The sequence below is a fragment of the Aegilops tauschii genome, chromosome 1 (assembly GCF_002575655.3).
Source record: "Aegilops tauschii subsp. strangulata cultivar AL8/78 chromosome 1, Aet v6.0, whole genome shotgun sequence".
NCBI lineage: Eukaryota > Viridiplantae > Streptophyta > Magnoliopsida > Poales > Poaceae > Aegilops > Aegilops tauschii.
The window spans coordinates 473,339,982-473,411,600 of record NC_053035.3 but is presented as its reverse complement, the minus strand read 5'-3'; the positions used below and the strand labels follow the sequence as shown (position 1 = coordinate 473,411,600).

General features: G+C 46.5%; 3 protein-coding genes and 1 long non-coding RNA gene across 5 annotated transcripts; 1 reads left to right on the top strand and 3 right to left on the bottom strand.

Moving 5' to 3' along the window:
- Positions 1 to 22,418: 22,418 nt before the first annotated feature.
- Positions 22,419 to 23,706, bottom strand: LOC120968656 (uncharacterized). The gene is made up of 2 exons (XM_040395584.2): positions 23,301 to 23,706; positions 22,419 to 23,180 (listed from the first exon to the last, which is right to left on the bottom strand). The coding sequence occupies exons 1-2, from the start codon at positions 23,556 to 23,558 to the stop codon at positions 22,686 to 22,688; spliced, it is 753 nt and encodes a 250-aa protein (XP_040251518.1). The 5' UTR covers positions 23,559 to 23,706; the 3' UTR covers positions 22,419 to 22,685.
- Positions 23,707 to 24,495: 789 nt separating this feature from the next.
- LOC141021211 (uncharacterized) lies at positions 24,496 to 26,226 on the top strand. The gene is made up of 2 exons (XR_012181466.1): positions 24,496 to 25,775; positions 25,864 to 26,226. It is a non-coding gene; the product is annotated as an uncharacterized lncRNA (long non-coding RNA).
- Positions 26,227 to 49,143: 22,917 nt separating this feature from the next.
- On the bottom strand, positions 49,144 to 50,470 carry LOC109771567 (uncharacterized). The gene is made up of 2 exons (XM_073496338.1): positions 49,985 to 50,470; positions 49,144 to 49,873 (listed from the first exon to the last, which is right to left on the bottom strand). Exons 1-2 carry the CDS (start codon positions 50,153 to 50,155, stop codon positions 49,352 to 49,354), a joined length of 693 nt encoding a protein of 230 aa, XP_073352439.1. The 5' UTR covers positions 50,156 to 50,470; the 3' UTR covers positions 49,144 to 49,351.
- A 2,442-nt stretch (positions 50,471 to 52,912) lies between these two features.
- Positions 52,913 to 57,798, bottom strand: LOC109771560 (protein DETOXIFICATION 14). Of its 2 annotated transcripts, none has more exons than XR_012187807.1 (7): positions 57,302 to 57,798; positions 55,141 to 55,685; positions 54,968 to 55,054; positions 54,837 to 54,893; positions 54,007 to 54,742; positions 53,478 to 53,683; positions 52,913 to 53,370 (listed from the first exon to the last, which is right to left on the bottom strand). XR_012187807.1 is itself a non-coding variant. In XM_020330259.4 (7 exons), exons 1-7 carry the CDS (start codon positions 57,560 to 57,562, stop codon positions 53,287 to 53,289), a joined length of 1,479 nt encoding a protein of 492 aa, XP_020185848.1. In that variant the 5' UTR covers positions 57,563 to 57,798; the 3' UTR covers positions 52,913 to 53,286. The 2 variants fall into 2 exon arrangements, 1 of the variants encoding a protein (XP_020185848.1); XM_020330259.4 differs by having other exon boundaries at positions 54,504 to 54,742.
- Between the last annotated feature and the right edge of the window lie 13,821 nt (positions 57,799 to 71,619).

Sequence of the window (71,619 nt, the reverse complement as noted above, 5' to 3'; positions counted from 1 at the left end):
GACCACATATCACATGGGAAACTTATTTTATTTTATTTTTTTGACATTTCCATCATTTTCTTTTATTTTTTCTAAAACTGAAAAGGCGATCCACAGGGGGGGGGTAGAGTTTGAAAATGAGGCCTCAAATCCCTTTAGTCGCGGTTCGCCAGACCAACCGGGATTAAAGGTCTAAGCTTTAGTCCCGGTTGGTCTGGCCAACCGCGACTAAAGGTTCGGGCCATTAGTCGCGGTTGGCCAGACCAACCGGGACTAAAGGTTAGGTCTAACCTTTAGTTCCGGTTGGCCTGGCCAACCGCGACTAAAGGCCTTCGGGCCGGCCTGAGGACCTTTAGTCCCGGTTGGCCAGGCCAACCGGGACTAAAGCCCCTCCCGTCCGCCAGCGCGCGCTGGGCCCAGATAGTTGGTCGCGGGTCTCCTCCCGAACCGCGACTAAAGACCCCTTTGGTCGCGGTTCGATTATTTTGGGGACTAATGGGGGCGTATGGAAGCCTCTTTTTCTACTAGTGACGCGTCAGAACGCGTAGTAGAGGACGGCGTAGGCGAGCAGAGTCCCTGGGCGCTCGTACGTGCGTGCGTACGAAAGGAAGCTTGGGCGCTGCGTCCCGTGTGCTACAAAGCCGGCCGTGATTTGGTTTGTTAGTCCAGGTTGTTATGCGTAGATGGTTAGGAGTCCAGATACGATCTGGTTTGGCCAGCTATATATATAACAGAGAAAAAGGGCGTTCGGCGCCGTGGTTTGTTGCCAGAAAAACAATCTATCTCCGTTCCTTGCTTCGTCTACCTCCGTCTCTGAAAACTAGTTCGAGCTAGCTAGGGTTAGACCCCAGCAAATTAGTACCTCAGTCCTCACAACTACTCATCAGCGGTCACGTACGTGAGTACCTCATGAGCTGATCCATGGAGATATACGGAGCTTGCGACTGGCCGATCAGCAGCTACTCCTCCTCACCTCCCAGGAGGAGGGTCAGGAAGCTGAGGAGGTCGCCCACCGCGAGGGTGAACATGCCCGCCGAGTAGATGATTTTTCATATAAAAAACTTTTTCATCCGAGTTCGTATGCAAAAGTTATGTCCATTTTAAGAAATTCCAGAGAGATTTTGCAAATAAAGTCGAAATTCATATTTCTAAATTTTCCCAACAACTAGACCACATATCACATGGGAAACTTATTTTATTTTATTTTTTTGACATTTCCATCATTTTCTTTTGTTTTTTCTAAAACTGAAAAGGCGATCCACAGGGGGGGTAGAGTTTGAAAATGAGGCCTCAAATCCCTTTAGTCGCGGTTCGCCAGACCAACCGGGACTAAAGGTCTAAGCTTTAGTCCCGGTTGGTCTGGCCAACCGCGACTAAAGTCGCGGTTCGCCAGACCAACCGGGACTAAAGGTCTAACCTTTAGTCCCGGTTGGCCTGGCCAGCCGCGACTAAAGGCCTTCGTGCCGGCCTGAGGAAAGCCCCTCCCGTCCGCCAGCGCGCGCTGGGCCCAGATAGTTGGTCGCGGGTCTCCTCCCGAACCGCGACTAAAGACCCCTTTGGTCGCGGTTCGATTATTTTGGGGACTAATGGGGGCGTATGGAAGCCTCTTTTTCTACTAGTGACGCGTCAGAACGCGTAGTAGAGGACAGCGTAGGCGAGCAGAGTCCCTGGGCGCTCGTACGTGCGTGCGTACGAAAGGAAGCTTGGGCGCTGCGTCCCGTGTGCTACAAAGCCGGCCGTGATTTGGTTTGTTAGTCCAGGTTGTTATGCGTAGATGGTTAGGAGTCCAGATACGATCTGGTTTGGCCAGCTATATATATAACAGAGAAAAAGGGCGTTCGGCGCCGTGGTTTGTTGCCAGAAAAACAATCTATCTCCGTTCCTTGCTTCGTCTACCTCCGTCTCTGAAAACTAGTTCGAGCTAGCTAGGGTTAGACCCCAGCAAATTAGTACCTCAGTCCTCACAACTACTCATCAGCGGTCACGTACGTGAGTACCTCATGAGCTGATCCATGGAGATATACGGAGCTTGCGACTGGCCGATCAGCAGCTACTCCTCCTCACCTCCCAGGAGGAGGGCCAGGAAGCTGAGGAGGTCGCCCACCGCGAGGGTGAACATGCCCGCCGAGTAGATGATTTTTCATATAAAAAACTTTTTCATCCGAGTTCGTATGCAAAAGTTATGTCCATTTTAAGAAATTCCAGAGAGATTTTGCAAATAAAGTCGAAATTCATATTTCTAAATTTTCCCAACAACTAGACCACATATCACATGGGAAACTTATTTTATTTTATTTTTTTGACATTTCCATCATTTTCTTTTGTTTTTTCTAAAACTGAAAAGGCGATCCACAGGGGGGGGGGGGTAGAGTTTGAAAATGAGGCCTCAAATCCCTTTAGTCGCGGTTGGCCAGACCAACCGGGACTAAGGTCTAAGCTTTAGTCCCGGTTGGTCTGGCCAACCGCGACTAAAGGTTCGGGCCATTAGTCGCGGTTGGCCAGACCAACCGGGACTAAAGGTCTAACCTTTAGTCCCGGTTGGCCTGGCCAACCGCGACTAAAGGCCTTCGGGCCGGCCTGAGGACCTTTAGTCCCGGTTGGCCAGGCCAACCGGGACTAAAGCCCCTCCCGTCCGCCAGCGCGCGCTGGGCCCAGATAGTTGGTCGCGGGTCTCCTCCCGAACCGCGACTAAAGACCCCTTTGGTCGCGGTTCGATTATTTTGGGGACTAATGGGGGCGTATGGAAGCCTCTTTTTCTACTAGTGACGCGTCAGAACGCGTAGTAGAGGACGGCGTAGGCGAGCAGAGTCCCTGGGCGCTCGTACGTGTGTGCGTACGAAAGGAAGCTTGGGCGCTGCGTCCCGTGTGCTACAAAGCCGGCCGTGATTTGGTTTGTTAGTCCAGGTTGTTATGCGTAGATGGTTAGGAGTCCAGATACGATCTGGTTTGGCCAGCTATATATATAACAGAGAAAAAGGGCGTTCGGCGCCATGGTTTGTTGCCAGAAAAACAATCTATCTCCGTTCCTTGCTTCGTCTACCTCCGTCTCTGAAAACTAGTTCGAGCTAGCTAGGGTTAGACCCCAGCAAATTAGTACCTCAGTCCTCACAACTACTCATCAGCGGTCACGTACGTGAGTACCTCATGAGCTGATCCATGGAGATATACGGAGCTTGCGACTGGTCGATCAGCTGCTACTCCTCCTCACCTCCCAGGAGGAGGGCCAGGAAGCTGAGGAGGTCGCCCACCGCGAGGGTGAACATGCCCGCCGAGTAGATGATTTTTCATATAAAAAACTTTTTCATCCGAGTTCGTATGCAAAAGTTATGTCCATTTTAAGAAATTCCAGAGAGATTTTGCAAATAAAGTCGAAATTCATATTTCTAAATTTTCCCAACAATTAGACCACATATCACATGGGAAACTTATTTTATTTTATTTTTTTGACATTTCCATCATTTTCTTTTGTTTTTTCTAAAACTTAAAAGGCGATCCACGGGGGGGGGGGGGGGGGTAGAGTTTGAAAATGAGGCCTCAAATCCCTTTAGTCGCGGTTGGCCAGACCAACCGGGACTAAAGGTCTAAGCTTTAGTCCTGGTTGGTCTGGCCAACCGCGACTAAAGGTTCGGGCCATTAGTCGCGGTTGGCCAGACCAACCGGGACTAAAGGTCTACCTTTAGTCCCGGTTGGTCTGGCCAACCGCGACTAAAGGGCTTCGGGCCGGCCTGAGGACCTTTAGTCCCGGTTGGCCAGGCCAACCGGGACTAAAGCCCCTCCCGTCCGCCAGCGCGCGCTGGGCCCAGATAGTTGGTCGCGGGTCTCCTCCTGAACCGCGACTAAAGACCCCTTTGGTCGCGGTTCGATTATTTTGGGGACTAATGGGGGCGTATGGAAGCCTCTTTTTCTACTAGTGACGCGTCAGAACGCGTAGTAGAGGACGGCGTAGGCGAGCAGAGTCCCTGGGCGCTCGTACGTGCGTGCGTACGAAAGGAAGCTTGGGCGCTGCGTCCCGTGTGCTACAAAGCCGGCCGTGATTTGGTTTGTTAGTCCAGGTTGTTATGCGTAGATGGTTAGGAGTCCAGATACGATCTGGTTTGGCCAGCTATATATATAACAGAGAAAAAGGGCGTTCGGCGCCGTGGTTTGTTGCCAGAAAAACAATCTATCTCCGTTCCTTGCTTCGTCTACCTCCGTCTCTGAAAACTAGTTCGAGCTAGCTAGGGTTAGACCCCAGCAAATTAGTACCTCAGTCCTCACAACTACTCATCAGCGGTCACGTACGTGAGTACCTCATGAGCTGATCCATGGAGATATACGGAGCTTGCGACTGGCCGATCAGCAGCTACTCCTCCTCACCTCCCAGGAGGAGGGCCAGGAAGCTGAGGAGGTCGCCCACCGCGAGGGTGAACATGCCCGCCGAGTAGATGATTTTTCATATAAAAAACTTTTTCATCCGAGTTCGTATGCAAAAGTTATGTCCATTTTAAGAAATTCCAGAGAGATTTTGCAAATAAAGTCGAAATTCATATTTCTAAATTTTCCCAACAACTAGACCACATATCACATGGGAAACTTATTTTATTTTATTTTTTTGACATTTCCATCATTTTCTTTTGTTTTTTCTAAAACTGAAAAGGCGATCCACAGGGGGGGTAGAGTTTGAAAATGAGGCCTCAAATCCCTTTAGTCGCGGTTGGCCAGGCCAACCGGGACTAAAGCCCCTCCCGTCCGCCAGCGCGCGCTGGGCCCAGATAGTTGGTCGCGGGTCTCCTCCCGAACCGCGACTAAAGACCCCTTTGGTCGCGGTTCGATTATTTTGGGGACTAATGGGGGCGTATGGAAGCCTCTTTTTCTACTAGTGACGCGTCAGAACGCGTAGTAGAGGACGGCGTAGGCGAGCAGAGTCCCTGGGCGCTCGTACGTGCGTGCGTACGAAAGGAAGCTTGGGCGCTGCGTCCCGTGTGCTACAAAGCCGGCCGTGATTTGGTTTGTTAGTCCAGGTTGTTATGCGTAGATGGTTAGGAGTCCAGATACGATCTGGTTTGGCCAGCTATATATATAACAGAGAAAAAGGGCGTTCGGCGCCATGGTTTGTTGCCAGAAAAACAATCTATCTCCGTTCCTTGCTTCGTCTACCTCCGTCTCTGAAAACTAGTTCGAGCTAGCTAGGGTTAGACCCCAGCAAATTAGTACCTCAGTCCTCACAACTACTCATCAGCGGTCACGTACGTGAGTACCTCATGAGCTGATCCATGGAGATATACGGAGCTTGCGACTGGCCGATCAGCTGCTACTCCTCCTCACCTCCCAGGAGGAGGGCCAGGAAGCTGAGGAGGTCGCCCACCGCGAGGGTGAACATGCCCGCCGAGTAGACGATCAAGACGATGAGGAATGGTGTGTCGGCGGCGAGGGCCAAGCTGGCCAAAATACAGAGGCCGACGATGGCGAACACGAGGTAGGCGAGGGCACGGCGGATCCGGAGGGGGAGGCACGGGAGCAGCTGTGCCAGCGCCGCCGCGGCGCAGACGAACAAGACGATGAGCCGGAGGTATCCTAGCCCTGGCCCTGGGTAGGCAGCGACAGCGAGGGGGACGAGGCTGGCCATCAAAGAATGGCCGACGATGGCGACCGAGACCGCGAGGTAGGCAAGGGCACGGCGGATCCGGCGGTGGCGGAACGGGAGCAGCAGAGCGAGCGCCGCCACGGCCGCCTGGAGTGCGGGGCAGCACCACAGGCCGACCCAGAGGGCGCTGTCTATGGGCCGGTCCCACTCGCGCTCCAGAAAATGGCACCACTGCAGCTGCAGGAAGACGAAGACGAAGTTGGCGCATGGTCGATCGACTGGGGACGAGGTAGCCCAAGGCGATGGAGACGGGGAAGAACCAGGCGGTGAGGAACGCCCAAGCGCTGGCTAGCCGGTGTGCATCCGAGAACGGAGAAGCGGCTATCGCCTTCTTGGCTAGCTGGGCCGCAACCGCAAGCAGTAGAGGTGGCGTCTTGCCGCCGTCCATGGAGCACTACCGGAATCGCACCCTATGCCGACAGCCGTCGGCATAGCCATGACTAGCCGTCGGGTCAGGCCTATGCCGACGGCCCCCGTCGGCAAAATATCCGTTGGCGTAGCCAGGATGACCGTCGGCATAGAAAAGCCGTCGGCATAGACCCTATGCCGACGGTGGCCGTACATCTATGCCGACGACCCTAGCCGTCGGCAACGTCATCGCCTAACGGCGGCCGCCGTCAAGTGCTGCCCAATGGCTTCTCGCCACGTGGCGAGACGCCGTTCAGCATGGGCGTGTCTATGCCGACGGCCTAGCCGTCGGCTTAGTTTGAAATTATGCCGACGGCCCTTAGTTTGAAATTATGCCGACGGCTAGGCCGTCGGCATAGACACGCCACGTGTCAGAAACTGGGCGCTCCTGGGGCAGGTCTATGTCGATGGCCTAGCCGTCGGCATAATTTCAAACTAAGCCGACGGCTAGGCCGTCGGCATAGACGTGCCACGTGTCGGCCACTGGGAGCTCACGCCAGGCCTATGCCGACGGCTAGGCCGTCGGCCACTGGGAGCTCACGCCAGGCCTATGCCGACGGCCAGGCCGTTGGCATAGATTCTGTCCAGTTTTTTCTTTTCTTTTTTCTGTTTCTTTTCAGCTCAATTCATTTGAATATATAACAAACAACATATATAACAAACAGCATATACACAGCATCACACAACAAATTGGCATCGCTAAGAAGCATCGCAAAGCATCACACATATAAGTATCATCACCACAAAGCATATAAGAATCTCACAAACAACAATAAGATAAGTATCATCACAAGCATACAAGTATCATAGCATCGAGAACAAGCATACAAGTATCATAGCATCAAGAAAGGCTTAAGCGCCAGGACGTCGAGCACCGCGGAGGTCATCACCGCCAAGACCGCCGAAGCCCAGGTCGTCACTGCTAGCGGCAGCGCTACCGCCAAGACCGCCTCCACGTCCGCCTCCGCCTCCGTCTCCGTGGATCGGAGTGGTCGAGCTCCGTGTCTCGGGAGTGTTGCGAAGACCACCGCCAACGGTAGATGCACTTGTTCCCTGGATGTTGAAAAGATATATGAACGGGATATAAGACTGTGTTGAAAGGCATGACATGCTTTGGGTGAATTGATTGGGGATGAACTAACCGGCGAGGGGCCAGCGTTCTGTGCCACAAACTCCTCAAAGGTCAGCAGCACTGGTTGTGCTGGAGGACCCTCTGCTGATGGCCATTGAGGACACCTGCCGGCCGCCATTTCCTGAAAAGCGTGCTGCATCTCGCGATCCCTCTGCTGATGGTATGCATGAAGGCGGTCGTGCCACGCCATGGTCTCCTGGCGTGTGTACTCCATGTAGGCCTACAATATGACATGATGAGACTCATAAAACTACTAAATGCGGAAAATAAAGGGAACAATGAAGATAAAAGGGAAAATACTTACAGTTTGCTGCTCCTGAAAGAGGGACAGTGATGGTGCACTGCTCATACGCGTGCTCGTGCGCTGGCTCAGGGTCGGGTCGATCCGACGGAGCTGTGTGTAGGAGATAGACGGAGTGATCACAGCATCGAGAACCGCCTCCCGACCGTGCTCCTTCGGCCCCATGCCCACCACCACCCTTTCGTCCAGATCCGCCGCAATGGGGTCAGGTGTGTCAGGATGTAACGCCAGATACCCTTCGGAGTAGGCCTTCTTCCTCCCCGCGGTCTTCTTGCCGTAGTACTTGGGCTCGCCAGGCTTGGGGTCCTTCCGCGTATGGGCGATCTCCCACGCCTGCATGTGTGAGAGCGGCCGCTTCAGTTTCTCCTCCTGCACCACCAAACAGAGGTTAGTCATACATAAGAAAGTGATGGTAAATAGAAGAAGAAGAATGTTTAATGGGGTTAGCTAGTCATACATTAACTGCCTTGTGGAGATAGTGGTTTCGGTTTCCCTGAGCATGTACTCCCTCCTTCCCTCGGTTAGCCTTGTTTTTGACTCTCATAGCCGCCCAGGCTCCAGCCTCATCACACCAAAGATCCACCAATGCCGCCCAGGACTCGTCTTTTCCATAACACCAATTTGGACACACCTACATAATAAAAGCATAATGGCATGTCAACACGAAACGGTGAAATGTACCACAAGGTAATGAAAGCATAATGAAAGCATAATGAAAAATCTTTTATACTTACCGCCAAGAACTCGTCCCTCTCCAAGGTAATGCCCATCCTCCGCGCTTCTTCCTTGGTCATCTTCACACCAAGATAGTCGTGGTAGTATGTCGAGATGGCCACATAGCGCACCTCGTACTGCATCTGGCGGGCCTTCTTCTTGCATTGGCGTAGCACGATCTGGTCCGCTCTGCCCCTGTGCTCCGGGAGAACTCGATAGAATTTCTACAATCATGCACGAAACAAGAATGGAAGAAGCCATGAGTTAAATCATTCATGAAACTAGAATGGACTTGTGCTTCTGAAGAGAACTCACCCAGAAAGTGGTGATCACGGCCTTGGCATGGGTCCCATGCTCCGCGTGGAGGGCCGCTTCCCAGTGCTCCCAGATCGTGGCCAAGACCCGATGGTCCGGGTGCCTGACTGGATCCGGACAGTACAACCCCGGCCAGTGTAACTTCAGCAGGACGGTGATGAGGCCGTTGGGAATACGGACCCCTTTAGAATATATCCAGTTGCTGCAAAAAAATGAACTATTAGCATGTGACAAGCAAAATAAATAACAACCGGAATGAGCATGTGACAAGCAAAATAATGAAATTATTATAAAGTGGCACTTACTCTTTCCCCGTGGGCTCAATGAGCCACTTCTGCTCCTCAGTAGCAGGAACCTGCTTTGGTAGCTTTGCGTTACCACGCAGCCACCCCTTGTTGTCAACCCCCTCCCCGCCAGCACCATCATCCCCGCCAGCACCCTCTCCTCGCCTGCCTTCCCCTCCCCAACCTCCTCCTCATCCTCCTCCTCCACCTCCTCCTCAGCCCCATCCCGAACCTCCTCCTCCTCGCCTGCCTCGTCCTCCTCCTCCTCCTCCTCCTCACCAGAGGAGGGTACCTCACTAGAGGAGGGTACCTCACTAGAGGATGGCCTCGAAGACAACACCCCTAAGTCGGTGAGGGTGCGCTCTTTCTGGCCGCGACCCCCTGTAGTGGCTCTCCCCCCACCTCGCCCTCTAGGGGCTCTCCCCCCGCCCCCTCCTCCTCTAGGGGCACCTCTCCCTCGACCTCCCTGTGAGGAGTCATCGTCAAGTAGCCAGGGGGGGGGAGGATTACGTGCTCGACCACTCCGACTAGGCAGGCCAACGACCTTGCGTAGGAAACCCACGCCGTCGGCCTTCCCCTTGCCCATGTTCCACGAACCTGCATTGAAAAGAGAATAAGCAATTAGTAAATTAATGAAATGAAGGAAAAGGCATGAAAATAAACACATTAATAAAGGCATAAAAGGCATATTCCTAAACTATAGAAAAAAGACTTGACACGTACATCTGCTAGAAACCATATGAATCATCACTGTTGTAACCTCTTTCTCGGTCCGTCTCATCATCACTATCAATCATATCATCTTCGTTGTCTGACGGAGGTGGAGGCTCTTCCTCGTCGTCAGCGTCTAAGTTTAACTTTTCTAGCATAAGTATGTCATTTTCATTGACAATGGTCTCACCATCATTCCGTGCTTCGTCGTCGTTTGGATCCACATCATCATCACCCAATGGTCTAGCGTCATCGTTTCTAACCACATCATCATCATCAGGTTGCTCTTGATAGAACACTCCCTCGTATGTCATGGGGTTAATGTTGTAGTAATCGTCTTCATTCGGGTTCGGTAGCTTACCATGTGGCGACACCTTGAACACAACTTCCCAACCCTTTAGGTACTCTTTCTGGCATGGGTAAGGCAGATAATATACTTGTGTAGCTTGGGTAGCCGCAATGAAGAGATCGGCTCCGGCATAGACGGTTGATGGTTTAACTTCGACCAAACCAATGGAAGGCGTATGTTTTACCCCCTCCCGCGGATCGAACCATTGACATTTGAACACAGGCAGACTTAGGGTCTCGCGCCCCTGGTGGAATTTAATCTCGTATATATTTTGTACCCTTCCGTAGTAGTCTACTGAATTTTGACCGGGGGTGTACACTCCGGTATTTATAGTTTTGGGATCAGGCCGGCTGTTCTGGTGATCCTCTGTATGGAAGCGATACCCATTCACATCATACTTTTTACATGTCATGACGGCAGGGTCAAAACCCATGGAAACCCATCTCAATTCATCATCCATAGATATGTTCGGATCTTTTCCCTACAAGTATAATTGAAATTGTTGCGTGCATTAGTTAACTAATAAATGTTGAACTAGGTATTTAATAGGGGAGTGTGGACAATTACTTTCTCCATGAACCAAGCAACAAAATTTTTACGTCCAGGGTTTCCATGACGGAGAAGAGTAAGTGCCTCCGCCTCAGTAGGAGGATTCATTCCCGTCCATTCCTCTTGAAAGAAATCACTAAAAAAAAGAAAACCGGTGTTAAACCGGGACTAAGTGAACATAAAACATGATGATGTGGAAGACATAAAGGAATGGTGTAGTGGTATTACCTCATCCACACTTCCTCAACTTCCCTGATGTTGTGCAAGATATAGAACATGAGGTCCTCCCACTCTTGTCGTGGCATGTTATAAGGTTTCGAGGCCCCAGCCCTCCCACCTTGCGCGTTGAATAGATAGAGCTTGGGTTGATAATTCGGCTCTTCTATATTGTATCGAGGCACCTTGTTATGCAATGGGGAACGTGGTCTGGATATTATGATGTCCTGAGGTCTGACACCTCCTCTAGGATAACTGCCTCAGCTATGGAAGCTTCAATCTTAGCTTTGTTTCCACATTTCTGTCCGAGATGCTTGTTCTGTCTCTCAGGGCCGTACTGCCAGCGATTCTGCACAGGCCCCCCAACAATACCTCGTTCGCGAGGTGCAGAATGAGATGTGTCATCGGTGTAAAGAAGCCTGGCGGAAAGATCTTCTCTAGCTTGACTATCAACTCTGGTGCCTTCTTATGCAATTTTTCAATCACGTCTTTACTTACTTCTTTAGCACAGAGCGTGCGGAAGAAATGGCTTAGCTCGGCAAGCACTCGCCAGACATGCTCGGGGACATAGCCTCGAACCATCACCGGCATTATCCGCTCAATCCATACATGGTAGTCATGACTCTTCAGGCCGGTCACTTTGCCCGTTGAAAGATTGACTCCCTTACTTATATTCGATGCATAACCATCGGTGAACTTCAAAATGTGTTTCAGCCAGATAAGTACTTCCTTTTTTCTGGCGGTTTAAGGACAAAGTCAGCATCTGGCTTGAACCAGTTTTTTCGACCGCCTGTGGGAGGCTTCATGTTCAGACGTGGTCTATCACAAATTCTCTATTGATCAGCTCTAGCTTTAACGTTATCCTTCGTCTTATCAGGAATATTGAGGATCGTGTGGAAAAGGGACTCTGCCACATTCTTTTCGGTGTGCATCACATCGATATTGTAAGGAAGTTTGAGGTCCTTGAAATAGGGAAGCTGTGAGAAGGGGGTAATGTGAGTCCAGTTGTGCGTCTCACCATATCCCTCGAAGCCTTTGGCTTTGGATTTGCCTTTGCCTTTGACTTTAGGCTGGAGAGCTTTTAGCTGAGCAAGAACATCTGCCCCCGAAAATGTTGCAATCTCGGTTACTTCATGAACAACCCGGCCTTTCGTGAAGTTCTTCTTGTCTTCCCTGTCTGGATGGTTTGGAGGGAGGAACTGTCGATGCAGGTCAAAGGCTACATACTTGCCACCCTTACTCAGCCAAATCATTCGCAGAGCCTGCATGCACACTGGGCATGGCATCTTCCCACTTGTACACCATCCGCAGAATAGAGCATAGCCGGAAAAGTCATGCATGCAATAGTGCAACCAAACTTTCATCAAGAAATTTCTCTGCAGATCCCGGTCGTATGTCAACGTCGGAAAGTACCAAGAATGGTGCAAAGCATCCAGCAGCGGCTGCATAAACACACCCAATTGCTTCCCCGGATAATCAGGACCCGGAATGATGAGCGACAAGAACATGGTCTTGCGTTGCATTAGGGCACCGGGAGGAAGATTGAGCGGAATTACAAACACGGGCCGGCAGCTGTATGGATTGGACAACATACCATATGGATTCAACCCATCACCTGATATGGCTATTCTGACATTCCCAGCCTCGGCTGCTTCCTCGGGGTATTCTTCATCGAACGACTTCCATGCTTCCCCTTCCGATGGATGTACGATTTTTTTTGGATTGTACCTTATACCTTCCTTGTGCCACTTCATCATTTTGGCAGACTCCTTCGTGATGAAAAGGCGCTGCAATATTTTTATAAAATCAAGATACCGAAGAACCTTAACGGGGATGGTTAGCTGCTTTTTCTCACCATCCTCACCGACCACCTCAATGTACCGAGACGAACTGCACTGCCTACAGTACTTGTCATCCGCATTCTTGTGCCTAAACAAAAGGCAATTCTTCGGGCAAACATCTATTTTCTCATAATCCATAGAGAGTGCCTTCATGATTTTCTTTGTATCGTACATGCTTTTCGGCAGTTCATGACCCTCAGGGAGGCTGTTAGCCCATACTCCCAAGAATGCTTCGAAGCATTTCTGGCTACAGCCGTACTCAGCCTTGACTGCAATCAGTTGCGAGATGGCATCCAGCTGAGATATTTTCGCCCCCGCATAAAGAGGTTTCTTCGACGAGGCCAAGACCTCCAAGAAGGCCTTTGCGGTTGCCTCCGGCTCCTCCGGTTCATTCTCTGAAGGTGTCGCATTTCCCGTTTCTGCAACAATGACATCATCTAGCATGTCCCTGACCCCGTCGTCCTCATATCCATCGATGCGTTGTCGCATCACCTCCTCTCTACCACGGTCCTGCTCGGCTATGTTTATCGGCGGCATGTCAAAGTTTGGCATATATCCGTGCGTGCGAAGGTGCTCACTCATGTCCGTCTGATTTCTACGGTGACGTCTGGCACATCTCGCACAGGGGCATGGTGGGATAATTCTCATTGGACGACGGAATATCTCCTTCAAATAGACATCGGTTTTCGCGATCCACTCTGATGTTACTCGATTCCGACGGATAAAACCACTGTACATCCACTGATTATCTGCCATCCTCTGCTTTTTTGCAAGCCACACAACATAATTAAGGATTCATTTAAATTAATCACATCAAATTTTCAGTTTCTACCGCGTTTAATCCACCTACATCTCTAATAGGTAAAGATGGGTCCTAATCCCACCTGAGGATGTGTAGATTGAGTACGTTCTCCATTCTACCCCGTTCCGAGACAAAATTTCGGCAGCACCTCCCCGCTGTTCTCCAGATACACGTCTCGGCAAATAGCCGAGAGAATGTGCTCCGGAGAACAATGGGGAGGCGCCGCCGAAATCCTGTCTCGGAACAGGGTAGAACATGGAGAACATACCCAATCTACACATCCTCGGGCTGTCCGTGGAAAACGCTGGACAATCCGAAAGAGCAACGGTGATAAATATGCAATTGAATGCATATTTATCGATGCAACCCTTTCGGACGGGAGACGCCTAAGTTACGCCACTTGACTTGAAAATGAAATCTACTGACATGAAAAAATGGAGGAGATGGACTTGTAGCTCACCCTCGGCTGTAGGGGAAGGGGTCGAACAATGGAGGGATGCTCACGGACCAACACGTCGGACGACAATCACTTTCATGAAATGCAACACCACAAAGCCTGCAAATTCCATCGCGACAAAAAATTTAGAACATCACAATCATCATCATCATCTCAAAAATCATCGAAGCATAAAAAATATCATCATCTATCATCCACATCATCATCTAACAATCATCTATCATCGGTCATCATCATCATCTCAAAATCATCGAAGCATAAAAAATCATCATTATCTCTCCTCATCTAACAATCATCATCATCTAAAAGAAATCCATATGAACAAGTTATGAACATCACCATTTTTCTCAAATAAGTATTCTTTAGCAAGACCATTAAGTGTCAATAAATATTTCATCATTGATTTGTAGCAACACCATCATGATCAAAATACCACCGTGCAAAAAGTATATAATCACCCATCACATAACAACATTCACACTTCAAACTTGAAAAAAAAACTCATATTGCTAATAACATCCATTGATCAATATTTTGCAAACTAACTACATCTAACAAATATGACATACATTCCATCATATATGCATTCATCCACCTAAAAACAGTACCAAAACACTAAAAAGGAAGAAAAGAACTCACGTAGAGGGCCGGCTGGTCGGGTCGGAGGAGAGGGGCGGCGGCGGTTGGGGGGGTCGGTGATGAGCTGCAGCACAGGGAGGACCGGTTGCTCCAACCGGCCGGGAAGGGGGCGCCGGACCCGCGGCCGGAGTCGAGCCCTTGCGGGACAACACGGGATGGGCCGGTGCGGGCGCGGACGGCGGCGACACAAGGTGGGTGCGGACGGGGTGGAGCGGGGCGGGGAGGACGTCGGGGCGGGCGCGGACGGGGCGGCGCGGGGCGGGCGTGGACGGGACGTCGGAGCCCTTGCGGGACGTCGGGGCAGCGCGGGGCGGGGAGGACGTCGGGGCGGCACGGGGGCGGGGAGGACGGCGGGGAGGCGCGGGCGGGCAGGACGGCGGCGCGGGTCGGGAGGACGGCGGCGCGGCGCGGGTCAGGGCGGGGACGAGGGCGGCGCGGCACGGGGAGAAGGTGGCGGCGGCGGTTGGGGGAGAGAAACGAGTGGAGGAGAGGAGACGTGCAGCGAGTGGAGGAGAGGAGGGCGTGCAGCGACTGGATAAGGTTGGACCTAAGCCGACGGCCTAGCCGTCGGCATAGGCTTGGTCCCACCTGCCAGCGACAGAGCCGAGTGGATAAGGTATGAGATATGCCGACGGCCTAGCCGTCGGCATAGATATTACGACATTTTTTAATTTTTTATTACGGCATATTTGTTTTTTATAAATTCAATTATTACTATTTTTCAGTTTGTCGTGTGTAACCTGTGGTGGCCGTTTCCCCCCTCCGAGACATGGCGGCAGCGACGCCCGAGAGGGTGGCACACCCCGGAGCCGCGTGTCGGGTGCCTGAGCGTGCCACCATGCTTCCACAAGTGTAGGAGGGCCTACCGCAACACCTGGCGGCATTGCTACCCCCCCTCCGGTACCCAGTCCCGTCTAACCCTGACACACACGACCGCCGGATCTAGCTCTTTCACTTCCGCCGGACAGGGTCTGACCGGTGGACGCGGCGGGTCTACACGGAGGGGATCTTGCCGTGGGTCTGGCCCGGATGTTGCTCCAAAGTGTTCCTATGGGCTTACCTACCACAACCGGGTGGATAGGTCCACTCGTCAAAGCCCGTCCGTGCAAAGTCAAAGGGCTAGATCCCGTGGTCAAACGCTACAGGGTTAGGCGGGACGGGGGCCCTTGGGGGGTAGCAATGCCACCGGAGCGTCGCACCGGGATCTCATACATGCGGGGTGTTGTGGTGGCATGTCCAAAGAGGCGGCACGCATCTCTGGGGTGTGCCCCCTCTCACGGACGGCGCCGCCGCCGGCACCTGGAGGGGGAAACGGACGCGTCGGGTCTACACGGAGGGGATCTTGCCGTGGGTCTGGCCCGGATGTTGCTCCAAAGTGTTCCTATGGGCTGACCTAACACGACCGGGTGGATAGGTCCACTGCTCAAAGCCCGTCCGTGCAAAGTCAAAGGGCTAGATCCCGTGGTCAAACGCTACAGGGTTAGGCGGGACGGGGGCCTTGGGGGTAGCAATGCCACCCGAGCGTCGCACCGGGCCCTCATACATGCGGGGTGGTGTGGTGGCATGTCCCAAGAGGGGGCACGCGTCTCCGGGGTGTGCCCCCCCTCACGGACGGCGCCGCCGCCGGCACCTGGAGGGGGAAACGGACGCGTCGGGTCTACACGGAGGGGATCTTGCCGTGGGTCTGGCCCGGATGTTGCTCCAAAGTGTTCCTATGGACTGACCTACCACAACCGGGTGGATAGGTCCACTACTCAAAGCCCGTCCGTGCAAAGTCAAAGGGCTAGATCCCGTGGTCAAACGCTACAGGGTTAGGCGGGACGGGGGCCCTGGGGGGTAGCAATGCCACCCGAGCGTCGCACCGGGCCCTCATACATGCGGGGTGGTGTGGTGGCATGTCCCAAGAGGCGGCACGCGTCTCCGGGGGTGCCCCCCTCATGGACGGCGCCGCCGCGGCACCTGGAGGGGGGAAATGGGCGCGTCGGGTCTACACGGAGGGGATCTTGCCGTGGGTCTGGCCCGGATGTTGCTCCAAAGTGTTCCTATGGGCTGACCTACCACAACCGGGTGGATAGGTCCACTGCTCAAAGCCCGTCCGTGCAAAGTCAAAGGGCTAGATCCCGTGGTCAAACGCTACAGGGTTAGGCGGGACGGGGGCCCTGGGGGGTAGCATTGCCACCCGAGCGTCGCACCGGGCCCTCATACATGCGGGGTGGTGTGGTGGCATGTCCCAAGAGGCGGCACGCGTCTCCGGGGTGTGCCCCCCCTCACGGACGACGCCGCCGCCGGCACCTGGAGGGGGGAAACGGGCGCGTCGGGTCTACACGGAGGGGATCTTGCCGTGGGTCTGGCCCGGATGTTGCTCCAAAGTGTTCCTATGGGCTGACCTACCACAACCGGGTGGATAGGTCCACTGCTCAAAGCCCGTCCGTGCAAAGTCAAAGGGCTAGATCCCGTGGTCAAACGCTACAGGGTTAGGCAGGACGGGGGCCCTGGGGGGTAGCAATGCCACCCGAGCGTCGCACCGGGCCCTCATACATGCGGGGTGGTGTGGTGGCATGTCCCAAGAGGCGGCACGCGTCTCCGGGGGTGCCCCCCCTCACGGACGGCGACGCCGCCGGCACCTGGAGGGGGGAAACGGGCGCGTCGGGTCTACACGGAGGGGATCTTGCCGTGGGTCTGGCCCGGATGTTGCTCCAAAGTGTTCCTATGGGCTGACCTACCACAACCGGGTGGATAGGTCCACTGCTCAAAGCCCGTCCGTGCAAAGTCAAAGGGCTAGATCCCGTGGTCAAACGCTACAGGGTTAGGCGGGACGGGGGCCCTGGGGGGTAGCAATGCCACCCGAGCGTCGCACCGGGCCCTCATACATGCGGGGTGGTGTGGTGGCATGTCCCAAGAGGCGGCACGCGTCTCCGGGGGGTGCCCCCCCTCACGGACGGCGACGCCGCCGGCACCTGGAGGGGGGAAACGGGCGCGTCGGGTCTACACGGAGGGGATCTTGCCGTGGGTCTGGCTCGGATGTTGCTCCAAAGTGTTCCTATGGGCTGACCTACCACAACCGGGTGGATAGGTCCACTGCTCAAAGCCCGTCCGTGCAAAGTCAAGGGGCTAGATCCCGTGGTCAAACGCTACAGGGTTAGGCGGGACGGGGGCCCTGGGGGTAGCAATGCCACCCAAGCGTCGCACCGGGCCCTCATACATGCGGGGTGGTGTGGTGGCATGTCCCAAGAGGCGGCACGCGTCTCCGGGGTGTGCCCCCCTCACGGACGCCGCCGCCGCCGGCACCTGGAGGGGGGAAACGGGCGCGTCAGGTCTACACGGAGGGGATCTTGCCGTGGGTCTGGCCCGGATGTTGCTCCAAAGTGTTCCTATGGGCTGACCTACCACAACCGGGTGGATAGGTCCACTGCTCAAAGCCCGTCCGTGCAAAGTCAAAGGGCTAGATCCCGTGGTCAAACGCTACAGGGTTAGGCGGGACGGGGGCCCTGGGGGGTAGCAATGCCACCCGAGCGTCGCACCGGGCCCTCATACATGCGGGGTGGTGTGGTGGCATGTCCCAAGAGGCGGCACGCGTCTCCGGGGTGTGCCCCCATCCAAGTGACGGCGGCACTGCCTTGCGTGCAGGGGGGCACACCGCGGAGCCCCAAGACGGGCGTCTACGCATGCCTGAACACTTTCACATATGCATCGGGACCCGTGCGATGTTTCGGTGACATAGCTACACCCCGAATCCCCCCACCAACTAGAATTCCCTCCGTGTCGACCGTTTCCCCCCTCCGTGACACGGCGATAGCGACGTTCGTAACGGGGGGCAATCGATATACAATCAGGGTACGTTTTTTTAGATAAGGCATAATTATTTTATGCAAAAACAAAAACTAAAATAAAGTAAAAATGAGAAAATAAAGTAAAAATAAAAAAAATAGTATGCCGACGGCGAGGCCGTCGGCATACCTGTGCACACACGGAGGTGCTGTCCCACGGATCGATGACGTGGCATGGCACACAGATCGATGACGTGGCAGAGGGGCCTATGCCGACGGCTATACCGTAGGCATATATTTGCCATAGGTAGTATAAAGCGAAATTTAAAATAAAACAAAATAAATGTATGCCGACGGCCAGGCCGTCGGCATATCTGTGCACACACGGAGGTGCAGTCCCACGGATCGATGACGTGGCATAGCACACGGATTGATGACGTGGCAGAGGGGTATGGGCCAGGCCTATGCCGACGGCATAGCCGTCGGCATAGGGCTGGCACGGGTATGCCGACGGCCGCCGTTACCACCCGTCGGCGTAGGCTCAACGTCGTCAAACGGTGAGCGCTGACGGCAAGGGCTATGCCGACGGCCGCTCCTATGCCGACGGGCCCCGTAGGCGTACCTCGGTGCCGACGGCCTTGTATATGCCGACGGCGACGGCTTTTCTAGGCCTACGGCCTGCCCTTGGCCGTCGGCATAGCGGCATTTATGCCGACGGATGCCGTCGGCATAGATTTGGCCGTCGGCAAACGAAGTTTTTCTGGTAGTGGAGGCAGGCTTCTTCTGCGGGGAGTCCATGCCCATGGATCCAAGCTACAGATTGGAAGAGATGAGCAAGAAAGAAACACAAGAAAGAAGAAGAAGAAGAAGCCCCAAGAGGGGAGGGGAGGGGATTCACCGTACGTGCGTACGTCAACTGGTGAGATGAGATGATGGGAGGCCCTTCCCTGTTGCAATTGCAAGCTTGGTGATGTGCTTCTTGAACCCTTGGTGTGCTCCTCGCATATATTGTACGCAGCAACGCAGTGGCGAGGCTGCGGTGAGACGTACGTGTCGAGCAGGCGCAGGCGCGTGGCTCAGCTGAGCTGCACTGGCTGTTTCTTCCTCGGCTCGTCTAGGGAGAGAGAGAGAGAAAGAGGGAGAGGTGTAGCATTTTGGAGAGAGAGAGAGGGAAGAGGGAGAGAGATAGAGAGAGAGGAGAGGGTCCGGTGTGGTGTGTGGTGCGGTGCGGCATGTGATCGGTGGCGATCTCGTTTCCGTTTCGGCTCATGGTCATGGGCGCCGCACAGGAAACCACGCATCTGCGCAGCGCGTATACTATTTTGTACTACATGGCAGTAAATGGCTGGCTCACCCTGCATGCATTTCCACAGTAATTATTGGATGCCAGCTACCACCCACAGCCACAGGGCCAGGCCATTCCATTTGCGGCACCGGTACATTTGCTGTGCCCGTGGAATCATTACCGCAATACTTCTGCCTAGTTCATGCAATCAAAATAACAATAATGCATGCATACCAGCTAGTGGCACAACATTTCCACAGCACGATGCATTTATTTTTACGTTGGATGCCAAGGTTAGGGCATCTCTAGCTGATTCCCTAGAAAAGGTTAGAGGAGTAAGAAGACGTTTTACTTCTCTAACCGTCACCTAGCGGAATGCGTATAATGGTTAGGGGAGTAAATATTATACTCCTCCGCACCGCGGGCATCTATATTTACTAGGCCGCCCACCCGTCCGAGTAAAGACTCCTAGTCGGCTCGCCGCTGCCCTGTTATCAAGTGTGACCACTACTGCCCACGGCTTGTGCTGCATCGAGTTTCAAGCATGCCGAAACATGCCAGATGAGTGTTCTTCAAGTGCGGAAATGACGGGATGAGTGCTTATTTGTACGGTTGTTCTTCGGATTCATCACAATTTGTAACTTATTATTTGCTGAAAATTATATGTACGTAGGATGGATGCAAGTTTTGATCTTGGAAAGAAGAGTACATCGATCTATAGATAGCGTGAAATTTGCTAGAAGTTCGTGCACTACTTGCTAGAGTAGAAACTAGAGATGAGACTAGCTAGACACGACGCACTGTCCAATTATGTGAAAGCAGAGAAGAAAGAATTGTGCAAGCTCGAGAACCTGATTGAGAAAGCAACAATGTAGGCAATGAATACATAGAAAAATTATTAATATAATTAGTGAGAGCAGTTATGAAAGTTGAATTTCTATTGAAGTGTGTAATTTTTCTTGTGATTTTCTTTGGATCGGTTCACTTAACGTAGAATTGGTGAAGTATGTTATCAAGATGTCGCTTAATAAAATAATTAAGTAGTGAAGTTGATTTCAGTAACCTAAAATTAAATGAATATGACATTTTTTTAACTTCTCTAAGTATTAGAGATCGGCTAGAAACAGCCAATTTTTAGAGGAGTAAACATAGTCCTCTAAAGAATACTCGGCCGTTTACTCTAAATTTTAGGGGGTCGGCTAGAGATACCCTTAGCGGGTAAAACATCGGTTGTGAGCTATATTGTGTATTGCGTGACAGATCATCGGTTGGATTTCCCGACTCAAACACATTCATCAACTTATTTTTGGTCTCGATTGATCACGTATATCGTTGTAAACTACTGCCTGGTAGTTAGTTAGTCTCATAGTTTTTTGTTTGTATGAATTATAATACAAACACAAAAGCTACCGGCACATAACATATGTATATTAGTATGTCACTGCGGACCACTTGTCCATTTTGCAAGCCCGAACATGTGTTTGGCGTGCCATTGCCGATTTGACTACACCATTCTTTATATCTTTGTTGAGAGCGGGTTCAGCGCGTATACCATTTTTGGCAGTGCATACAGGGCAGCCAAAGCCTGGGTCCGTAGCTCGTTTTAGCTCACTCGTCCGCGTGCATCGTGCACTACCGATGCCACAGCCACAGGGCCAGGCCGTTCCATTTGCGGTACTGGTATACTTGCTGTGCTCGTGGAATCATTACGTACGGCAATATTGCCTAGATCGTGCAATCAAAATAATCATAATGCATGCATGCCAGCGAGTGGCACAACATTAATTTCGACAGCATCATGCATTTACTTTTACGTTACGTTGGATGCCGCCGTTAGCGGGTAAAACCTGGGCTGTGAGTTACATTAATTGCGTTTTACTTTACATGACAGATCATCGTGTTTACCAGATCAATCGAACGCATTCACCAGCTTATTTTTGGTCTCCATGGACCACGTATATAGTGGTACACTACTTGCCCGGTAGTTAGTTAGAGTCATAGTTTTCTGTTTATGTGAAACACAATACAAATGCAATCTACTGGTATGTAAAAAACGTATTAGCAATGTGCCCGTGCGTTGCAATGAATCCAACGTAGAATAATACTTGTTCACAAACTTGAAAGAAAACACTCTTGTTTTGATATACATATACCACAAAGAAAATTATTATGTTTCACTCAAAATATATTCCTCTGGCTGTTTTGATGAGGTGGGGGAGGGATGTGGTAGGTTTCAAGATACTAAGGGGTTTTCTCCAAATTGGAGAAGAGAAGTGGCCTATTGCTGCAAAAAGGCCACAACTTACCTCACAGTCGTTAGATGCAGATCTAGTGGTCAGAAATGACGGATGACAGACATACCATCATCTCCAACTTCGCCAACTGAGTTTTTATAGGTGTAGAGATATTATTATTAGTATGTTACCGCGGACCACTTGTCCATTTTGCAACCCTGAACATGTACTTAGCGTGCCATTGCAGATTACTCTTTATATCTTTGTTGAGAGTGGGTTCAGCTTGACCCATATCATCTGCTCCAAAGGCCCAAGAAAAGAAAAAGATGATGAAGATAATTGCATTTGCACACGCGGCCCCATCATCCATATCACCTAAGCCCCCTTGAAGGAAAGAAATGAAACCAATCTGCTATGAGAGCATCCGAGCTAGTTGCTTCAACAAAGTGAGAGGCTCACGGTTGAATGAGAATCCATTATAAACACGTGCGAAGTTCATCGATCAAAAGTCCAAAGCTCTCAACACATGAAACATGTTGGCAATGAGAAGAAAACTCAATACCCTAGCGAATTAGTCCGTCGGTCATATGCTTGTAGCTTAATGAACAAAAACTGCTATGGTCGACAATTTTTGTTTAGCACAGTTAAGGTGCAAGGAATGTGGCGCATAACAAGATCATCAACATCAATTATACCGAAGCTAGGCATAAACCATTGATCATGTGCAAGGAATGTGGCGCAGAACAAGATCACCAACATCAATTATACCGAAGCTAGGCATAAACCGTCGATCATGCAGAGAAAAGGTCCAATTAATACTACATCAAAGACTCCATATATATAGCTTGTTCATCAAAGACTCCATACATATAGCTTGTTCATCAGTACTACTCATAGCATATCTCGATCACACAAATAACAGGCTAATTCAGCATCAAATTAAGGTCCAATACTAGGCAGATGAAGTGCACCACATCAATATTAATATTCCCCGCAAGTCGATCGTTACGTGCGTCAGTACCTCATGAGCTGATCGATGGACGACATGAGCTTGCGGCTGACCGATCAGCAGCTACTCCTCACCGGAACTCCCAGGGGAATTCCCCTCCCAGGAGCAGGGCCAGGAAGCTGAGGTCGCCCACCGCCAGGATGAACATGGCCGCCACGTAGACGATCAAAAGGATGAGCTTGCCTAGTCCTGTGTCGACGGCGATGGGGACGAAGCTCGCCAAAATACAGCAGCCGATGATGACGGCCGCCACCGCCACCGCAAGGTAGGCGAGGGCATGGCAGATCCGGCGGCAACGGCACGGGAGTAGCAGCAGCAGCAGCAGCGCCGCGTATACGATCAAGGGGATGAGCAAGAGGTGGGCGATGCTGGCCAACAAACAGTGGTTGACGATGGCGACCGCGACGGCGAGGTAGGCAAGGGCACGGCGGATCCGGCGGCGACGGCGCGGGAGCAGCAGAGCCAGCGCCGCCGTGGCCGCCTGGAGTGCGGCGCAGCACAACTGCCCGATCCAGAGGGGGCGGTGCATGGCGTCCTCCTCCTCGCATGAATCGCGGCACAGCAGCTGCAGCCAGCCAGGAAGACGAACTTAATTAGCGCATGGTAGTGGTAGCTGGTAGGTCGATCGATGGGGAACTCAGAATGATCCAGCAGCATCCGTCCAGCCAAGGGCCGTAGTTGTTACCTGCAGGTAGCAGAGTGCGTAGAAGATGGCGGAGCCCAAGGCGTAGGAGACGGGGAAGTGGGCGGCGTTGACGAGCGCCCAAGCGCTGGCCAGCCGGGTAGCTTCCTGGAACTGACGAGCCGCCATCGTCTTCTTGGCCAGCGTCACAAGCAGCAGAAGAGCGGCCATCATCTTCTTGGCATCGTCTTCCTGGAACGGACGAGCGGCCATCGTCTTCTTGGCATCCATGGATCCAAGATTTTTCTGCGGGGAGTCCATGTCTATGGTCGGACTCGGATCGAAGCCAGCTGACTGGAACCAGCAGCAGCAAGAAGGCACGGTTAGTTGTTCAATTTTCGGGCGCGAAAGAAAGAAAACACAAGATCGAGCTCAAGAAGAAGAAGCCCAAGACGAAGATGGGGAGGGGACTACTCACCGGCCGCGAACTGGTCGGCCTGCTTTGGTTACTTCCTAGCTATTGTAGCTATAGCAAGCTTGGTTGCGTCGAGCAGCGCAGTGGCGAGCCTGCGACGAGACGCTGGCCGCGTGGGCCACACCCATGACGTGTCGAGCAGTTTCTGGTCTATAGATCAGTCCGGTGCGGCATGTGATGCCGTCTCATGCATGGCAGCGACGATGCATGCACGGGCACATGAAACCACGGGGGTGTTGCATGCATCCGGGCAGCGAGTAAAAGGAAGGCTAGCCCGTTTCATCTCCCGCCTGCGCGCCTTGTGCACCACTGATGCCATTGCCAGCTACCACCCACCCATAGGCCTGTCCAAGTCCATTCCATTATTTACTAGTGTACAATCGCTGCGCGTGGATCATTTTGACAATAATGCCTAGTCCACAGAATCATTTATTTGGAGTAACTCATAACTGATTAGTGATCTAAGCGCTCTTACGTATATTTCTTTACAGAGGGACGCACTAGTAGAAAACAGGGTTTGGTTCGGACCTGGCCAACCCATTAGTCCCGGTTCAGTCACGAACCGGGACCCATGAGGGCCAGTGGCGGAGCCACAGGGTGGACAGGGTGGGCCGCAGCCCACCCTGGGATTTCGAGCCAGCATAGGATAGGATTATTAAGACATGGGCCAGGGGGAAAGAAGCCCAGCAAGTGCTGCCAGAAAGAGCGGCCGGGGGAGAAAGAAGGCCGGACGCACAACGCACAGGCACACCGCACCACACGAGACAGCCGCACAACCCTTGTCTCGCTCGATTCAGATTCGCCACCTGCTTCCTTGCTTCGTCGTTGTGGCGTCGCCTCGCCGGCCACCAGGAGGAGCCATCCTGAAGCCCGCGGGCATCGGCCCTGCGTGCTCCGCGCGTCGTCCGGCCGCCATGCGCAGCAGCGCGCCCAGTCGGCAGCCGCCCTGGCCCTGCTACTGCTTGAGCCGGCGAGTCGCCCACGGGCCACGGCGCCCAGTCCACTCAGGCGCACAGATTGGGAGACTGAGGGAGAGGTACTGGCCTCAAATCCCCTTCGGCCGATTACAGCCAAATTTCTTTGCTTGTCTGACTCTTGACAGGGAATGGAAACAGAGATGCAATGTTATATATTACATAGATGAGTTCCGTTTTCTAGTTGTAGACGAATTTAATTAGATGCAGCACATAAATAGATGTACCGATGAAATCATACCCATATTACTGTAGAATTATTGAAAAATAAAGAGCACCAGAAACCTTGCTTTTATTTTTGAGACATGCTAGGAAGATAGGGAAGAAAGCTAGTATGTGCGAGCCAGATGTGCAGGGGACTGCATATGTGGCCGAAGAACGAACTAAATTTTTTTTGGGGCGGCCCACCCTGTTGTCAAATGCTAGCTCCGCCACTGATGGGGGCATACGTCCCGGTTCGTGAGTCCAGGGGACCGGCCGGGGCCTCGTGGGCATTGGTCCCGTTTCGTCTGGACCCATTTGTTCCGGTTCTAGGCACGAACCGGGACCAATGGGCTTCGCTCTTGGCCCACATACATTGGTCCCGGTTCGTGGCTCAAACCGGGACAGAAGGCTGGGCTTTAGTCCCGGTTCCAGCCACGAACCGGGACAAATGAGTTGCCTGTATATACCCTATCGCCGCAGCAGAGCACTCCAGAGTGCTCTGTTTTTTCTGGCTGGCGAGGGGAGGGCATTTGGGTGCTCTAGCTCACGACGAGGTGTTCGATGAAATGTCCGAGCCACACTAGTTAATATTTCTCCTCTCGAAACTCAACCTCCGAGCTCCATTTCCCCCAAGATTTGTCTAGGTTTAGCGGTCCGTCACGTCCCGTCCCCATCTTCACCACCGTCGATCGCCCGCGCCGATCTCGTCGCCGGCACCACCGTGGTGAGCCTCTTGTTCTTATCTTCTTTCTGAAAGAAAAAAATTCTTACTTCAGATAGATACTTGTCTAATTTTCTTACTTTTATTATTCCTTGTTATTATAGAGTGCGATGGTTTTGGTACCCGCCCCCGTCGGCCCTCGTCCTGTCTATGATTCGGATGTGGTATATATTATCTTTTTATAACTATTTGGTTCATTTATTGTTTATGACAATTATGCCGACCAACGTGACATAGATTTTATTTATCTAGGAGGTGGTTGAACCGGAAATTCCAACCGACCCTATTGTCGAGAGGTTAAATTTAGTTGAAGAAGAACACAATTACTTGAAGGAAAAAATAAAAAAAAATTGAGGAGGAGAAGATGATATTGGAGTTGCATGTTGCGGATGTCGTCGATGGTCACAAGATCAAGATGGATGCAATGCGGTTGAAGATTAGAAAGATTAGAAAATATGTCATTCATACCGAGGCTTGGTATCATTATGCCGTTGGATCAATTATTACTTTGGTTGTGATTATGATCGCATTTGTTGTTGCATTGAAAGGTTTTACATAGTTTCAATGTATGGTTTAACTAGATGCTCTGGAGAGCTATATGTTGTTTAATTTGAACTATGTATGTACTCTGGTTTTAATGTGATGATGAACTACTATTAATTTGGTCACTTATCTGTCACTAGTAGAAAAAGGCCCATTTGTCCCGGTTCATAAGGCCCATCTGTCCCAGTTGGGGAACCGGGACTAAAGGGTCGTTACTAATGCCCTAGGCCTTTAGTCCCGGTTCTTATACAAACCGGGACAGATGGGCCTCCACGTGGCCGCTCCAGCGAGCCCAGGCAGGAGGGCCTTTGGTCCCGGTTGGTAGCACCAACCGGGACCAATAAGCTTCCACGCGTCTGCATTTTAGCGACTGGTTTTTTTTTGAAAGGAGGTTGTTTAGGGGTTTTGGGGGTTAATTTAGGTTGGTATAGGTAGCTAATAGAGAGATGTGTCCTCTCTTATCTCCGTGCTACTGCTACTGCTATGCCTAAACATGACTTAGATTGAAGTGAGGCAACATGTGGTGCATGTCGAAAGTAATACTAATCCTAACTTGATCAAGTTTGGATTGTACTACTTTCGACATGCACCACATGCATGTTGCCTTCACTTCAATCCAATCCATGTTCATTTCATCCACAGATATATAATAACTCTTCATGCTCGCATCATGCATCATCATAATAACAAGTCCTACTAATCATCATCATACAACTTCTACTCGTTATTAATAACAGGTCATATGATCATCATCTTGATAGTCATCGAACCAACCCTCCTTTGTTCTTAGCACATGATCATCAGTATTATGTAGGACCTAAATACCCTCTTTAAGGTAAAATAGCATAAAACAATATAGACCCTGACTCTCCATTATGGAGAATGGAGATCATCCTATCTTCAATTTTTAAGCTTCGCTTCCTTTTGCTTCCAAGAACCTCCTTACGACTGTCCATACATTTTTTCCATTTATTGATTAGCATGTCTCCACTTCTTTGAGAAATCCGGTATGGACAGTTGAGATTCGTAGGATGACCTGGATATATGTTCAAAACACGAAGGCTGCCATTCTGATACATCAAATGAGGCACACAATCCTCTGGGATTCTCTGTTGAAAAACATAGTAATAACTTTATAGTTAGCAATGATGTACTAGTTTTAGAAGTATGCAAAAGATGCACGGATGTCGTAATAGTAAAATATCTTACCAGGGTATCTCCATGGTAGTTACCGTAGTTCAACACGTGCACTAGTTGCACGTATTGACCATAATGTTGAGGAGTTCGATTGTAGATATTGTAATTCTCAATATCAGTACAAAATCCGACCAGATGATTTTTCTCCTGATAAGTTTATTCGGTGCCATCGGTGTAGTGGGTTTTGTCTACCATGTTCCGCACATTGTTTGAACAATCAAAATAAGCTGTCAATGAAAATAAGCTGTCAACTATTTTGAAATAAACAATATAAATTAGCTAATAACTATGTTTGAGAAACTCACATAGCGGTAGAACTGGAGGCGTATCAACAAGGACCCAAATGTCCATATTGTCTTGCTCGATTCCAGGATCACCAAGATCCATGGTGACAAGCATACCCTCATCAAAACCATACATCTTGCAAAAATGCTTCCCAATTTTTGCAACCAAAATGGGTTACGCTCTCAGCATTATACAGATTTACTTCAAAATCCACATCATGATGGGTCCTTAGGTGAATTTTCTTCGTTTCAAAATTTTCATGGTCTTCAAAATCCATCTTCTCCAAGACATAGCGTCTTGCATGGCATAGGATAAGCTATACTCGAATTGTAAAAGATGAAAATTACACGTTGAAATAGTTGAAGTCATGCTTAATTATGAAAAAACACTTGTCGTCGTTGCGTACCGTTTCAACATCGAAGGTCTCCTCGAGCTTAATGCTGAAGCGCCGATCATCGTCCAGGTGAGGCCTGTCGCACAAACCTCGATCGTCGTGGCACCACCCGCACTCCCCCAGGACACTTTCGTCATCCGATGATGACATTTCCTACGTTCATAATTCAAAGATTAAACTTGTACAATTAAATATGTGTACTACAAAAACTAAATTAGATCATTATTATTCATCACGGGTTGACTATCGGTTTGTCGAGTCTTTTCTTGAAAACTCTCAGCTCACGTGGTGTATACATTCGACCGTTGGTGATGGTCGCTCCTCCATTTGTCCCCGAGTGCATTACACCAAAATGTCTAGCACACGGGAACGAAGGAGAAGCGACCCCCACGACAACAGTCGGGATTCTTCGTCCTCTCATATATATATGGTGGAACTCTCCCTCACTGATTCCTCTCTGACATTTGCGACCGTCGGTGATGGTAGCTCCTCCTTTCGTTCCCGAGTGCATTACACCAAATTGTCTAGCACACGGGAACGAAGGAGAAGCTACCCCCACGACAACAGTCGGGATTCTTCGTCCTCTCATATATGGTGGAGATTCGACAGACTTAAAGTCAACCTGAAATATCGTTTAATTATCTTTCTAAAAGAGGATTTGGCTGGTCTCACCTCGATGTCGGAGGGGGTCGGTGACGGGGACGACGGCGGGGATGATGGAGGGGCCGGGGGCTCCTAGATTTCTGCGAAAACAAAAACCCTATAAGCTATCAACTAATCATATGCATATGCCTTGCATAGTGCTCTCCAATTTTAGCATTCGAAGTAGGAGTAGTTTTCTAATTTGAGCATTCAATAAGCAAAATCAAATCGCAAAATAAAGTAGTATTCAAATTAGGATGCATTCAATTATAAGCAAAACTACATCATCTCCATGTGTTCGTACATCGTCGAATATTATCACTAATACACCTCGAATACTATCATACATATCGCCAGTACAACTAGAACCGTAGCGCCCGACTGATATCGGTGCGGGTGGTGGACACCCAAAGGGAAGGAACCATCACAGGATCATAGCTCCAGTGAGATCCCTGAAGAACCTGCCAGGTATTGTCGAACCTGCCCTCCAACGCAACCATGTAGCGACGGACGTGCTGGTCCTCCTCGCTGACACGGTGACGTACCACCTCCGCGGTGTCCGGAAGCCTCGGCACCGTCACTGGCCCACGCGACCGCCACCAAACAAGGATCGGGTCAACGACGGGCTGGCTCCTCACCAACCTACGCCCCCCGGAAGCTAGCACCTCCCAAAACCAGCCCAGCGGAGCCCAGTCCCAGACATGGCCCCTTTGATCAAGCCGGCCTCCTCCACCGAGTCGACGACGAGGATGCGGGATAGGCATCGTCGATGTCGATGCGGGAATAATTGCTTTAACTAAAAAAACAAACTAGTTCTATTAATTTCCTTACTATAAATAGAATAAAGTAGTACTTACTAAAAATAAACTAGCTAGTTTAACTAGTTCTATTATTTTTCTAACTAATTCTATTAAACACTTTCTAAGTAGTACTTACTAAAAGTTATCGGGGAGGGGGGTACGTATGTCGACAACGACATACCCGATAAAAAAAGAAGAGGAAGAAGAAGAAAAAAAGAGGAGAAGAAGAAAGGAATAGAGGAGGAGATCGAAGAAAAAAAGAGGAGAAGAAGAAGGAATAGAGAAGAAGAAAAAATAGAATAATATATTATTCTATTTCTTCTTCTTCTCCTCTATTCCTTCTTCTTCTACTCTTTTTTTTCTTCTTTTTCATCTTCTTATTTATTTCTCCTCTTCTTCCTCTCTTCTTCTTCTTCTTCTTCTTCTTCTTCTTCTTCTTCTTCTTCTTCTTCTTCCTCTTCTCCTTCTTCCTCTTCTTATTTTCCTTTTTTCTCTCCTTCTTTTTCTTCTAAATATGAACATACATAAATGACTTTGATCATACACAATTTTCAGATTCCTACACAATATGAACATATACATAAATTGACAAAGAAAATTCTATGAACAAAAAAATCATAAAAATTCTATGAACAAAATTACAACAGAAAAAAACCATAAAAATTCTATGAAAAAATTGATATATTCTTTGCATATATATGAACATACAAACATTTGCATATTCAATAATAATATCACCAAAAAAAATCTAAACTACACATCTAAATTAATACATCTAAATTACACCAACTAAATTAACTACACATCCAAATTAATACAACTAAATTACAAATCTAAACTACACATATATAATAGCTAGGGGGCGCGGCGGCGCGGCAGCAGCGGCGGCGGCCATTACAGGAAGGAGGAGGAGGAGGGGATCGGGGCGGCGCTCACAGGGTGCGCGGCGACGGCGACGAGGAGGAAGCGTCGGGGCAGGGGCGGCGCGGGGCGGCGACGGCGTCGGGGCGGGGCGGGACGGCGTCGGGGCGTGGCGCAGGGGCGCGGCCGGCGACGGCGTGGGCTCGAGGGCGGCGGACGGCGTCGGCGTGGGCTCGGGGGCACGGGCGACGGCGACGGCGGCGGGGCAGCCTGGCAGCGTCGAGGAGGTCGGCGTCGTCGGGCGGCAACTGGCGATGAAATCTGAAAAAAATGCTAAGTGCTGGCTTATATATGAAAAGCTTTAGTCCCGGTTCGTGGCACGAACCGGTACCAAAGCCCACCTTCAGTCCCGGTTGGTGCCACCAACCAGGACCAAAGGCCTCTTTTCAGCAGCCCAAAGGGCGCAGAGGCCTTTGGTCCCGGTTGGTGGCACAAACCAGGACTAAAGGGTGGGCATTGGTACCGGTTGGTGCCACGAACCGGTACCAATGTATGCCTTTAGTACCGGTTGGTGGCACCAACCGGGACTAAAGGCCTTGTGCTGCCCACATCGCGGCACGAAAGTTTAGTCCCACCTCGCTAGCTGAGGGAACTCGAGATTGGTTTATAAGCCCCACTCCCGCTGCCCTCTCGAGCTCCTCTCAAATGCAGGCTTTCGGGCCTAAACACACTGTATCTGCCTGTGGGCCTATTGGGCCTTCTATGGGCCTGAATCCTGGCCCATGGGTGGGTTTCTAGTCGTATTCAGGCCGTGGTGGCCCAGTAGGTGGCGTTTTTATTTTTTCCCAGTTTATTTCTTTTCTTTTTTGCTTTATTTATTTTATTTTGTTTCTACTTACAACAAAATACTTATTTATTTTATTTTATTTTGTTTCTAATTACTTATTTATTTTATGATAATTATTTTTGCTATTAAAGTTTCTAACAAAAAAAATTTCTTTATGAAAATTCTTTTTGCTTTTAATGATTTTGAACAGAAAAAACTTTGATATTTTAGTTGCATCAATTTTATATAATTTTAGTTTCAGTAATACTAGAGGTTGCTTATAATGTTTTGAACAGAAAATACGTTGATAATTTTAGTTTAATAAATTTTATTTATGTTATTAAAGTTTATTTTGTTTTGTTTCTACTTATATATTTTGTTAAAGTTTATTTTATTCTGTTTCTAATTACTTATTTATTTTTTATGATATTTGTTATTTTCCATACATTTATTGTTTATTTTGAGCTATAAGACCCTAAAATTGAAAAGCACTAGAAATGAAGTCTGAAAAGGTTGAAAGTTGGCATGGTATCATCATTTCACCCACATAGCATGTGCAAGAAAGTAGAGAGGGTTACGGCAAAAACTGGATGCATTTCGTGTACAAAACGGACAATCTCTTTCGAAGTATCAGGGTTTCATTCGGAAACTCGTCGGTTACAAAGAGATTTCATTTTTTGGAACTTACTTGAACTCCATAGTTTTTCTGTGTTCAAAATGCACCATTCAAAGCCACATCATCAATTTTCAACCCTTTCTGACTTCATTTGTTATTTTTCATGCATTTACTGATTACTTTGAGCTATAAAACCCTGAAATTGAAAAGCATTTCAAATCAACTATGAAAAGGTTAAAAGTTGGCATGGTATCATCATTTCACCCACATAGCATGTGCAAGAACGTAGAGAGGGTTACAGCAAAAACTGGATGCACTTCGTGTACAAAACGGACAATCTCTTTCGAAGTATCAGGGTTTCATACGGAAACTCGTCTGCTACAAAGGGATTTCATTTTTTTTTGAACTTACTTGAACTCCATAGTTTTTCTGTGTTCAAAATGCACCATTCAAAGCCACAACAACAATTTTCAACCCTTTCTGACTTCATTTGTTATTTTTCATGCATTTACTGATTATTTTGAGCTATAAGACCCTGAAATTGAAGATAACATATAGCTCTCATGAATAGATAAGTGACCAAATTAACAGAAGTTCATCATCACATTAAAACCAAAGTACATACATAGTTCTCATTGAACAACATATATATAGCTCTCTAGAGCATCTATTAAACCATACATTGAAATTATGTAAAACATTTCAATGCAACAACAAATACGATCATAATCGCAAACCAAGGTAACAATTGATCCAACTGCATAATGATACCAAGCCTCGGTATGAATGGCATATTTTCTAATCTTTCTAATCTTCAACCGCATTGCATCCATCTTGATCTTGCGATCATCGACGACATCCGCAACATGCAACTCCAATATCATATTCTCCTCCTCATTTTTTTATTTTTTCCTTCAAGTAATTGTTTTCTTCTTCAACTAAATTTAACCTCTAGACAATAGGGTCGGTTGGAATTTCCGGTTCAACCACCTCCTAGATAAATAAAATCTATGTCACGTTGGTCGGCATAATTGTCATAAACAATAAATGAACCAAATAGTTATAAAAAGATAATATATACCACATCCGAATCATAGACAGGACGAGGGCCGACGGGGGCGGATACCAAAACCATCGCACTATATAATAAGAAGGAATAATAAAAGTAACAAAATTAGACAAGTATCTATCTGAAGTAAGAATTTTTTTTCTTTCAGAAAGAAGATAAGAACAAGAGGCTCACCACGGTGGTGCTGGCGACGAGATCGGCATGGGCGATCGACGGCGGTGAAGACGGGGACGGGACGTGACGGACCGCTAAACCTAGACAAATCTCGGGGAAAATGGAGCTCGGAGGTCGAGTTTCGAGAGGAGAAAGATTAACTAGTGTGGCTCAGACATTTCATCGAACACCTCATGTGCATAGGAGGTGAGCTAAAGCACCCAAATGCCCTCCCCTCGACGGCCAGAAAAAATAGAGCACTGTGGAGTGCTCTGCTGCGGCGATGGGGTATATATAGGCAGCTCATTTCTCTCGGTTCGTGGCTAGAACCGGTACTAAATCTGGGCCTTCTGTCCCGGTTCAAGCCAAGAACCGGGACCAATGGTTGTGGGCCAGGAGCGAGGCCCATTAGTCCCGGTTCGTGCCTCGAACCGGGACAAATTGTTCCATACGAACCGGGACCAATGCCCACGAGGCCCCGGCCGGCCCCCAGGGCTCACGAACCGGGACGAATGCCCCCATGGGTCCCAGTTCGTAACTGAACCGGGACTAATGGGCTTGCCATGCCCGAACGAAAGCCCTGTTTTCTACTAGTGTATCCATGTGAACCTGTAATGGTTTTTGACACACATAATAATATATAATGCATGCAGATGAACCGGCAATGGATGTATGGTGACAGACACACATAATTATGTTTGTCGAAGTGGCTGAGGCAAACAAGCAGAATGGTTTTATGTGTTGTCCATGCCCTAACCCTCTCAACTTTTTAGCACATGCTATGTGGGTGAAATGATGATATCATGCCAACTTTCAACCTTTTCAGAGTTCATTTGAAATGCTTTTGAATTTCAGGGTCTTATAGCTCAAAAAAAATTAGTAAATGCATGAAAAATAACAAATGAAGTCAAAAAGGGTTGAAAACTGATGATGTGGCTTTGAATGGTGCATTTTGAACACACAAAAAGTCTGGAGTTCAAATAAGTTTAAAAAATCAAATCCCTTGTAACAGATGAGTTTTCGTGTGAAACCCTGATACTTCGAAAGAGACTGTCCATTTTGTACACGAAGTGCATCTAGTTTTTGCCGTAACCCTCTCAACTTTTTAACACATGCTATGTGGATGAAATGATGATACCATGCCAACTTTCAACCTTTTCAGAGTTCATTTGAAATGCTTTTGAATTTCAGGGTCTTATAGCTAAAAAAAATCAGTAAGTGCATGAAAAATAACAAATGAAGTCAGAAAGGGTTGAAAATTGATGATGTGGCTTTGAATGGTGCATTTTGAACACACAAAAGGTCTGGAGTTCAAATAAGTTTAAAAAAATGAAATCTCTTTGTAACAGATAAGTTTCCGTATGAAACACTGATCAACTAAAAAGCCACATCATTTAGCTAAAAAATAATCAATTAAAATATTCTGTTATGATCAACTAAAACAAAACTATAATATTCTTTAATAGCAAAAAGAAAATCAACTAAAAAACTTTTATAAAACTCTAATAGCAAAAGGAATAAACTAAAAAGCTTTTATAAACCTCTAGTATTATAAGTATTTTCTGTTCAAAACATGAAAAGCAGAAAGAAACAAAATAAAATTTAATAAATAAGTAGAAACAAAATAAAATAAATTAAAATTTAATAAAATAAATAAGTATAAACAAAATAGAATAAACTTTAATAAAATAAATAAGTAGAAACAAAATAAACTTTAATAAAGTAAAATAAATAAACTTTATTAAAATAAATAAAAATAGCAATAGTAAGACTATTGAATTCAAATGGGATTTATTGGAAAGAATTAAATGCAACTCTGAAGATTGGGATCTCAACGAAGGTAAGGAGTCAGGTATAACACCTAAGTTTGATTGTGTTAAATCTTTTATGGATACCGATGTTTTCCGTAAATTTAGCACTAAATATGGACTTGACTCTAAGATAGTAGCTTCTTTTTGTGAATCTTTTGCTGCTCATGTTGATCTCCCTAAGGAGAAGTAGTTTAAATATCATCCTCCCATAGAAGTAAAAGTAGTTGCACCTATTAAAGTTGAAGAAAAGATTATCACTTATAATGATCCTATTGTTCCTACTGCTTATGTTGAGAAACCACCTTTTCCTGTTAGGATAAAGGATCATGCTAAAGCTTGAACTGCGGTTTGTAAAAGTAATATTAGAACTTATACACCTCCTGAGCAAGTTAAAGTTGAACCTAATATTGCTATTGTTAAAGACCTCTTGGCTGATAATATCAATGGGCATGTTATTTACTTCTGTGATGAGACTGCTAGAATTGCTAAACCGAGTGCTAAAGATAAACATAGACCTGTGGTAGGCATGCCTGTTATTTCTGTTAAAATAGGAGATCATTGTTATCATGGCTTGTGTGATATGGGTGCTAGTGTTAGTGCAATACCTATTTCTTTATACAAAGAAATTATGCATGATATTGCACCTGCTGAGATAGAAGATATTGATGTTACCATTAAGCTTGCCAATAGAGATACTATATCACCGATTGGGATTGTTAGAGATGTTGAAGTCTTGTGTGGGAAGGCTAAATATCCTGCTGATTTTCTTGTTCTTGGTTCCCCACAAGATAGCTTTTGTCCCATTATATTTGGTAGACCCTTCTTAACATTGTTAATGCTAGGATAGACTGCGAAAAGGATGTTGTTACTATTGGTTTGGGTGATATGTCTCAGGAGTTTAATTTCTCTAAATTTCGTAGACAACACCGTGAAGAGGAATTACCTAGTAAAGATGAAATTATTGGTCTTGCTTCTATTGTCGTACCTCCTAGTGATCCTTTAGAACAATATTTGCTAGACAATGAAAATGATATGTTTATGAATGAAAGAAGGGATATAGATGAAGTGTTCTTTAAACAGGGTCCTATTATGAAAAACAACTTGCCTATTGAAATCTTAGGGGATCTTCCTCCACCCAAGGGTGATCCCGTGTTTGATCTTAAACCATTGCCTGACACTCTTAAATATGCTTATCTTGATGAAAAGAAGATATATCCTGTTATTATTAGTGCTAACCTTTCAGAGAAGGAGGAAGAAAAATTATTGAAAACTCTGAAGAAGCACCATGCTGCTATTGGATATACTCTTGATGACCTTAAGGGCATTAGTCCCACTCTATGTCAACACAAAATAAATTTGGAGAAAGACGCCAAACCCGTTATTGATCACCAACGACGGCTGAATCCTAAGATGAAATAAGTGGTAAGAAAGGAAATATTAAAGCTCCTTGAGGCAAGTATAATCTATCCCGTTGCTGATAGTCAGTGGGTAAGTCATGTCCATTGTGTCCCTAAGAAGGGAGGTATTACTGTCGTTCCTAATGATAAAGATGAATTGATTCCGCAAAGAATTATTACAGGTTATAGGATGGTAATTTATTTCTGCAAATTAAATAAAGCTACTAAAAAAGATCATTACCTCTTACCTTTTATTGATCAAATGCTAGAGAGATTATCCAAACATACACACTTTTGCTTTCTAGATGGTTATTCTGGTTTCTCTCAAATACCCGTGTCAGCTGATGATCAAGCTAAGACCACATTTACTTGCCCTTTCGGTACTTTTGCTTATAGACGTATGCCTTTTGGTTTATGTAATGCACCTGCTACCTTTCAAAGATGCATGATGGCTATATTCTCTGATTTTTGTGAAAAGATTTGTGAGGTTTTCATGGCCGATTTCTCCGTTTATGGATCCTCTTTTGATGATTGCTTGAGCAACCTTGATCGAGTTTTGCAGAGATGTGAAGAAACTAACATTGTCTTAAATTGGGAGAAGTGCCACTTTATGGTTAATGAGGGTATTGTCTTGTGGCACAAATTTCTGAAAGAGGCATTGAAGTTGATAAAGCCAAAGTTGATGTTATTGAAAAGATGCCATGTCCCAAGGACATTAAAGGTATAAGAAGCTTCCTTGGTCATGCCGGTTTTTATAGGTTCATTAAGGACTTCTCAAAAATTTCTCGGCCTCTGACCAATCTATTACAAAAAAGGTATTCCTTTTGTCTTTGATGGTGATTGTGTAGAAGCATTTGAAATACTTAAGAAAGCGTTGATTTCTGCACCTATTGTTCAGCCACCTGATTGGAATTTACCCTTTGAAATTATGTGTGATGCTAGTGATTATGCTGTAGGTGCTGTTCTAGGGCAAAGAGTTGATAAGAAATTAAAGTTATTCAATATGCTAGTAAAACTCTAGATAGTGCCCAGAGAAATTATGCTACTACTGAAAAATAATTCTTAGCAGTTGTATTTGCTTGTGATAAGTTTAGACCTTATATTATTGATTCTAAAGTAACTATTCACACTGATCACGCTTCTAATAAATATCTTATGAAAAAGAAAGATGCTAAACCTAGACTTATTAGATGGGTTCTCTTGCTACAAGAATTTGATTTGCATATTATTGATAGAAAGGGAGCTGAGAACCCCGTTGCAGACAACTTGTCTAGGTTAGAGAATGTTCTTGATGACCCACTACCTATTGATGATAGCTTTCCTGATGAACAACTGAATGTCATAAATGCTTCTCGTACTGCTCCATGGTATGCTGATTATGCTAATTACATTGTTGCTAAATTTATACCACCTAGTTTCACATACCAGCAAAAGAAAAAGTTTTTCTATGATTTAAGACATTACTTCTGGGATGACCCACATCTTTATAAAGAAGGAGTAGATGGTGTTATTAGACGTTGTGTACTTGAGCATGAACAGGAATAGATCCTATGCAAGTGTCACTCCGAGGCTTATGGAGGACACCACGCTGGAGATAGAACTGCACACAAGGTATTGCAATCCGGTTTTTATTGGCCTACTCTCTTCAAGGATGCTCGTAAGTTTGTCTTATCTTGCGATGAATGTCAAAGAATTGATAATATTAGTAGACGTCAAGAAATGCCTATGAATTATTCACTTGTTATTGAACCATTTGATGTTTGGGTCTTCGATTATATGGGACCGTTTCCTGCCTCTAATGGATATACACATATTTTAGTTGCTGTTGATTACGTTACTAAGTGGGTAGAAGCTATTCCAACTAGTAGTGCTGATCATAACACTTCTATTAAGATGCTTAAAGAAGTTATTTTTCCGAGGTTTGGAGTCCCTAGATATTTAATGACCGATGGTGGTTCACATTTTATTCATGGTGCTTTTCGTAAGATGCTTGCTAAATATGATGTTAATCATAGAATTGCATCCCCTTATCACCCACAGTCTAGCGGTCAAGTGGAATTGAGTAATAGAGAACTCAAATTAATTTTGCAAAAGACTGTTAATAGATCTAGAAAGAATTGGTCTAAGAAACTTGATGATGCATTATGGGCCTATAGAACTGCATATAAAAATCCTATGGGTATGTCTCCGTATAAAATGGTTTATGGAAAAGCATGTCACTTACCTCTCGAACTAGAACATAAGGCATATTGGGCTATTAAAGAGCTCAATTATGATTTCAAACTTGCCGGTGAGAAGAGGTTATTTGACATTAGCTCACTTGATGAGTGGAGAACTCAAGCCTATGAAAATGCCAAGTTGTTTAAAGAAAAAGTTAAAAGATGGCATGACAAAAGGATACAAAAGCTTGAGTTTAATGTAGGTGAATATGTGTTGCTATACAACTCTCGTTTAAGATTTTTTGCAGGAAAACTTCTCTCTAAATGGGAAGGTCCTTACGTTATCGAGGAGGTCTATCGTTCCGGTGCCATAAAAATCAACAACTTCGAAGGCACAAATCCAAAGGTGGTGAACGGTCAAAGAATCAAACATTATATCTCAGGTAATCCTATAAATGTTGAAACTAATATTATTGAAATCGTAACCCCGGAGGAACACATAAGGGACACTTTCCAGAACGTTTCAGACCCCGAAAAGGAATAGGTACGTGGTACGGTAAGTAAACCGACTCCAAATCAGTTCTAATGGCAATTTCTCTCCGTTTTGGAATATTTAAGAAAACAGGAAAATAAGAAGCAGTCCGGGAAGGACACGAGGCATCCACGAGGGTGGGAGGAGCGCCCTACCCCCCTGGGCGCACCCCCTACCTCGTGGGCACCTCGTGTACTCTCCGGACTCCGTTTTCTTGCATGATACCTATTTTGGTTGGTAAAAATTCATTATATAATCTCCCAAAGGTTTTGACTCCTGTATCACGCAAATATCCTCTGTTTTCTGTCAGGATTGTCAAAGCCAGGCATCATGTCATCCCCCTCCTCCAACAATGGTGACAACGATGCTTGGCTCATGAAGATAGAGCTGAAGAGGGAAGAACCCATGGAGATCAACAAGGATGAAGGGATCAAGAAGGCCACGGAGGACCAAGTTCCGGCAACAGAAGACATCCTTCAACTTGATCACAATATTCTTACCCCAACTGAGATCGAAGCTTTCAAGATGATTGAGTTAGCTCGTATACAAAACAAGTATCTCACACGTGAAAATATTTTGTTGAAGGGGCATATCGTTGCACTCAAGGGCATTATCCGCAAGTTGGAGGATCTCTTACGCTCGATGTGTGACTACCCATCATCACCAGCAAGGGAGACATAATCATATGGGTATGGGCACTCCCCTTGGCAACTGCCAAGCTTGGGGGAGGTGCCCCGGTATCGTATCACCATCACACTCGTATCTTTACCGTTTTTCTTAGTTCGATCCTTTTAGTAATATCTTGATCTAGTAGAATAAATTTTAGTATGATTTAGTTTTGAGTTTTGCTTTATGATTCCTCTATGTAATCGAGTCCGTGAGCTATATATAATAAAGATTAGTGTTGAGTCAAGGGCTTGATTATCTTGCTATGATCTTGAGGGAATAAAAGAAAAGGGAAAGAATAAAAAGAAATAAAGAGATCATATTGATCTTATGGAGAGTAATGACTTCACATAGAAAGAGTATGATGATTAAAAATTGTTGAGAGTGGACAAACATAGTATTGGTCATTGTTGCAATTAATAGGAAGTAATAAAGAAAGAGAGGTTTCACATATAAATATACTATCTTGGACATCTTTTATGATTGTGAGCACTCATTAAAATATGACATGCTAAAGAGTTGATGTTGGACAAGGAAGACAATGTAATGGGTTATGTTTTCTTACATCTAAAATAAAGTATATTGTCACGGATCATCCAACATGTTGAGTTTGCCTTTCTCCCTCATGCTAGCCAAAATTCCTTGCACCAAGTAGAGATACTACTTGTGCTTCCAAATACCCTTAAACCCAGTTTTGCCATGAGAGTCCACCATATCTACCTATGGATTGAGTAAGGTCCTTCAAGTAAGTTGTCATCGGTGCAAGCAATAAAAATTGCTCTCTAAATATGTATGACTTATTAGTGTGGGAGAAAATAAGCTTTATACGATCTTGTGATATGGAAGAAATAAAAGCGACGGACTGCATAATAAAGGTCCACATCACAAGTGGCAATATAAAGTGACGTTCTTTTGCATTAAGATTTCGTGCATCAAACCATGAAAGCGCATGACAACCTCTGCTTCCCTCTGTGAAGGGCCTATCTTTTACTTTTACCTCTTACCCTTATGCAAGAGTCATGGTGATCTTCACCTTTCCTTTTTATATTTTATCCTTTGGCAAGTACATTGTGTTGGAAAGATCCTGATATATATATCTAATTGGATGTAAGTTAGCATGAACTATTATTGTTGACATTACCCTTGAGGTAAAAGGTTGGGAGGCGAAACTATAAGCCCCTATCTTTCTCTATGTCCGATAAAACTCTGTAACCACAAGTATTTCGTGAGTGTTAGCAATTGTGAAAGACTAAATGATAGTTGAGTATGTGGACTTGCTAAAAAGCTCTTACATAGACACTTTCTGATGTTATGATAAATTGCAATTGCTTCAATGACTGACATTATAGTTTGTTAGTTCTCAATGAAGTTTCTGATTCATACTTTGCATTGTGAATAGATTGTTACTTGAGCATAAGAAATCATATGACAATATCCATATATGTTGCTGTATAAGAATGATCATGATGCCCTCATGTCCGTATTTTATTTTATCGACACCTCTATCTCTAAGCATGTGGACATATTTATCGTTATCGGCTTCCGCTTGAGGACAAGCGAGGTCTAAGCTTGGGGGAGTTGATATGTCCATTTTGCATCATGCTTTTATATTGATATTTATTGCATTATGGGCTGTTATTACACATTATGTCACAATACTTATGCCTATTCTCTCTTATTTTACAAGGTTTACATAAAGAGAGAGAATGCCGACAGCTGGAATTCTGGGCTGAAAAAGGAGCAAATATTAGAGACCTATTCAGCATAGCCCCAAAAGTCCTGAAACTCCACGGAAGTTATTTTTCAAAATAATAAAAAATACTGAGCGAAGAAAATGCTAGAGGGGACCCACACCCTGGGCACGAGGGTGGGGGCGCGCCCTACCCCCCTAGGCGCGTCCCCCTGCCTCGTGGGCCCCCTGGTGGCCCTCCGGTGCCCATCTTATGCTATATGAAGTCTTTCGTCCGAAGAAAAATCATAAGCAAGCTTTCGGGACGAGACTCCACCGCCACGAGGCGGAACCTTGGCGGAACCAATCTAGGGCTCTGGCGGAGCTGTTCTGCCGGGGACACTTCCCTCTGGGAGGGGGAAATCATCACCATCGTCATCACCAACGCTCCTCTCATCGGGAGGGGGCCAATCTCCACCAACATCTTCACCAGCACCATCTCCTCTCAAACCCTAGTTCATCTCTTGTATCCAATTCTTGTCTCTAAGTCTGAGATTGGTACTTGTAGGTTTATTTGGTGGAAGATCATATGTTCAGATCCTATATGCATATTAATACTCCTCTGATTATGAACATGAATATGCTTTGTGAGTTGTTACGTTTGTTCCTGAGGACATGGGAGAAGTCTTGCTATTAGTAGTCATGTGAATTTGGTATTCGTTCGATATTTTGATGAGATGTATGTTGTCTCTCCTCTAGTGGTGTCATGTGAACGTCGACTACATGACACTTCACCATTATTTGGGCCTAGAGAAAGGCATTGGGAAGTAATAAGTAGGTGATGGGTTGCTAGAGTGACAGAAGCTTAAACCCTAGTTTATGCGTTGCTTCGTAAGGGGCTGATTTGGATCCATATGTTTCATGTTATGGTTAGGTTTAGCTTAATACTTCTTTTGTAGTCACGGATGCTTGCAATAGGAGTTAATCATAAGTGGGATGCTTGTCCAAGTAAGGACAGCACCCAAGCACCGGTCCACCCACATATCAAATTATCAAAGTACCGAACGCGAATCATATGAACGTGATGAAAACTAGCTTGACGACAATTCCCATGTGTCCTCGGGAGCGCTTTTCTCTATATAAGAGTTTGTCCAGGCTTGTCCTTTGTTACAAAAAGGATTGGGCCACCTTGCTGCACTTTATTTACTTTTGTTACTTGTTGCTCGTTACAAATTACCTTATCACAAAACTATCTGTTACCTATAATTTCAGTGCTTGCAGAGAATACCTTGCTGAAAACCGCTTATCATTTCCTTCTGCTCCTCGTTGGGTTCGACACTCCTACTTATCGAAAGGACTACGATAGATCCCCTATACTCGTGGGTCATCATTTATCCAGTTGGGGATTAGGGTTTGTTCATCTTCTGTGAGCACTGTAGGACAATTACAGTAACCTAGCAACCTAGTGTAGTGCACTATCAAAGTAGTTCAATTACAGTAACAATATGGGATTAGGGTTTGAGTAATTGAAGTATTTTGTCCTTGTATTTTTCCTTGAATTTGCTATTGTGCTGAAATGGTCGTAGCTACATTGATTCATGTTCTGTATTGTACTGTTGCTCTCCAAATTTAGAGTTATGGTAATGAATACATGAAATTGAATTTGTTCTGTAGTTTGGATGAAGACATTTGGCAAGTAAGGATCCATTTTGATGCAAGAGAACCATTGGAGATGAAGCTTTGTAGTTCAGATATTACTTATCTGAATTTGGTTGCAGTGATGGAAACCCAAGGATTTAATGCATATGATTGTTTGTATCACATTGAAAATCCATCTTTAGGAGAGAAAGGGCTGGATTTGGTAGACAGTCATGCAGAATTACAGATGATAAAGAGGAAGATCCAGGACAAATTGGAGCTTAATTTGCTAGTTAGGGCTTGTCCACCCCCTGATAGAGATTTTGAGTTGCAGCAATGTGAAAGGCCAGATTTGTCCACTGTTGTGTACCAAGAGCCTGTTGTTTATGATCTTAGTGAGCCTTCTGTCTTAGCTGTTGATCAGCAAGGAGTAGTTTTTGAGAGTCAACGTAGCAGCTCTAGCACACCCCATCCTCCTGTTGGTTGCACACAAGAAAGCAGGAATGCAAATGCCAAGTTGAAAGCTATTTTGGAAGAAGAAGAAGAGGGATATCAAGGATATGAGGTATATGAGGACAGTGATGCTTCTGCCTCTGATGAGGATGGTCAAATTGGAAGTGAGCCTAATTATATGTGTGATGATGAAGATGTAGAGGTGGAAGAGGGGAAGAGACAGAGAGAGTTAGAAGTACAAGAGGAAGAATCAGATGATGAGCAATCAGATGAGGAACCAGTGCTGCATTATGAGGGTGACACTGAAGTTGAGGACCCTTTTGAGGTAGAGGAAGATAGGACTTTTGAAGAAGAAGAAGAAGAAGAAGAAAATATAGTTGTACCTGTAAAGAAGCAGAAGCTGCCAGTTAGAAGAGGACCAACTACTAGGTCACATTCCAGTAAGCTACCAGAGGTTGAACCTGATTTCAGACCATCATCAGATGAAGAAGAGAAGGGGTTGTTGAGGGAGAGTGATGATGATGGTTTTCAGCCAATCTCATTTGTCCTATCAAAGAAAAGGCAGAGTAGGGCAAAGAAAAGGTCTGCTAGGAAGTGGTACAATGAGAAAATGGAGCAACCACATGAACAACTATGTCTAAAGTTGTGTTTTAGGGATCAACATGAATTCAGAGATGCTTTGTTGAATTTGCACATTACTCAGGCTAGGAATTTCAAGTATCACAGGAATTCAGATCAGAGGATAATTGTTGAGTGTACAGATAAACAATGCCAGTTCTTTATGCATGGTGGCAGCAGTTATAAAAGGGGAGAAAGCCTTTGTAATTAAGAAGATGAGACTAGAGCACACTTGCCCTAGTACTACTGAGACCACCAGGGTTAGTGCTAAGTGGCTAGCACAGAAATATGAGCATCTCTTTAGATCTGATATAACTACTGGTATTCAGACTATAATTGATGCATGCATGGAAAAATATGGTGTAGATGTGCCCAAGTGCATGGCATATAGGGCAAAGAACATAGCTATTGAAGCTGTGTTAGGAGATCACAAGAAGCAATATCCTAGGCTTAAAGACTATGCTCAGACTATCATGGACACAAACCCTGGGAGTAGAGTAATAGTCACTACTGTTACTCCAGTACCAAATGCAAAAATACCCCACCCAGGCCCAAGATTCCATGCCATGTTCTTTTGCAGGAATGGAGCAAGGGAGGGGTTTCTCAATGGGTGCAGACCATTCATTGGTTAGTTCCTTAACCTTGTGCACCATTTACATATTGTAGAGTACTCCATATTGTATCTCACTTGAATGTATTTAATGTTTGGAAATGTTGATTATGCAGGTGTTGATGGATGCTTCATTAAGCTCACTACAGGTGCTCAACTCCTTGCTGCCACTGGTAGAGATGGCAACAACAACATATATCCACTGGCATTTGGCATAGTTGGACAAGAGGACACACCTAGTTGGTGTTGGTTTCTACACCAACTGAAAATTTGCCTAGGGGGAGAAGTGGGCAAGTTTGGACCTTATACTATAATGTCAGATAGACAAAAGGTATGTGTTTGCATATTTCATTCTGTTTTGCTCAAGTGTTTACAGTAGCTTAGAGTTTGATTGGTGCATATTTCTTTAGCTTGTAGCTTAGACTTGTTAAATTGTTTGTGTCAGGGGTTACTGAATGCAGTGAATGCTGTGTTTCCAAATTGCAACCAAAGATTCTGCCTTAGACATTTATATGCAAATTTCCAAAATGCTGGGTTTAGGGGTGAAGATCTTAAGAAGTGCATGGATAATGCTAGCTATGCCTACAATGAACACAATTTAATATTGCAATGAATGATCTTAGAGCTGAAAGTGAGGAAGCTTGGGAGTGGCTTACTGCAATACCAAAAAAACATGGGCAAGGCATGCATTTGACACAAACAGCAAGACTGACTTGGTAGTGAACAACTTGTCTGAGGTGTTCAACAAGTACATTCTAGATGTTAGGAGAAAACCTATAAGGACAATGTGCGATGGCATAAAAGATAAGCAGATGGTGAGGTGGCACAGGAACAGAGAGAGTGGAAAGGCAGCAAGATGGGAGATAACACCTCATTACAATGAGAAGCTAGAGGTTGAGAAGGAGAGGGCCAGATACTGCAAGCCAATACAGGCAGGGGTCAACTTATGGCAAGTTACAAGTGGGCAGCAAACACATGCTGTCAACCTGGAACTTGAGACTTGTGGATGCAGGAAGTGGGACCTTAGTGGCATACCTTGCAACCATGCCATCTCTGCAATAAACAAGGCTAAAAGGAAACCAGAGGATTATGTCAGCAAATTCTTCAAGAAAGATTTTTATGTTGCAGCTTATGAACCAATGATCTTTCCTGTGCCTGGTGAGCATGATTGGACAAGGACCCCTAGTCCAGACATAGAACCACCTGCATTCAAAATCAAGAGAGGAAGAAGGAAAGAAAAGAGGATCAAGGGCAAATTTGAAGTACCAAAGCCAAAAGACACTTCAAGAATGGGGACCATAACATGTGGCAATTGTGATCTCCAAGGGCATAGGTACACAAACTGTCTTAAACAGTTGAAGCCTGAGCTAGCTTTGAGGAAGAATAAGCATGTGGTAATAATTTTTCACCTTGAAATATACTAATGTTTCCTTTCTTGTACATTCCTCTCTAGCATTATTAACTGTTTTCCTTTTCTTTGCAAGGCTACTCCAAGTAACTCACAGCCAAGAGCTGCTGGTCCTTCTACTACACCAACAGCAAGACAGGCAAGAGAGCTGGTGCTTCTGCTCCTACACCACCATCATCTGGAAGAAGTGGAGCTGGCAGAGGAAGAGCTGCTGCTACTTCTACTACACCACCACCATCTGGAAGAGGAGCTGGCAGAGGAAGAGTTGGCACAGGAGCTGGAAGAGGTGCTCCAAGGCCATTCAGTGCCCCCAGGCAATATGCTGCCTCAACTTATGCTGACATTGCTACTGATGGTACACACACTGGATGGATGTCCTACTTCACTGCTAGCACGGGAAGAGGAGCCATGTAATTTGAAATGATGTGGTGTTATTTTGGTTGAACTTGATGTTGATGTTGATGTGCTGTTGCCACTTGATGCATATTTTGGCACAATCCAGTAATGGTTATTGTAATGTTGAACTTGAGGTGGAGTACTCTAGTTGGGGCATCATATTTTGGTGTTGAATATGTATATATGGTGTTGCTGTTGATGTTGCTACTGGATATGTATGTGTTGCTGTTGATGAATATGTATGTATGTGTTGCCAGTGCCAGTGCCTGAATTATGAATGTCTGTTGGCACAATCCAGTACCAATATTTGCAAATCAGTACCACATTTGCAGTTACTTGTTGCAAGTCAGTACCAATACTGCTGCTAGCTGTTGCATGTCAGTACCAATATTGGGGCATCACATAACATGCAGTACCACATTTGGGGATTCTGACAGGTGGGACCGATACCTCTCCTACTATTAAAGTGACAGCACAAGCTTGTATCGAGCGAGTGGGGAACGAAACTAGGTTCATCCACGCGGTGTCCATTTGGAGCGCAGCGAAGGAGAGATCTCAGCGTGGAGGCGCTGACTGGGGCCGGCGGCGGAGAGAGAGATGTCGTGGTCGTCCAGTGCCGGGTCCGCTCCCGGATTTCGTCGAGCCGCAGGAAGGAGGGGGGAGGAGTCGCGCTCGCCGGTGCGCTACCGTGAGAACCTAATGGCATACGAGCCTCCAGTGATGTGCCACTGCTCAACTCCGAGGAAGGCGCCAAGATGGATCTCCTGGAGCAGGCAGAACCCTGGTAGGAGGTACTATAGCTGCATGGATGCTCTGGCGAGTGTAGTTTTTTGCCTAATTTTTTTCCTTTTTCTTCTGTGCAATAGTATATGAAATGATATATATTTGGAAATTTGTTTGTGCATGTTAATAGAATGGTGGCTGTGGATTTGTGCAATGGCATGATGATCCATTGCCCAAATTTTGGAGTGAGCTCATTGGGGATCTGTGTGATGAAGTCTGGAGGCTTAAAGGTGCAACTGTTGCTAGATCTGAAGATCAATTTCCAATGCTAACTCCCAGTGAAGATGATGGCACAAGGGAGGCCATGGTTCTGTCTCTGCAAACTCAACTCAGAGAGAAGAATGCAGAGATTGTAGGGATTAGGGCCAAATTTCACAATGTGTTGTTTCTTTTCACTATATTTGTTCTTGGCTTAGTTGCAGGCAAGATCTTAAGTTAGTTAGTTGGTTTAGTTGCAGCCAATCTAAATGCAATGTACTGTCTGGTTTAGTTGCTCTAGTTTAAGCCAAGTTGTTTTTTGTATGCTCTTGCTTAATACGTAATGGATCAGTGAAGTTATCTTCTGATGCAATGAGATTGAGTTAGTCTTGATCCTCTTTTATTTTGTATGACATGAGTGGTTTGCTGCAACATTGTCATAATGTATCATCATCAACATATCCATCTACATAATCAGCATATCCATAACATATCCATCTAGCACGTGCGAAGTACCGAGCAGGAGCAACGCGGTGGCGAGCGAGCGAGCCTGCCCTGCAATGAGACACCCACGACGGACGTGTCGAGCTCGAGCAGGCGCAGGCTCTGAGCTAGCTGCACTGAGTAGCATGTGAGGGAGGGAGAGGGTCCGGTGCGGCATGTGATCTGGGCAGCGCGTATACCATTTTTGGCAGTGCACACAGGGCAGCCAAAGCCTGGGTCCGTAGCTCGTTTTAGCTCACTCGTCCGCGTGCATCGTGCACTACCGATGCCACAGCCACAGGGCCAGGCCGTTCCATTTGCGGTACTGGTATACTTGCTGTGCTCGTGGAATCATTACGTACGGCAATACTGCCTAGTTCGTGCAATCAAAATAATCATAATGCATGCATATGCCACCTAGTGGCACAACATTAATTTCGACAGCATCATGTATTTACTTTTACGTGACGTTGGATGCCGCCGTTAGCGGGTAAAACCTGGGCTGTGAGTTACATTAATTGCGTTCTACTTTACATGACATATCATCGGGTAGTTTTTGTTTTTTTACCAGATCAATCGAACGCATTCACCGGCTTATTTTTGGTCTCCATCGACCACGTATATGGTGGTAAACTACTTGCCCGGTAGTTAGTCAGAGTCATACTTTTCTGTTCATGCGAAACACAATACAAATCCAATCTACCGGTATGTAAAATACGTATATTATTATTAGTATGTTACCACGGACCACTTGTCCGTTTTGCAACCCCGAGCATGTACTTAGCGTGCCATTGTAGATTGCTCTTTATATCTTTGTTGAGTGTGGGTTCAGCTTGACCCATATCATCCGCTCCAATGGCCCAAGGAAACAAAAAGGTGACGAAGATAATTACACTGGCACACGGGCGCCCATCATCCATACCACCTTAACCGCCCTGAAGGAAAGAAATGATACCAATCTGCTATGAGAGCATCCGAGCTAGTTGCTCTAACAAAGTGGGAGACTCACAGTTGAATGGGAATCCGTTCTATACACGTGCGAAGTTCATCGATCAAAAGTCCAAAGCTCTCAACACATGCATGAAACATGTTGGCAACGAGAAGAAAACTTAATACCCTAGCGAATTAGTCCATCAGTCATATGCTTGTAACTTACTGAACAAAAATTGCTATGGTCGACAATTTTTATTTAGCACAGTTAAGGCGCAAGGAATGTGGCGCATAACAAGATCATCAACATCAATTATACCGAAGCTAGGCATATACCGTTGATCGTGCAGAGAAAAGGTCCAATTAATACTACATCAAAGCAGACTCCATATATGTAGCTTGTTCATCAATAATACGAACTCAATAGCATATCTCGATCACACAAATAACAGGCTAATTCAGCATCAAATTATTAAGGTCCAATACTAGGCCGATGAAGTGCACCACATCAATATTAATATTCCCCGCAAGTCGATCGTTACGTACGTACGTACGTGAGTACCTCATGAGCTGATCCATGGGCATGAGCTTGGGGCTGACCAATCAGCAGTCCCATGGGAATTCCCCTCCTATGAGGAGGGCCAGGAAGCTGAGGTCGCCCACCGCAAGGATGAACATGACCGCCACGTAGACGACCAAAAGGATGAGCCTGAGCCTGCCTAGTCCTGTGTCGACGGCGATGGGGACGAAGCTCGCCAAAATACAGCAGCCGATGACGACGGCCGCCACCGCGACCGCAAGCGCAAGGTAGGCGAGGGCATGGCAGATCCGGCGGCAACGGCACGGGAGTAGCAGCACCAGGGCCGCCACGGCGTAGACGATCAAGGGGACGAGCAAGCCTAGTCCTGCGTCGGCGGCGAGGGGGGCGATGCTGGCCAACAAACAGTGGCCGACGATGGCGACCGCGACGGCGAGGTAGGCAACGGCACGGCGGATCCAGTGGCGGCGGCACGGAAGAAGCAGAGCCAGCGCCGCCGCGGCCGCCTGCAGTGCGACGCAACACCACAGCCCGATCAAGAGGGCGCGTTCCATGGCGTCCTCCCTGCATAAATCGCACCACGGCAGCTGCACGAAGACGAAGACGAAATTGGCGCATGATAGATCAATCGGGAACTCAGAATGATCCAGGGGCCGGGGTAGTAGACTGGAGCACGGGTCACAGTTAATTATTACTACCTGGCAGAGTGCAGGGACGATGGCGGAGCTCAAGCCGTAGGAGACGATGAAGATGCTTGCATTGACAAGCGCCCAAGCGCTGGCCAGCCGGGTAGCATCCTGGAGCGGACGAGCGGGCATCGGCTTCTTGGCCTGGGTCACAAGCTGCAGAAGAGGCATCTTGGCATCCATGGATCGAAGCCTGACCGGAAGATGTCAGCAAGAAAGATACGCAAGGCAGAGGAAGAAGAAGCCCAAGATGAAGATGGGACTCACTCACCGTCCGTCAACTGCTCGGCGCTTCCTGCGGCTTATTGTTTGCTTCCAAGCTTGGTGTGCTTCTTGGAACCTTGGTGTGCCCCTCCATATATATACCGAGCAACACTTCTTTGAATCTTGGAGTACTTTTTGAACCTTGGCGTGCTTCTTGGAACCTTGGTGAGACGCTCGCGTCGGCCTTGTTCACTACTGATGCCATTGCCAGCTACCACCCACCCATAGCCCAGTCTTTCTAAAAAAAAACATAGGCCAGTCCATTCCATTTGCAGTTAGAGGCGTAGTTTTACTTTTCTGCGAAACACAATGCAAACCCAAAAGTTTTATATATATTATGGGACGGAAGGAGTATATTATATCGCGGACCACTTGTCCATTTTACGAGCCCGAACATGCACGCAGGGTGCCATTGCCGATTAGCCCTGCTCCTAACTTCATGCATGTCTTATAGAAAGCTACGTGCATGTCACCATGTGCACTCAAGTGACTACACTATTCTTTATATCTTTGTTGAGAATGAAAGATGGGGCTCCAAAGGTCCATGCGGTTCAGCTTGATCCAGACCCATCAAAAAAAGGTGATGACCATTATTGCATTGACCATCAATATCGCCGAATGCCGACTTTGACAAATGTAGAGGCATTGCCTATGTGGAAAAAAATGTGATGCACAAAGCTAATCCTTCGCATAGCCGCTTGGGATATGGTCAGGAGGCCTAATTACATGTTAAATAAAGTACTGACATCCACCAGTCCCTGTCCGCATGGGGGGGTTGCAAAAAAATTCCTCAGGTGGGGCCGGGTAGGGGCGTACGCCCAGATAAAAGAAGGAAGCACTATACTTGCGCCATCAGACAAGTTGAGCACCAATTTCATGTATTTTGCAACTTTAGACATTAAAATATCCGTTACGCCCGGTTACGCGAGGAAGCGTCGTAATTGCACATGGCCGAACAAATTTCAGCACTAGTTTCATGTATTTTACAATTGCGGCCATCAAAGTGACCATGATGGCAGGTTTAGGCACTCACAGTGCATTTACCTTAAAAAGGGTGATGAGCTTAGCCCCTTCCATAGAAACAAACCAAACCAGTCTGCTACGAGCAACCGAGTTAGTAAATTTAACAACGTGAGAGGTTCACCGTTCATGTTCTGAACAGGTGGGAAGTTGACCGATCAAAAGTCCAAAGCTTGCGACACATAAAACATGTTGGGCACGAAAAAAAAGCCTCAATATCCTAGCGAATTACACTACTGAGAAATGGATTACAGGTGGGCTCCAATTAGTGCCAACAGAACTCAAAAAGAAACAAAATATCTCGTTGCAAAAAAGTTTAAAATAACCAAAAGTTTGAAGTGACGGGTCTTTATTGTCGCCCACCACCTTAACTTAGCTGTGGCGGGCATTGCTGGACACTCGTCACTGTATTGTCTTATCCAGCTCCCAAGAGGGTGACGATGCAACGCGCCGTCACCATCGAGACCGGAACGACATCCTAGGGTTTTCACCCCCAAGTCCAGGCATGGAGAGGAGGACCACAATGCCGCCGCCAAGGGGGAAGTGACACCCACAAGTGGTGTCGATGCCAGAGCACGGAACATTCACTCGGAGTCGCATGCATGTCACACCGAGTTACCAAGCTCACTAACCCAACTCGAGGGCCCACCAAAGAACGAAGAACACCAGAGAGATGCCCATGCCACATGCTCAAGCCGCCATGCTCTGAGGCTCGCCGCCGCACCGTCGGCGACTCAACTTGAGCTCCTGGCCCATCCACTTGTGCCTCCCCGAGCAGCCGCACTGTCCAAGACGCTAGCTCCTCGCAATACCTCACCGCAACAATCGTCATGCGCCCAAATCCATGGAGCACAACCCCCATGCCGCGGCAACGACCCGAGCACTACCGAACCGTGCTCCGCAAGCCACCGCCTGCCACAAGCCAGAGAGAAACCCCGCTACCGACGTTCGTCGGTGAGGGCTTTGCCCAACGGGATCCTCCGACAGCGGCGATGGGAAGAGGAGGGAATTGGGGAAGCCTGGCAGCAGCTTGGTTAATGCTGCCCGCCCCTAGAAGCAACGCGCGGTGCGGTTCGTCTAAAGTGGCCAAGCTCCACACTTGTGTCAACACAAGTCGGCTAAAACAGAGAATGGGAGCAGCTATGGAGTTGTGCTTCCCATCTTCGTGCGATGGCTCTTCGCTTGACGCCGCCGCTCCCTCCTCCACCACCAGAGCCGGATTAGTGTCCTCGTTGCAGTTCGTCGCCGCCTTTGTGTTTTTTCTTTCTTTGGGTTTGTTGAGTTGTGCCCTTCAGCAGAACCTCAGAACCCTATGTTGTGCTACTTTGCGTGCGGCGTGTGTGGGTGCGTGTGTGTCGTGACTAATGTTGGAAGTTGTGCTCCGATGGTTTGCTTTATTTACAAAACAGGGCAAAAGCCTTTTTCGGTATGGAGCTGTGCAGGCGCAAACATTCTCCTTTTTTCAACAGAGTGCGCAAGGTCGGCAGACGAATAATGCTACTCTCATGCACCTAATTTGCAAGGAGATTACAACGAACGATGGATCCTCCTAAATCCCGAATCTTTAAACAGAACCTTGTGGTAAGATAAACACAGCCGTCCATAATCAATTCTGAATTAAATTCGGAACCTAAAATAAGACATATCCTAAGGATGTCCATGGCAAAGTCATCACTTTTATTTATTTTTAAAGAAAGTTGGTACTCTGCTTTAGGATCCGTTAGCAACATCTTTTCAGAAGATGGCCACCGAAACCACGCCCGTGTTACTTCCACCCATTGAATTTCTGCTACTGTATGTATCATTCTTCCCGACCTCAGCAAAATTGCAACATTACAACTACGGGCACCAGTTAGTTCTTGATTTCTTCGGTTCTTCAGCAAACTCGCCTCTCTATACACTCACATCTCTCAAAGCAAAAAACGAGGAACTCCATTAGATTGGAGACTGTCCTCTGCAGCCACAAGATTAAAGCTGCCGTGTCGTCCGCTTCAAGTTCAGGTCAAGGGATTGAGCAACTCGCAACAAAATTAGGCAGCGCCCGTTACATCAGACATCAAAGGTTCCTTCTCTGCCGGGGTTCCGCCGAAAACGCTCTCCCTTGCATTGTCAGACTGCAAAAACATCAAGCAGCTCAGTGCCACATAAATCAGAATTTCTCTTTCGTGTACGATCAACACTGGGATGGAGAAACTGCAAAGTTTGAGATGAAAGAGCAAACCATTTTTTGCCAGTTGCTGAAGAACACTATGCCGGAGAGGAGTAGGAATTGCATGATGGAGCCGCAGGAAATGCCCATCCAAAGCCCTTTCCCTCCCATCTTCAGAACAAACCCAAGAAGGAGGGACATCGGAATCCCAAACAGATAGAACGAACCGAGGTTAACATAGGCGCCCAGGTGCTGCGACCCGCACCCTCGAGCGATACCTGAATGATTAACACACAATGTGTGTTAGCACTAGACATGAATGCATCTGGTGCTAAAACTATGTAGAAAAAAACAGAAAGAGCGGATTCTTCTCTATTGGAGTTTACTGATATGATGTCAGTATACATGAGGATCTTGCCTGTGTCTAAATTAAGCTTATGTTGGAAATGCCAGGCAAGAACATATGTTTGAGAAAGTATGGTTCATAATTTTGGCCTGTCCAGAACTGTCGACAAGCATGAATTTGCACATATAGTGAAACAGACCTGTGAAGGAAACAACAGTTCCACTAGCTAGAAGAAAGGTGCAAGTGGTTGCATACTTAGTGAGGTGGCGCCCACTTAAGGTTACATCCCAGCCAGATGTGTGTGGATGTAAACACCACCATCCATGTTCAAATAAGAGCACATGTTTGAAAGAACAAACAAGTAACTCCCCAAGTAACAATGTCGGCTTCCACAACACAAAATAGCATTAGTATAGCGAAACATTAACAAATCTAATAAGTGGCACGTTACCTGGTAATGTCTTTGCGAAATCAGCATGACTTGCAAATAATAGTTTCACTTGCTACCTAGCAAGGCTTATGACCAAACTGGATAAAAGCTACATGCTGAATTATCGAAATCAAACTACAGGGCGGATATATATATATATATATATATATATATATATATATATATATATATATATATATCACAGTATGGTGTCATGGCTGGAAACAAGTATAGCTTACGGCTGCCAGAATCATTATAACATCACACTCTTTTGAAGGGACGGTAAAATTGACAGATGAATTAGTAGTTAGAAAATTTTAACCTGAGAGAACTCCTTGTAGGCTATCAGCAGCAACTGAGATGCAGATGAAGGGAACCATTGCATTGACATAATCAACAACCTCCTTATCACTGCTGTATGCATAGCCCAAGATGTGCTGGGATGCTAACAGTGCCCCAGTGATGAGAACTGCCTCAGTCACAGCAATAGACATCACAACGCGGACAGCCAGTCGAGCACCTTCAGGATTCCCGGCACCTAATTCATTTGATACACGAGTGCTGCCCATTGAATAAAAATACAGAATGCCGTCATCAAATGATAATCCATCCAAAAAAGAAGTAATGTCTAAAAGTATGTTAAGCTTCTACTTACCTTCCAGCAGCACCAATCCCATATGCTATAGTATACATCAATGTGATTGTTGTCATGCTGCACAAAAAGACGTGCGTGAATATGATGCAAATATTACCATCAGTGCATTACCTTACATGGGAAATTCTTACCATGTAGACAGAACTGAAGTTTGCAGCTCTGGATTAGGTAGAAGTCCAGACAGAAGAATAATGACCTCAAATGACCACCATTCAAAACTGCAAGATTCACAAGGAAACTTATTAGCTCAATAGGGAAAAGTAACATGACACGTGGCCATTCTGAATCACACTGCCGTGCTTACCATAACATTAGTGCAGATGGCAGAGCTAGGCGCATGAACACACCCACTCCACTGAAAGCATCGAGTGTAGGACGTGAGAATGTCTCCTTACAAGAGTTTGAGCATCCGATGTACGCGACAAGCATGAACACGTTCAACCAGTATGATACGCTTATCGCCAAAGCGGCTCCAATGTACCCAAGGCTGGTCTTGAACACTAATAACCAGCAAACAGGAATGTGCAAGAGCAATGTTGCCATGGAGGACCAAAGCATAGGGATTATCAGACTCTGAGACTGTAAGAATTTTGTTAGGGGCTGGCTGACAGCGTATGCAAAGAGGGCCGGGATCAACCACATTATGTATCTTCCGGCTTCATGCGAGATCACGGGGTCCTGGCCTATGAGGGTCAGGAGTTTACCCATGAATACCCAGAGAAGCGAGATTGGAATGCTGACGGCCGTCAGGGTGACCATAGCTCTGTAGGTTTGCACTCCCAATCTGCCGTACTGTTCGGCCCCGTAAGCTTGACCACACAGAGTTTCTAAGCCGTTTGACATTCCAATCTGTTATACAAAGCAGAGTATTCAGATTACTGCTGTAAAAAATGTGCAACTCAAAGAAAACAGTCTTGTCAACACTGTTCAGAATATTATAGAATGATGTGCGGTAATAGCATATCATCTTAAGCCCTTAAGCCCACACATAACAAGACTGCTGCATCAAAATAACAAATTGTTCTTGAACTTTGAACACGCCAAATAACAAAGTTACTCTTGAAAGTTTTGATGGAACAACATAGTTAGTTCCATTCCTGCATTAAACATTCGGTGGAGCTTTATCCCAGCTAATTAAAAGAAGGGTAGAAAAATGAGAAAAGACTAAACCTCTCCTGATTCCTTTTTAATGAGGGCCACTACTTGTAATGACAATATGCCTTTTCTTTAGTTGGTACTCTGCTTCAGTTGGCAATATGTGAGATTTGAATTATTTCACCGATCGCACCATGGCGTGGTAATAAACAGCCAATTTTCAGCGGCAGAACGTACACAAGTTTGGTATGATACATATACCTTTTAATAAGGTATATAAAGGAAAGAATGCAGTACTTGCCTAGAAAAAAAAAAGAGAGAATAATTTGCTGCTAGTGAGGTCACTTTACACTTTACAGTAAGGTGTTGGTGTTCAACTCGAGATTGGCCACCTAGGCCCATACACTGAATGAGCACGGCACCACAAACCCCCACACAGAGTTTCTAAACCGCTTGCCATTCCAATATGTCATCCAAAGTAGAGTATTCAGATTACTGGGGTCAAATATGTGCAATTTTAAAGAAAACGGTTGTATTTAAACTGTTCAGAATATTAAACAAAGATGTAGGGTGACAGCGTATAAGCCCACGCCTATTGTAAGATTGTTGCATCAAAATAACAAAGTGTTATTGAAGTTTGACCACGCCAAGTAACAAAGTTGACTTGAAAGTTCGACGGAATATGGGTAGTTCCATTCCTGCATTAACCCTCTTCAGTGGAGCGATATCCCAGTTATTGAAACAGGGACAAAATACTAAACCCCTACTGACTGATTCCTTTAAAATGACATTATAGAATTATATGCTTGAGAGACTTAACTATGGCTTAAACTTGCACTTTTCCGGTTTCCAGCACACCTCTTTCACCAAACAGTTTAAGGCAGACTGAACATATGTGAGCTTTGCATAATTTAATTGATCACGCCATGCAGTGGTAAACTGGTACTGTTACATTGATGTTACCAGTGGCAACTTATGTTCAGGGGCAGGACGCACACAAGTTTATTATGATATATTACTATTATAAGGTAAGTATAAAGGAAAGAACACAGTACTTGGCTACAGAGAAAAAGAGAGAATCCTATTTTGTTGCTAGTGAGGCCACTTTACACTTTACAGCAAGGTGCTTGTGTTCAACTCGAGATTGCCCACCCAGGCTCATACACTGAATGAGCACCGCACCTCAAACCTCCAAACTGAATCTAGGGCGGACTCGTACCAATTGCTTCTAGCCAGATCGTGCAATAGCAACAGTGAATCACTTGTTGATTATACGCCGGCAAAATAAGGGCAATGCGGCGATCAATTTAAGCCGGAATCAAGGCGTGTGTTAGAGAGAGAGAGAGGGGGGTGTGAGGGGGGGCACGTACGAGAAGGCTGAATCCGGAGACGGAGGCGAGGGAGGTGGCGATGGCGGAGGCGGAGAGCGCGAGCACGCCCCCGGGGAGGTGGCCGACCATCATGTTGGAGGCCACCTGCACGGCGTACTGCGCCACGCTCACCGCCGCCATCGGCAGCGCCACGTGCGCGACCTTCCTGGCCTCCGCCGCCGCCGCCGACCCGCAACACCACCCGCCGCTCTTGGCCGCCGCCTCTTGGCGCCGGGGCAGCAGCGGCGCTCTGTCCTCCATGGCGGGCGTCCTCGCGCTTCTCCGGCCACCCACCGGCGGTGCCTCCCTCGGTCGGCGATTGCGGGCGGCGTGGTCTGGCGGTGGCGGTGGACGCGGCGGCGGGCGGGGGTTTTAATGGGGGAGGACTCTTGTCACGCTCGCTATCAGCGGCGCGGCGGCGGGTGGGGGCTGGATTCTCTTTCTCTCTCGGGAATATCGTTATCGCGGGTCGACACACGTCCATATATGGTCTCTCCGCAGGTCCCACCCCCGTGTCCAGCGGCTTGCCTTTTGTGGTTTTGCTTTTTCTTGCCCGCTTTCGAACGCCAAAAGATTTCGAAAATGGGTGCATGTTCAAGTGCCCAGCCCAATCATGTCCATCCTCCCAATCAGGTTTGGCTGGTGGCTCGTCGTCGCATGAAGCTTCACCGCTGGAGTCGCGTTGTTTTGTTTTAATAAAGTTCACCGGAAAATACAAAGCACCTTATATAATAAATAATAATAATAATTACATCGAGTATCATGAACCACCGGACAATCAGTATCGCAGCCAGAACAAGCCGGCGGTACGTCGCGGTAGCCGCCTTTGCGCCGGAGCCGGCTTCACCTTGTCATTCACAAACGAAAAAAGTCTTCATGCATGTGTCCCTAAGAACCAACACCGTCGTTGATGGTGGAGGTTGGGCCCTCCCGCGTACTGACGATGTTGTCGCCTCTAGTCCCGGCTCCTCTTCTTCGGTATGCAGACCTCTCTTCGTGGTGCCGTGGTGAGACGGCGTGAGAAGCTTCAAGACCATGGTGGCGCAGGGTGGTGGTCAGTTTCGGTGGCGGGTTCCGGAGCGCCCGAGGTGAAGGTCGGGATCGGGAGAAATCCCTGTCGGCCTGGCCGACAACGGCGCGGTGGCGCCTGAGGGTGCTGCTGGACCTTCCTGAAGGGCGTCGGGGCCTACCCTTCTTCTCTCCTCGTCGCGTACCAAGGGAAACCCTTGGCAGCAGCGTCGGCATCGTCGCGTCCCTTCTTGGGGTGTTGATTGGTACCGGCGCTTCGGAGGCTAGGAGCTTGGTGGGGATCTTCGGTGGGCGCAGTGGTCGTGAGGCTTCTTCGTGTTTTTGTCGATCCGTTGTTGTCGGCATTTGTTTCTTTTTGTATTTTCTCTCTCGTTTTTTGGGCGCGTCTGTGCTGCTTCCGCTCCAACACCTATCGTTGGCTGTATGGTTGGTTGCTTTGTAATACAAAGCGGGGGGAAATCCTTTTTCGTAAGAATCAATACCCTAGAGTTGTAGTCATCGTTGTTCAACCCTTAAATCGATCTGAAGCTCCTAACAGCACATATCACCGTCACGAGCGCGGGGCGAGAAAACCTAACCACACAGTAATATACGCTAAAGCTTCATCAACTTCATCCTAATGGATGAACTTGTGGATAATCGGAACCCGGAAAAATAGCTCAAAGATGAGAAACCCTCATCCGCCTGAACGTCGTCCTTGTGAGTAAAAACAAAAACTAAACTAAACTACTGGCTGAAGCCAAAGCACTGCGGTTCACATTCCCGCCACCGGCCATCGAGGCGGCCGACAGAGGAGAGGAGTATCCATGATCCGTTGGTGTCACCACCGCTGCTTAGCAAGAGCATAGGAAAACAATTCGGTACGCCCTTCATGAAGTGGTGGGGCTATGTGTAGTGCCGAGGGGCTCGCTGCCCCCCCCCCCCAGCCCTTGCACATTTAGTGAAGGAAAATTGTTTTAGAGGCTTAATTATGAATAGTTCAGGTCAACCCCCCCCCCCCCTCAAAGTTGCATATGTTCTTGTTGGCCCCGCCTTCGATTTTGCTCTAGCTCCGCCAGTGCCTTCATGGCCTTAATGTTAGATCCTCGTCTGCCACCCTGCCATTGTTAGTCACAAATGGAAAGTCATCAAGGCCGCGGTCCTATCAGACCAACATCGCGGAGAAGAAAACATCACCGCTGGAAATGTATACCTGGTGCTTGCGAATATATTTAAAAAAATTGGATGCTCTAGAAAAAAAATATGGTGCCCCCATATCCGTCCCATATTTGGGCTCGATATGAGGGGTGCCGGTCAGCGCGGGCGAAGACCCGTTTGAGGCGCCCATCTGGGTCAAAATTTCGTGACATTGCCATCCACGCGGACATTTGAGGCGGGTTTGGGGTGCCCGGCTGTAGATGCTATGAAGCCCCTAACCTCATTTTGAGCAGGAGCCGGGCCTGACCTCGTCATTCATAACCGAAAAGTATTCGTATTAGTGCATATGCCCCTAAGGACCAACGTCATGGACATGTAGTCATCACCGTTTAGCCCTTAAATCAATCTGAAGCACCTGGCATCATATATCGCAGTCATGAACTCAAAGCGAAAAACTATAACCTCGCTGCCCCAAAAAACGACGGTAATCTACGCTGGAGCTTCATCCTGATGGACGGACTTGTGAAGAATCGGAACCCAGAAAACCAGCTCAGAGATGGAAAGTTGTTATCCGTCTAAACGCCGTCCCCGCGAGAAAAAACCCTAACCTAATGAGAGGAGTATCCATGTGATGGCCGGTGGAGCCGGAAGGAACTAGATATGTTGATGCCGCGGCGGCCGCTTAGCGAGATCATATGAAAACAATTCGGTACACTCTTCTACTACCATGTCGTTGTTGATCGCAAATAGAAAGTGACCAAGGCTGTGGTCCTGTCAAACCAACGTCATGGAGAAGAAAACATCACCACTAAAAATGTATAGCTTGTGACTGTTATGTAGTTGAAGTTGTTGGACACCATTCGAACCCGAGTCTACCCGGTGCAGAGCCAGACTTCATTATGTAGAAGAAGAAAAATGTCAGGCATGATAGGTACCCTAGAAATACACATTACACTACTACAAAAAGAGCTATAGATGAAATGGCCACTAATGGCGCACCAGACATACGGTGCGCCACTACTATATAGCAGTGGCGCACCATATGCTGGAGCGCCATTAGTGTGAAAGACACTAATGGCGCACCAGACACACGGTGCGTCACTAGTTACAATTTATTATTATTTTTTTTCCAAACATACTAATGGCGCACCAGGGCACAGTGCGCCATTACTAGTTCTAACTAGTAATGGCGCACCAGCCACATAGTGCGCCACTACTATATTTTATTTTATTTTATTTTTTGCAAAACTACTAATGGCGTACCAGGGTATAGTGCGCCATTAAACTAGTAATGGCACACTGTGCCTGGTGCGTCATTAGTGTATATATTTTTTATTTTTTTGCAAAACTACTAATGATGCGCCATAACAAATTTGATAATATTTTCAAATAAAAAATTTGATGATATTTTTTAAAAAATTATCACTGTTTTTATAAAAAATTATTACCGTTTCATATTCATTTTCATTTTCTAAAAAATTATTAGATGCAACAAAAAATAATAATAAAAAATTACTTATGGCGGACCTCTGGCTGGTGCCCCATTGCTATGCAAAAAAAAGTTACTTATGGCGCACCACTGGATGGTGCGCCATTGCTATCTAAAAATAATAATTACTAATGGCGCACCGCTCGGGGGTGCGCCATTGCTAAGCCCCCCACACACTAAAATCCCCAATCTCTCACATTTCTCTCTAATCCCTCCCCTGCCTCATCTCACCCACGCCCGACCACCACCGCCCCCGTGCTCGCCGTCCCCGGCCGTGCTCGCTGCCCCCGCCGCACACGACTACCACCGCCCCCAACGCCGCCTCCCCGAGCCGAGCGTCGCCTCCCTCGCCGTCCCCCCTCCGCCCGCGCCCGTGCCCTTGACGTCCTCCCGCCCAAGCGCCCCTCCCCCCGCGGCCCCGCTTGCGTCAACCTCGTGCTCGCTGTCCAACACCGCGCGGCCTGCCCAGGAGGACCGCCACCATCTTCCTCTTCGACTACGAGGACCCGGACGAGCTCGGACGCCCTCGAGCCATCCCTTCGACGCCTGCCGATTTCCTCCGCCTCGGCCACCATCGCCACCGCTCGACGCCGAATTCGCGCAGCCTCGACTAGCTCCGGCTACCCCGAGTCGCCCTCGACCTCCCCAGTGAGCACCCGAGCCGCTTCCCCCTCTTCCCCCTCTTGAATTCCTTCTGATGTGTTCTAGGGTTGGGGGTTGGAGAATTTTGGACAAGGAAAGGGGGTTGGAGAATTAAGTAGCTAGGGCTGGGGGTTTGCAAGAGAAGAATCTTCAGGCTTACTCACTGTTCAATTTGTTGCTGTGAGTTTGAATTTGCTGTTCTCAGTACAGTAGTTTACACTGGTTGTCAAGCTGTAGAGGAAATTCAGTTAGTGGATACGAAGGTAGAGAAATAATCCAGGACAAAGGTTGTACACTGCTGCTAAATGATGAACATATTATAGTGAAAATTTAGTTTGATGCCATCAAATTCATTTATAGTGCCTGTTATTCAGTTATGACTCCTTCACTGAAACTGTAGTGTTAGCTAAAACTGAGATGTAAACTAAAGGAGTTTGTGATTTGCAGAAGCTGTAGCATACTCCAACAAGTGATAAATGCAGTCAAAAGTTCACTAAGAAAATGCAGATGCTTCTCACTTGTTACTGAAAGTTTTCTGGAGTAGATCAAATTGCAACAAATTATTTGCAGTAGATCAAACTGCAGTAGATTACTCAATATTCTTGCCATTTGTTGATATGTTATAAATATTGACCATGAATAAGAATGAATATTGACCATTTGTTGCTGCTAGCACATGTTGAAGTGTACCTGATGATGCTTCAAAATTCAATCTTCCTCCTCAGGCATGTGTTGTGTGACCTGACAAAATATAAATGTGTTGTGTGCCATGCGTTGGTAATTCAATAAAGTCAAACAAGCACTGGATTTAGGCATGTTGCTTGCTGAAATTGTAGCAGCAACAACAACTATGGCTGAATGATGAACAGGTTATAGTGGTCAGATTAGTTCAGCAACAACAACTATTTTCAGTTTGTCTTATGGGTCATCTAAAAAAATTAGCTCAACAAGTTGCATCTGGCTTTTACAAAGTTGTTTTGGCTTAAGAGGATAAGTTGTTGTATATACTGTCATAAAGTTCAGCAAGAACAGGGCATCAACAGTGCTACTCTAGTATCTAGTTGGGGAGGGACAAATGGACAGGGCATCACTGTAGATGTACTGCACAACAAACTATTAGTCTTAGGATTAGCACTCCTCATATGAGATGAGAGGATTTTTTTAAAATGGCTTCTTGCAGTTTTGAAAATTCAGTTTATTCGGTTACTGAAAATTCAGTTAATTCAGTTAGGCACACAAATTTCAGAACTTTTGTGTGCCCTAGTACTTGGTGTTTGTAGAAAACCAGGAGTGTCAATGTGACTAGAATTCACTTGTTCTTATATGGGTGAAACTTCACTTGTTTTTAGGCTAGTGCAGGGTGTTGCTTTATTCTGTCATCATTTGTAACTATGTCACAAATAAATTGTTCCTTCTTCTGTATTTGACCACTATTTATTGTGGTTTTGATTTTGTTACAGTGTTCTCAAGTATAACAACATAGTGGGATCATTTGTCAACATAGTGGGATCATTTTGCAGATTCCAGCAAACAACATAGTGGGATCATTTATCAAGGCCAGCATCAGAGTGCTAATTTACAGGTATAAATAGATAAAAGATTCAGAGAGTAGCTCTTTTCTTACCAGCATCATGAAGGTTGGGAATATCTTTGTAGAAAACAAAAAAATTAGGAAACTGAATCTAAGGACCAGGGCTAAACCTCTGTACTTCGATGTATTCGATGAATCTGCTGTTGCTGGTCTTTCTTGTAATGTTCTATCTTTGTAATGTTCTATCTTTGTAATATCTTGTAATGTTCTATCTTTGTTCGGTCTTTTGAATTCAGAGACTAATATGATGAATTGTATTCGGAGACTAATCTTCTATTTGTATTCGATGAATCTGTTGTTGCTGTGTGGTGCTGTCTATATTCTGTCCAATAATATATTTTGTAACCTGTGCAAATATCAGAAAAGAAAAAAATAATCCCTAATATTCATACTAATGGCGCATCACCCAACGTGCGCCATTAGTATGCCAAAGGATACTAATGGCGCATCACCCCACAGTGCGCCATTAGTATGGCAAAGCACATGTGTAAATATCGCCCCCTTGGAGGCACAGTAATGGCGCATGTTGGTCTATATTAATGGCGCACGGCGTGATGCGCCATTAGTATACCAGATACTAATGGCGCACCAGTGGTGCGCCATTAGTATTTAATACTAGTGGCGTGGTACTAGTGGCGCACCAGTAGTGCGCCATTAGTAGGCAAAACTGGTGCGCCACTAGTAGGCCTTTTCCTAGTAGTGTTACTTTCAAATAGGAGAGATATTTGACGATTTCCATCGGCGTAGGCAGGGAGGCTGGCAGTAGAATGGTAGCACCACCAACAAGCTTGCGAGATCATGGCACCGAACCGCCTGCCCGCTTTTAGGGTTTCGAAAAGCGAAACAGATGGAGGAGATCAGATCAGATATAGGCAGGGCAGCGGCACGATATTGCCATGGCCTTTTTTGGCTAGCCGGATTATTCCCTTGAAAAAGCCATGCCTTTTACGAACAACTTTCACCCTTATGCGCCACATGCACGTACGTGTTGATGACTCGTGCTCAGCCGACAGCAGATCAAAGATGACACTTATCAGAAGTTGAGGACTGACATATACTTCCTCTGTAAAGCAATCTAAACGTTTTTATATTTCTTTATATAGAGAGTATATATAGTGATCATCCACAGCGTGTCAATGTGCCAATGCACCAGGCGGAGTGACACTGGCAGCATCGCGCTTCCCTGGGCCGACCCTGCGCCGACGATCATCGACATCACCGGCCCCGATGTTGATGACGAGGACGCCTAGGACAGCGCGCTGTTTCTTTTTTTTTTTAAGTTTTTAAATGCTTAATTAATGTAATGTGGACGCGTGAACTCTCGCCGGCCTTCATGGCCGGCTTTAATATTTGTTTTTAATTTTTAAATATTTTTTTCTCACCTCGTCAAAATGGGTCGGCCCAGCGTTGGACGCATACGCCAACACAAACACCAAAGTTGGTGTCTCCGTTTGGGTCGGCCCTTAGGCACCGTTGGAGTTGCCCTTAGGCACACAGAATTGAGCATCGCACCGCTAATAACCAAACTGACTCGGTGCCGATTTGTTGTCCGTGGATTGTGCGATCGCAGCAGTGAAACGCTTGTTAAAGCTTGGTGGCAATCGCATCAATGAATGACAACAAGCCGCCTGGCCAGAAGAAGCCTGCCTGCCTAGCACTTGGTGTGCAGCGACAAACCGAGAGCAAAAACCGCATATGCCTACCTGCCCATCCATGAGCCGAGCAAGTGGCGTGACACTACTTGTGCCGTGGTGTCATAGCCGACGGCTGAGCAGAGGCGCGGACACACACGCTCTGGTCCACTTTTTGAACTTCCAAATGCGAAACCGCCGGAGACGGTCAGACATGGGTGCACACAACGGGCGGTGCGTGCCACCTTCGTCTCGACGCTTCTTTTCTTTTCTTTCTCCTCGTCCAGTTTTCTTATTTTTTATTTGGTTTTTCTTTTTTCCTTTTTTCCTCTTTAAATCCTAGTACTATTTATTTTTGTTCCTATTTTCCTTCAGCTCTTTTTATTCTTTCTTTTTTGTTACCTTTTCTTCTCGTTTCTTCTTTTTCAAATTCATAAAAAAATCATGTACATTTTTCAAATTATATTTATTTTCTGAATTCATGGACTTTTCTCATTCGTGATTTTTTAAATTCAGATCAACATTTCCTGAAAACGTTTACTGTACATTATTTTATTTTCAGTGTGAATAAAAAAATTGTCAACCTATAATAGAAAAGGTTTGCCGTGTATTAAAAAAAGTACAGTTCGAATAAAAAAGGTTAACACATACTAAAAAAGTTCAATGTTCACTAAATAAATTCATTGTATATAGAAAAAATGTTCAATGTATGTTAAAAATAGTTTTAAAAAAATCGGTTTCTATTGAAAATAAGTTCATCCTAGCAAACATTTTTCAAATCTACAAAAAGAAGTTGAATTTACAAAATAAGGGTCTCTATAAATTCGAAGACGACACTACATATTTGTGTCTAATGTGGAGCTTGCCGCCGTCCAGGACCATGCATCGACTCCTTCTTTTCTGGTGACCTAGCCAGGCTGGGCCACCATTCAAAATCGCCACGCTAGATCACCAACGCCGCCATCGAGGATCACCTAATGAAGACCACCACTCGAGCACACATCTGCTTCGCCATTAGTAGCAACCCTCCAACTCCTCCACAAGCAGGACTTCGCAGATCAGGACGTCCCCGCCTCCACCAGCGCCACACGGGCTTTGCCCAGCGACGCTCTGTGGCGACGGTGAGAAAGGGAGTAGATGGGGCGGTGCCTAGGGTTTCAGTCGCCTCAGGTCCTTTCCCCACAAGACGTTATGAATGGTTTCTTCGAGATCGGAGCTTTGATATTAAGAAAGTCACCATAGATGATTCACTATCCACGAAAACGTTTCCTTCCATTGAAAATTATTTCTTCTATTTTTACCCACATTCGGATGGTAAAAAAATTCCGAATAAGTAAACAGTCTAGTGCCCTAATATTGTACCATAATGCATGCATGAAAATTTTCATGAAAATTTATAGCATGTGTTGGAAAACTCTGAAAGAATTGGGGTGTTCTAGAAATCTTCCTTTTTATTTTATTTTCATAAATTGTTGCGGGACTCGTTAATGACCCGAGTCTGATCAGTACAAAGCAAAATGTGAAAAAAGTTCAAACTTCAACCGTTAAAAAGTTATACGATATATTCATCTGTAGTTACAAAATTCCAATCATCAAAATCATTGTCACATCCCTAGCTTCTGACATTGCACTAGGCTAACTTCATGTGTGCATCATGTTTAAACTTTGAAAGAAACTTGAAATGGGGATTGCCTAAACCCTAGCATTAAAGGAATTCACTAGGTTCAACCAAAATATTTCCAGTAAATCCAAATGGCTTTCAAAAATGTTCATCATTCTTGGAAATTGCTGGAAACAGTAACCAGAGGTGATGCACATTTTTCCATGACATATTTGGGCTCTGGATTAAATCATACTCTATTTGCATTTGGGCATTTAAACGCTATTAAATATTTTAAATGCTCAAATAATCATAAACTAAAATGTTTACTGTAGGATATATTCCCAACAGTGATCATGAGTAGTTTCATGATTTTTGGAAGTGTCTAAGTATTTTTAATAAAGCCCTAAAGACTACAGAATATTAGAAAACAAAAACAAATAAAAAAGGAGAGAAAGGAAACCTACCTGGCCTCACCTGTCGCAGCCCAGCTGGCCCAGCCCACCTGGCGCCTCCTGTCGCCTTCCTCCTGCCAGTAGGAGCAGCTGCGTGCTCGCACGCGCGCGGCCGAGGAGGCCAGCTCCTCCCTGCCTGCCTGCCGCTTCCCCGACGCGTCTGGATGACGCCACGCGCCACCCCGGTCCCTCTCTCCCACTCCCTCGCCCTTCCCCGCCTCTGCTCCCTCTCCGCAGCGCGCCCGAACACCCCGTGGCACACCGACGAGCACCGACGCAGCCACGGCCATCCCCTAGCCCAACCACCGTGACCAATAGCTCCGCAAGGACGCGAAGCATCTCCTCGACGAGCCACGCAAGCCGGGTCTCACCGCAACACCGCCATCGATGCCTTGTTCAACCTCGGGACCGCCGGCCATTTCCGTCAAATTCGTCGGCTCCGGACCGTCCCCGACCTCGCCGAGCGTCCCCTCGTCATCGCTGTGAGCCCCTGACCACTTACCCCTGCTCCCTTGACGAATTCGTGCCGCAGCCATCGATCCCCACCGCGCCAGAAGCTCACCGCCGCCCGGCCTTGTCGCCGTCGTGGCCTGAGCTCGAACGGGTCGCGCCCGTGCACCTCACCGAGCTCCTGGTGACCCCAGGAGGCTGCGCAGCGTTTTACTTTGCTCGCTCGTGCCCCGCAACACCGTTTCCGCTGAGACCCGAACTCCGGCCGCCGCCTTTGAGCTCGCCGCCGTCGATATAGGTCGTCCCCGGCATAACTGACTGCACCACTCGACGCGCGGGATCGCCAGCGTCACGTAGGTGGTCTCCGCCGGCCATTTGGTTGCCGGAGCAAAAACCCGAAGCCCTCCACCGTCTCTGGCCTCGCCGGCGATGAGCCGCGGGTCAACTCCGGTGAGTTTGACCCGGGGTTGACCACAGTTTGACCGCCTGAGTCACTGACGTGTGGGGGCCACCTCGCTAACTAATCTGGCTTAGTGCTAATTAACTCGGTTAACTAGCGTTGTCACTGACCAGTGGGTCCCCCAGGTCAGGTTTGACCTGGCCGACCCAGTTGACCTGCTGACGTCATACCGATGTCATGCTGACGCAGTAAATAGTTTCTGTATTTAAAACAATTCAGAAAATCCAGAAAAAGGCTTAAACTTCTAAAAATCATATAAATTCAACCGTAGCTCCAAATGAAACAAATTATATATGAAAAATTATCAGAAAAATGCAATCTATCCATCTGTATCATTTTCATGCATGTCAAACTAAGTTATACCTACTGTATAGGTGAAAAAATGATAATGCACTATTTGAATTCATAGTTTGAATTTGAATTTGAACCTTGAGTTCAAATCAACCCAAACCTTTCTGTTACTAGTTGCATTAGGCCAAATCACGTCATATTGCCATGTCATGATCATGCATCATATTGTGCATTGCATTGATTGTGTTCTTCCTTGTCTGCCGGTGATTGTCCCCTCTCGGTAGCCGTGATTCCGACGATGAGATCGATGACACCGATGAAGAGCTATACTATCTTCGGAAGTGTCAGGCAAGCAAAACCCCCTTGTTCATTCCGATACAATCCCACTCTCTCGCTCCTGCTCTCTTTTACTACATTAGGACAACAACGATTCAACTGTTACTTGTTGCGGTAGTTGAACCCCTTATCCTCTGCATGACCTGTCATTGCCACAGTAAATAGATGAAACCCACTAGCATGAGTAGGAGTTGTTTGAGCCCTGATGTGCCTACTCATTCATGCTTGTTTGTCATGCCTGCTATTGCTTAGAGTTGTGTCAGGTCTGATTCATCGGGGATGAATTGGAATGGTGATGAACATGTCCTACTGTGTGTGAGCTAAGTGTGTGAACACGATTTGGTAAAGGTAGCGGTGAGAGGCCATGTAGGAGTACATGGTGGGTGTCTCATTGAAGCCGTCCTCAGGAACTGAGTTCTGTGTTTGTGATCCATGATACAGTTACTACCACGCATTGGGCCCGAAACCAATGGACCCTCTCGGCTTCTTAATCACCCTTGTCCTCTGTCCAGGAGTTGCAAGTAGTTTCTGGTGTTTGTAGTATGCTGGAGGCCGTGGACAGCGCTGACCGAGGGGTGGGCTGTGATGCGGTAGGCACGTGGCACGGTGTACCGGGCGCCCGTTTGGTGTCTCGGGAACCCTGCACACATCGTTCGGGGCCGTATGTGGAAACCTCGGCCGGACTCCCTGCGGATGGAACCTGAATAGGCGATAAACCTGGACTAGAGACTTGAGTGTTTAGGTAGGCTGTGGCCGACTCCCTCGCCAGGCTTCCGCTTGAAGGTTGCCGAGGTACACGACTTGTACATGGTGGTAGTGGCGAGAGCGTGTGTGATGAAGTACACCCCTGCAGGGTTAATATGATCTATTCGAATAGCCGTGTCCGCGGAAATGGACTTCTGGGTTGCCTATAACAGTTCATAGACAAATGAAAGTGGATACTCTAAAATGCGCAAGATAAGCGTGAGTGCTATGGATGGCGTTCTCGTAGGGGGACGGGAGCGGATCCATGGTGGTGTATTGGTATGGTGAATTTGTGGACTCGTGTGCGCCACCTCAAAAGAGTTACTTGCAGTCGTAGTTCAGGATAGCCACCGAGTCAAAGCTGGCTTGCTGCAGTCAAACTCCACCACCCCCCTTTGTTGATACCGATGCATATGTAGCTAGTTCTGATGTAAGTCTTGCTGGGTACATTTGTACTCACGTTTGCTTATTTTATGTTTTGCAGAGAGACGTCAGTCTCGCTAGTAGTCCCGTGTGGACTTCGACGTTTAGCTTGATACCTCAGCTACGATCTTGTGCCCTCGGCAGGATCTAGTAAATAGTCAGGCTTCTCAGCCTTTTTCATTTGTAGATGTCTGTACTCAGACATGTTTTCAATTTGTACTTTTTAGTTACTTTACTTCTCCCCAATAGAGCTTAGAAGTAAGAATTTATTGGTTGATTGTATCCTTAACCATTTCTTTTTTTTGACACGAGGAACTACTCACCATGAATCCACTAATTGCTGCTGCTTCTGTTATTGCTGCTGGATTGGCCGTAGGGCTTGCTTCTATTGGACCTGGAGTTGGTCAAGGTACTGCTGCAGGACAAGCTGTAGAAGGTATTGCGAGACAGCCAGAAGCAGAAGGTAAAATACGAGGTACTTTATTGCTTAGTCTAGCTTTTATGGAAGCTTTAACAATTTATGGACTAGTTGTGGCACTAGCGCTTTTATTTGCGAACCCTTTTGTTTAATCTTAAAAAAAAATTCTTTCGATTTCGATTAGATACTTTTTTCTTTTTTTAGTAAATTGGTATTTGCTTCCGCAATTCCAATTATATCAATACTTTATTTAATTTACTCCTATTTATTACTCCTGGAATTATCTATTTATCGGGACAGATAATACCCCATTCTAGGAAGGGCTGAGTTGAGTATTATTAATTTAGAAGATATGCTCACCTTCTTATTTCCCGTCCTTAGTTTAGGAAAGTGGAAAGTTTTTTCCTTTTATTTTAGGAATTTTGGGAACAGAACATTTCAACAAAGGAAGTCTTTCACCGGTCAAACAAGACGTAAGACTTAATCTAAAAGAAATTACTAGATTGAATCTATTTGCATTAAAAAAACCGATCAAAAAAGGGCGAGCGAAGTAAGTGATCGAAAAACTTTGTTCTTTGTTCGTCCTATCTATAAGAGGAGAGCATATGAAAAATGTAACCCATTCTTTCGTTTTTTTAGCTCACTGGCCATCCGCTGGCAGTTTCGGGCTTAATACCGATATTTTAGCAACAAATCTAATAAATCTAACTGTAGTGGTTGGTGTTTTGATTTTTTTTGGAAAGGGAGTGTGTGCGAGTTGTCTATTTCAAGAATAGATTGGATCTATCCGGCTGCACTTTATAATATTTTTTAGTATTTTTCGGATAAATAAGAAAAGGGTGCACGATCTCGACGAATTACTTCTGAATAAATTCAGAAATCATATGGAAGAACCATAGCATTTCGCGACTCATTGGTAAATCAACTTTGATTCTCTATAAACCAAGAATGTGAGACCATTAACACGGTTAAAGCTAAACTGCTTGAAGTCCAGGCAAAAAGAGGTACTCTTTCTACAACTATATTAGTATTAGTACCGAATTTAAACGGGAAATAGCTAATGTAAAATTTATCTGATATAGAACACTCATATCGATAAAATGGTTTGAACTATTTACTAGAAAAAAAAAAAGGGGGGCACCCTGCCCTTTTTTAACCAATGCCGAATCGACGACCTATGTATAAAAAAGAGAAATTTTTTGGATTTGAAGAAAAAAAAAATAAAAAAGAATTCTATTAATTTTCATTTTCCATTTATTTAGTTAGTTTTTCTTAATGAAATTGAAATTATTAACTAGAGGGCAAATAAAAATAAAGAAACAACTTTGCTGACCATGATATATTTTTATCTAGGCGGAAGAGTCCTCTTAATATTTATCTAGTCTTATATAGGTTTCGGTATATTGAAATATAAACATAAAAAAGAAGATAGAGGATAGGCTCATTACTTAAAAAAAAGATATGGAAATAGCTATAGAAAAAAAAAGGAGCGTGAGAGCCAAATGAATCGAAAGATTCATGTTTGGTTCGGGAAGAGATCATAAAAGTTGTAAACTTACAAAATAATCTACTTTCATTAAAAGATTTATTAGATAATCGAAAACAGAGGATCTTGAGTACTA

Coding starts and splice junctions, on each gene's coding strand:
- LOC120968656 (XM_040395584.2), bottom strand. CDS start 23,558: ATGGACTCCCCGCAGAAAAATCTTGGATCCATGGATGCCAAGAAGACG. Junction 23,181..23,300: donor ACGCACTCTGCTACCTGCAG/GTAACAACTACG, acceptor GGCTGGCTGCAG/CTGCTGTGCCGCGATTCATG.
- LOC109771567 (XM_073496338.1), bottom strand. CDS start 50,155: ATGGATGCCAAGATGCCTCTTCTGCAGCTTGTGACCCAGGCCAAGAAG. Junction 49,874..49,984: donor TCGTCCCTGCACTCTGCCAG/GTAGTAATAATT, acceptor GTCTTCGTGCAG/CTGCCGTGGTGCGATTTATG.
- LOC109771560 (XM_020330259.4), bottom strand. CDS start 57,562: ATGGAGGACAGAGCGCCGCTGCTGCCCCGGCGCCAAGAGGCGGCGGCC. Junction 53,684..54,503: donor CCTACAAGGAGTTCTCTCAG/GTTAAAATTTTC, acceptor TTAATCATTCAG/GTATCGCTCGAGGGTGCGGG. Junction 53,371..53,477: donor TCAGCAACTGGCAAAAAATG/GTTTGCTCTTTC, acceptor ATGTTTTTGCAG/TCTGACAATGCAAGGGAGAG.